The 72,089-nt window shown below is 40.6% G+C and overlaps 1 protein-coding gene across 1 annotated transcript; it reads left to right on the top strand.

Annotated features, from left to right (window-relative positions):
• The first annotated feature begins 51,654 nt into the window (after positions 1 to 51,654).
• Positions 51,655 to 60,369, top strand: LOC114275297 (homeobox-leucine zipper protein ROC8-like). The gene is made up of 11 exons (XM_082885308.1): positions 51,655 to 51,785; positions 52,403 to 52,520; positions 52,621 to 52,812; positions 53,055 to 53,615; positions 53,748 to 53,849; positions 53,951 to 54,178; positions 54,291 to 54,500; positions 54,675 to 54,681; positions 55,219 to 55,487; positions 55,614 to 55,703; positions 59,962 to 60,369. Exons 1-11 carry the CDS (start codon positions 51,655 to 51,657, stop codon positions 60,367 to 60,369), a joined length of 2,316 nt encoding a protein of 771 aa, XP_082741434.1.
• The last annotated feature ends 11,720 nt before the right edge of the window (positions 60,370 to 72,089 follow it).

Raw genomic sequence — 72,089 nt, 5'->3', positions numbered from 1 at the left:
CCATTGTATCCATTCCATTGCATATTTGTAAATATTGCATTGTAGATTGCATGCATTCATTGCATCACCTTCCGCCTTTGGCTTGCGCCTTTCCAGGTTGAGCCTGGTCTGGTATGTGCCCTTACTTTTCATGTTAAAACACAGTTCTGTATGTGTATCGCGCCGATTCCACGCTGATATGTTGGCTGAGGGTTGCGGCACCTTTTCTGTGTTACACATGGCTTGTATGTGTACATGCCTTTCCTAGGCAAGATTTGGTTTGGCCTGCGTGCCATATTCATGTATTACATTGTAGTGTAATTTTTGCATCCGGCATTAGGATCATAGTCCTTTCACCAGCGGGTCGTTTCCCCACTTATGTCAATTCCACCCAATACTTGTTCTTGCGTCTGTCTACAATACTCATAGTTCAGTTGACCGTTCTATGGTAGACAGACTTGTTACCTCCATCAATCTATTTGACATAGGTGTGGTTTCGAACCGTTCGTGATTGGATCACGATCCAAATGCTTTGCATGTAGCTTGCATTGTCTCAAATACATTGCATCTTCATTTGCATTGTTTATACATTGTTTTGTATATATTGCATATCGTCTTGCATCCATTTTGCATTGTCATGCATGTTGCTAACCATATTGTACTTGTTAAGTTTGTTTTCTTTGCAGGCATGATATTGTATGTACGGTTCATTTGAAGCTGGTGCAACCAGGCGAGCCGCACAGGTATTGTATCTCCCGAGTGAGACGTATTGAGAATTCCATAATTCTCTTACATCCTTTCTGCATTGTAGTGTAGTTTGGTATGCTAGCTTAAAATTGTCGCATGTTTGCTTCATTACAGCTTTCTTTGCATGATCATAAGTTATGCTCGGCTCTGTGCATTGTCTTGCATCTTGCCCCTGCCTCCGGGCGCATATCTTATTTGTCTTGTATGTTTGTCTAAGTCTTCGGCCTTGTCAAAAATGGGTCGTCTCTGGGCTTTGACATTCACTCCCGTCATTGTTATGACTTTCGAGTTCTGTCAAAGAGGGGCAACTGTAGACACCCCATTTTTGACCGTCCTCAAGACTTGGACGTCACCGTTTGAACACTCGGTGATTATCCTTGTTTGTGTTCGTTTGGAGTTCCCGGAGGTCTCGGCTCGCGCGCCTTGCCTCAGGATCCCTGAACTCGACCGTTTAGTGTCTGGTTTTGCACCAAACACTTGCATCTTGCCCTTGAGAGGCAGGGTAGGGCTTGTAGACCATCCCCACCCATCACCGGCATTGGCTAGATGCCACCGGCTGGTTTTTGCTGCCACCGGCAATATAGTTTGCCGGCCGGCACTCTTTGTTGCCGGTCAGCACTATTTTGTGCCGGTCGGCACTTTTTTTGGCCAAGATGGCATTTTTTGCCGGCCGATTGCTGTTCATTTGCTTTTGCAGATATTTTTGGACAGCTGTATTGCTTTTGCTCCCCTCCATACACGTGTATGGAGGGATCTCCCTCTTGCAAAGCTTGTCTTGTAAACTTTACAAGAGGCATATAGAGAGAAGCTCTCTCTAAGGCAAAGAGAGAAGGCTTTAGACATTTTTGAGGGAGGAAAATACAGAGGAGAGCTCTGGTTTTCTAGGGTTAGGGTTAGACATACACAACCTATCTCTCTTTCCCTCTCATTTTGCACACTAGGTGTTTTGTGTCTCACTATTGCACACAAACACCTAGTGTTTCACCTTCCTCTTGGAGCTGAGGTTCTAAAGAGTGTGTTTTGAAATTTTGGTGTTGGATTCAAGCCAAAGGAGGCCATTGGAGCATCTTTGTTGAAGAAGGCATCAAGGGTGAGATTCTAGTCCTTTTTTTCCCCATTCTTGCATCAATTTTCTACTAGTCTTAGAGCTGTTTTTGTGATTATTGTATAACATAAAAAAGTTCTATTTTTAAGCCCTGTTTATTGTTTATTAAGAGTGTTTTGTTGTTTGAGGGTTGTTGAACACCCTTAGGCCTCAAAAGGCCTCATTTTGAGCCATTTTGTGCTAGCTCCGGGATTTTGGTGTTGAGGTCTCTTCACCACTGAAATCTTGAGGGATTTCAGTGGTGAAGATGATGCTTTGAAGTCCCAAGAAGGAGAGGGCCACCCCCTCTCCTTGTTGTCCTTAAAAGGGCATATTTTGGCCTCCTAAGGAAGCCTATGCTTGAGTGTGTGTTGAGCATGTTTGGTTTGTTTTTCATGCTTATATATCCATGATATAACATGATTTAAAGTTGGTTTTGGAACTCCATGCATGTTTAGCATAGTTGCCATGTAATGCCTTGTTTGTGCCTTAATGTGCCTTAGGTTGTTAGCCTTTGTTGGAGCATGTTTTTGGCTTAGTCTTGTGAAGATTATGTGCTTATCTTGACATGTTTTAGCTTTGTCCATAGTCGTTTGGGTTGATCTTTGCATGCTTGACATAGCTCCTTTGTATTTGGGCTTGTTGGCCTTGAGTATGTGCATGTGTAGCATGATATCTTTGCATTGTTTTGGTGATTTGGAATCATCCTACATGCCATTTCAGTCCCATTTCCATGCTTGTTGGATTGCCTTGCATGTCTCTTTAATGCTTTGAAAGCATGTGTTGCAATGCTCCATGTTTTGGCCATGGTGTATGCCTTTGAATTTGGGCCACTTAGATGCCATCTAAGGAGTCCTTTGGCCTTGTTTTAACATGCTAAAAATCTGTTTTTAGTTGTTTAATGCATGCCATGTTTGGTCATGATAAGTGTAGTTCAATGCCTTATTGATTTGCCTTGAACACTTGGACTACTCGTTGCATGTTTTGGCTTGATTTATAACTTGATTTGGCATCCTTTTATAACATGATTTTAGGGCTCATGTTGCATGCTAATTAGTCCATGATTCCTCCTTTCAAGTGTGCTTGAATGTTGCTCGTTTTGTGCTTAAGTGTTGGCCCTTATGTGCATGTGTGTGTGCATGCCATTTAGCTCTCACTCTTTAGCACTTATTGGCTACTGTTTTAGGCCTATTTTAGAGTCGCCTAATTCATGTTTAAGTCCATATTTGCCATCCATTTGCATTTCCATATGTATGCTTGTATGCTTGCATAAGTGTTTTGCCATGCCATGTTGCATCCTTAGCTTGTATGCCTAGGTTGCATTGCATTTTGCATACATGCCTTGTTCCTTGAATTGGTGATAGGAATTGGGCCTAATTTGTTTGATTGGTTTGCATGCATTTGAAACCAAAGTTGCATAATTGGTTCCTTGGACCATCATGCATAGAAATGCGTGATTGGTGGTCCGAGAACCGAGGCACATGTCCCTTTGAGTTATCACAATGATAAGAGACATGGTTGATGCATACATGCCTTGAAATATGCTGCCATGCCTTGTTTTGCCCTCTGTTGCTGTGAGTTGCAGGTTCTGCAGGAATACCCTGCCGACCGGCAGTGTAATGTGCCGACCGGCACCATTTTCTCTGCCGACAGCTTCAACTTTGTGCCGATGGCCATACAACACTGCCGGTGGAAATTTCATCTAGCCGGTGATGATCCCCTCTGTCCAAGGATGTAGTCCTGAGGTTTTGACAACCTCCAGAGGAGGAAAGGGAGGAAAACAGAGGCAGCTTGCGCATGGCGGCGCGCTTCTCGAGACGTGTTACTGTTTTCCTAAATTAGTTAATTTGTTAATTAATTAATTTGTAATATTTAATTAGCTTGCGTAGTTAATTAATTTGTAATATTTATTCGGTCCCTCCGAGCGAGGGCAAATCTGTAATAAGTGTGCGTGAGTGTGTGTATGTCTTCCAACCTCACGTCTTTCTTCCCTTTTTATTTACCTGCTTACGATGGTAGATTAAGGCATGTTTAATTTAGCATACCTTATGCTATGCATGTGTGCATCCATGCATTTGTATTGCATGCATTAGGCTCGGTACATCACACTAATTGCATCAATACTTCAATTCCCAAACTGAATACGTGATAATTGTGCATTTTCACATGACATGTTTAGGATAGCCGAGCCTATTCTAGTAACACTCTGTATGCGATGCATTAGGCACTTCACATGGACTTGGATCATGCATGTTTGCTAACAAGTTCTTTGTTTTGGCACGGAGTACTATGTAAGTATTTCCGCTTTAGCATATCACATGAGTGTGAATGTTACCATGACAGCATGCTTAACATGTGGCTAGATGCTTATGTGTTATAATTGCTTGAATGCCTGTGGGTGAAGGCCGGATTGTTTGAGTTGGAAAAACTCGTTGAAATCCGTATTTTAGCCTACTTGCGAGTAGCAAATTCTAAAGCATTTTCAAACCAAATGGATATGCAATGTTTATTTCCAAATTAGGCAATCTAGTCTATACTTGTTTGCTGTGCGCATAACATAGTAATTCTAGGCTAATAATTGGAATAAGAACACATAACGTTTTCAAAATTGGATATCACGGTTAGTAGAGGCCGGTCTTCGGACCGGGCGAAAGGGGGTGCTCATAGCTGACCTTCCCCGATCGTACCCAAGCTCCCGAGCCGAGACAACTCCGGTGATGACGGACATGTGGCCTTCGGCACCGAGTCAGGGTTTCCTAAATTTCCCCATTTTAAAATATTTAGGTGGCGACTCTGTATCTGGCAAAGCAGTCCATGTTTGGCACTACTTTTTCAAAATTCTGTTTCTCAAAACGATTTGCCAGATTTGGACTCTTTGGTTCAGATTAAGAACCGTGACACAAATCGAGTCCGAACCGTAGCATGAGGCCCACGGGCGCGTCTACAGGTGCAGTCAGCGTTTGTTAGTTGCAGACATATATTGGATGGAGTGTTGATCGCCAATGAAGTTGTAGATGGGTGGCACAGAGCTAGGAAGAAAGGAATTATCTTGAAGTTGGATTTCGAGAAAGCTTATGATTCGTTAAGTTGGGATTTTTTGCTATCTATGTTGGGGAGTTTTGGTTTTGGGGCAAGGTGGATAAGGTGGATGAAAACTTGTGTTACAACAACTATGGTGTCTGTATTAGTTAATGGTTCACCATCGGAGGAGTTTCAACCACAAAAGGGATTAAGGCAAGGTGACCCTCTATCTCCCTTTTTGTTCATTATAGCGGTTGAAGCCCTTAATCTTTTGTTGGGTAGGGCTATTGAGAAGGGCTTATTTAAGGGAGCATCAGTAAGGTCTAATTTGATGGGTATCTCTTATCTTCAATTTGCTGATGACACCATCATTTTTTGTGAAGGAGGCATGGAAGATGTCATCAATATTAAAAGAGTTTTGAGGTGTTTTGAGGTGATCTCTAGATTAAGGATTAATTTCCACAAAAGTGTGGTTTGTGGGGTGGGTTTTACTGAAGACCAGACCAAGGAGTTCGCAAAGGTGCTCAACTGTCTATCTAATAAATTGCCAATTAATTTTTTAGGCTTGCCTCTTGGAGCAAATCCTAGAAGGAAGAGCACTTGGGATCCTGTGGTGGCGAAATTTCAGAAGAAACTCTCTTCTTGGAAAAGGAGATTGTTGTTGTTTGCAGGTAGATTGACTTTGATCAAATCGGCCTTGTCTAATTTGCCTTTATACTTCCTGTCAATCTTTAAAATGCCTGAGGGGATAGTAAAAGCTATTTCTAAGATTCAAGCAAATTTTCTCTGGGGTAGTTCTGCTGCCAGCAGGAATGTGCACATGGTTAAATGGAGGGAGGTCACAAAAGGCAAGAATCAAGGTGGCTTGGGCATAAGGGACTTAGGTGTGGTCAATGAGTGCTTGTTGCTAAAGTGGTGGTGGAGGTATGGTAGTGAGGATACAGCTCTGTGGAAAGACGTAATCTGCTCTAGGTATGGTAAAAGTGGCGGGGGATGGTCTCCTTTATTGAATCATCCAGCAGGGGTCTCACTGGTTTAGAAGGATATTTCCCAACTTTTGTCGGTTAATCAGCAATTGGGAGAATTTTTTGGAGAACAGGTTCAAATCGTAGTTGGCAATAGGAGGAGGATAAAGTTTTGGTATGACCCTTGGTTAGGTGACAGAGGGCTGAAGGATGAATTTTTTAGGCTGTTTAGTTTATCCATAGAGAAGGAGGATACCTTACAGCAGATGAGTGCAAAGATTGGTGCCTCAGGTAGGTGGCAGCTTCAATTCAGAAGGCCTCTCCTAGCTTGGGAGGAAGAGGAACTGCAGAGGCTGGTAGTATGCTGCTTTTCACTCCTAGGCTCAGAGATGGGGTTGAGCACTCATGTTCATGGCTAGCAGAGAAGTCAGGTCAGTTCACTGTTGCCTCTGTATGGAGATGGAGCGCTGCAGCTAGTGGGAATAATCTAGTAGTCCCAGTAGGGGTTTGGGAGAGTTTGGCCCCTCCAAAGATGCAATTTTCTGTTGGTTGGCTTGGCGTGGCAGAGTTAAAACTTCATCATTTCTTCAAAGAATTGGGGCTCTTCATTTGGGGGCTAGTAACTTGTGTGTTTTTTGCCAAGCAGAAGTGGAAACTGTTGAACATGTGCTTCTGATGTGCCCTTTGGTATGGAAGTGCTGGTCTCACATGGTTGAGTGGTGGGATCAGATATGGGCTATTCCAGGTTCTATAGAAGGTCTGGTGCAGTGGTGGAATGGGGGCAGACATAATCTCAAGTCTTGGGTACTAAAAGTTTGGAAGATTATTCCCTCTGCAGTTTTATGGTCAGTTTGGAGGTTGAGAAACCAATGCTTATTTAAGGATGCTATTCCTGATATACAAGTTCTTTGCGAACAAGTGAAGGTGCAGGTAGCTTTGTAGTCCAAATGGCACTTGAAGGTGGAGCATTCAGTCCATGATTTAGTGTCCAACCTCTACCAGATCAGATGGCAGTAAGGTCCAGAGCAGTAGTAGGTTGATGTCTATTTGCTGGTTGTATATCTAGTTGTAGTAGTTCAGACCAGTATGGTTCAGATCAGTAGAGGTGGTTTGGCTCTAGCCTGATGTATGCCTGGTTCTCTGCTGTTCATGGAGGATGGGGGGTATAGACACCCCATTTTTGACCGTCCTCAAGACTTGGACGTCATCATTTGAACACTCGATGATCATCCTTGTTCGTGTTCGTCTTGAGTTCCCAGAGGTCTCGGCTACGCGCCCTGCCTCAGGATCTCTCGACTCGACTGTTTTGTGTCTAGTTTTGCACCAAACACTTGTTGTTTTGCTTCTGAGGGTGGGAAGTAGCTTGTAGGCCATCCCCACACCTCACCGGCCATGGCTTGAGGCCACCAGCCTTGTTTCCTTGCCACCGGCCATTGGTGATGGCCGGTCGGCACTATTGACGGCCGGTCGGCATTGTGTTTGGTCGGCCGGCCACTGTTTTTGATCAATCGGCCACTTTTCCTGGCCGAGACCTTTTCTTGAGGGAGCTTGACCTTTTTGAACCTTTTTTTTTAGCTTCTTGAGGAAGCTTGAACCTTTTTAGCTTCTCCAAGAAGGTTGACCTTTTTTTTAGCTTCTCCAAGAAGCTTGACCCTTTTTAGCTTCTCCAAGAAGCTTGACCTTTTTTTTAGCTTCCCTAAGAAGCTTGACCCTTTTTAGCTTCTCCAAGAAGCTTGCCCCTTTTTTAGCTTCTCCAAGAAGCTTGACCTTTTTTTAGCTTCTCCAAGAAGCTTGAACCTTTTGACCCTTTTTAGCTTCTCCAAGAAGCTTGACCCTTTTTACCTTCTCCAAGAAGCTTGATCCTTTTTTTTTAGCTTCTTGAAGAAGCTTGAACCTCTTGACCCCTTTGCCTAGCTTCTCCAAGAAGCTTGGCCCTTTTGATCCAAGCTTCCCTTTTTGCTCAAAGCTTTCAAGAGAAGCTTTGCCCCCTTGGTTTCTCTATAAAAAGAGGGCCTCTCCTCCCCTTTAGAGGGTTAGAAAAATCAGATATATATGATATATATCACTCCCTCTCTATATCTCCCTCTCTCTCTACATTTGTGTGGGTTAGAGGGTCCAAAAGGGTCTTGTTCTTGGCCTATTGCACATCACTTTATAGCCACACACTTCCATCATCACTTGGAGGTTCTTGGAGCCTGTTTTCAGAGGTTGAGGATTGCATTTTTGGGTCTAAAGGCTACTGGTTCTTGCTGGTCTTCAAAGGTAACCCCTTTTCCCTCTTTATTTCCCGTTTTTGCACACCCTTTTAGCCTGTCTTGCTTGCGGATTTGGGCTTTGTGTATAACATAAAAAAGTTCTCTTTTTTTTTTTTTAAGATACTTCATTAAGGTCACTTTTGTGTTTGGGGTCGTTTACCCCCTATTAGGCCTTGTTTGGCCCCATTTTGTGCTATTTTTGGTGAGCTTCAGGACCACCTTGTTTGGGCCTCCTCACCACTGAAATCTTGAAGGATTTCAGTGGTGAGGATGGTGGTTTAAGGTCCTAAGAAGGAAAGGGCCATCCCCTCTCCTTGTTGTCTTCAAAAAGTGCCATTTTAGCCTCATGCGTGAGCACCATTTTTAAGTTCATGTTGGCCATGTCTTAAGTGTTATTTGTGCTTATTTTGCTATGATATAGCATTGTTTTTACTTGATTTAGACATACCATGCTTGCCTTGCATACTTGTCTTGTAATGCCATGAATTGCCTTAACATGTGCCTAGCATTTAGACCACCATGCTTGCATGTTTTGGCTTAGCTTTGTGAAGTTTTTAGTCATGTTTTAACATGTTTAAGTTTTATTTGGTATCTTTTGGTCATGCTTGTCATGCTTTGTATAGCCTCTTTGCATTCTAGCTTGTTAACCTTGGGTGTGTGGGTCACTAGCATGCTTTACATGGCTTGTTCTCATGATTTGGCATCATTGGAGACCATATTTCAGTCCATGTTCCATGCTTGCATACTTGCATTTTCCATACCTTTCATGCTTTGGAGAGTTGATGGCTTATGCTCCATGTTTAGGCCTTTGTGCATGCATGCTTGTGTGTGTGTTTTCATGCCTTTGTTGCATCATTTTGGCCGATGATTTTGGCATGCTTGAGAGCTACCTATATTGGTTTAAGTCCATTTTTGCATGATGTTGCGTGCTTGTCTTGCATATTGTCACATCCTTGCTCCATTTTGCATGATTGTTGCATGCTGTACATATTCACATGTTCATGTTGCATTCTTAGCTTCCATGCCTAGGTTGCATAGCATTTTGCATGCATGCCTTGCCTCTTGAATCACCATGATAGAGGTAGGGCTTTATGTGTTTATTTGGTTTGCATGTCATTTGAAATCAAAATGCACAACTTGGTTTTTTGGGCCATCACGCATTGAAATGCGCGATTGGTGGTCCGAGAATCGAGTACCATCCCCCTTTGAGTCATAAACATGATAAGGGGTGTGTTGGTGCACATATTTGCTTGAAATGCATTGCCATGCTATGTTTTGCCCTTTACTGCTGTCAAAACAAGTTCTGCAGGAAGCTTTGGCCGGCCGGCCATCTATACTGCCGACCGGCCATCCATTGTTGGCCGATGGCTTTACAGATGGTCGATGACCATCCGAACATGGCCGGTGGTGTTCTGTCTTAGCCGGTTGTGTTCCACAGTGTCCATAGAGTGCTCTCTAGGACTTGTGCAATTTTCAGAGGAGCAGAGCAGGGAAAACAGAGGCAAACTTGTACATGGCGTTGGATTTCCGAGCAAACCCGAGCACGCGCGCATTGGATCCTCTTCCCGAGGCCTTTACTGCTTTCCATAGTTTAGTTAATTTGTTAATTAATTAAGTGGTCTGTAATAATTAATTTGTATATTCTTTTGGTCCCTCCAAGCGAGGGTGAATTTGTAATAAGTGTGGGTGCGTGTGTGCATGTCTTCCAACCCCCACTTCTTTCTCCCTTTTACTTACATGCTTTTGATGGTTAGTATTAGGGCATATTTAAATTAGCATACCTTATGCTATGCATGCGTGCATCCATACATTTGTCTTGTATGCACCGGGCTCGGCGCATCATACTAACTGCATTGTATTTCAATTCCAAGTTGAATACGTGCTAGTTGTAGCATCTCACATGTCATTGTAGATTAGCCGAGCCTATCTTAATTGCATTTTGCATGTGTTGCATTAGCCATCTTAACATGAACTAGGATCATGCATATGATTACTAACTAGTTTTTGTTTTGGCTTGGAGTACTCGGTGAGCATTTATGTTTTAGCATCCTTGCATGCGTGTGAGTGTTGCCATGACAGCATGCTTACCATGAGGCTACTTACTTATGTGATATAACTGCTTGAATGCTTGTGGGTGGAGGTTGAATTACCTAAATTGGAATAATGCACTAAAACTGTGAGTTTTAAGCTCACTAGATAGTGGCAAAACCATCTTTTCTAAAGCTCACTTGAGGGTGGCAAAATCTGCATTTTAGCCTACTTGCAAGTAGCAAACTATTTTCAAAACAAACATGAAATGTTTTGTTCCAATTTAGGCGATTTGGTCTATACTTGTTTGCTGTGCGCATAACATAGTAATTCTAGGCTAATAACCGGAATAAGAACGCATAATGTTTTCAAAACTCGATATCATGGTTAGTAGAGGCCGATCTTTGATCGGGCGAGCGGGGGTGCTCACGAAGTGACCTTCCCCAATCGTACCCAAGTTCCCGAGCCGAGGCAACTTTGGTGATGACGGACACGTGGCCTTAGGCAACGAGTCAGGGTTTTCTAAATTTCCCAAAATAAATTATTTAGGTGGCGACTCTGTATCTGGCAAAGTAGTCCATGTTTGGCACTTCTTTCAAAAAAATCTGTTTTTCTCAAAACGATTTGCCGGATTTGGACTCTTTGGTTCAGATTAAAAACCATGACAATTCGAGAGTCCAAACTATAGTGAACCCAATACGAGCGGAACAGGACTCGTCCTCCCGGGGCGTTCGGGGACGTCTACAGTTTCTAGCGACTCTGCTGGGGATTTAGAGAACTTGACTCGAACTCATAATATCCTGTTTTGATTTCATTTATGTGTCTCTTTGCATTGCATGTGCATTGGTGCGCCTAGGGCACCGTGTTTGCCATCTGCCATTCCTGAACTGTTTGCCGGAGGCTTGTCTTGTCAAGGCATGACCATAAGGCTGACCGGTTATGGGCTCTGACAGTATGGGAACACAAACCCCAGTTTTTACCGGGGCACCCTTTTGACCATTCGACCTAGTGCATATTCGGAATCCATAGTGACTATTCCCAACTAGGACAGGTTGCTTACCCGATGTTAGGTTGTTTGAAAACTGCTGCGTGCATAGTGAAACCCTAGCTCCTGACAAAATAGGACAGGGAAACCCTACCCAACATAGGGGTGTTTTGGCTCTCACTTATCTGTTATGTGCTTTAGAGTGCGTCTCTACAGGGAATGCATGTATCAATTTACATGTTTGAGTATCAGGCATGTGGGCATCGGGATCAATATTTGGGAAATTAGTTTCACCTGAGGGTATCAGTTTACAGGCAGAATTTTGGGGCAGAATTCTGTAGGGGGGCACAGTCATTCAGTTTTGCTCATATGGGTTATGGTGAAATCAGGCTGAGATGCTCTCTGTTTTCCCCTTTTGCTAGGTAGTCCTAGAACCATAGCTTCAGAAGGCTCCGATATCCCCCGAGGTTCATCGGACTTATGCTGATAGACTTTGTCAGGTCAGAGATTCAGTTCAAGGGCAATCGGTGTTCCTTTGCCAGAAGCAGGGTAAAAAGGCCAGTCAGGCACAGATCATTAGTTCAACAGTCTTCGGATCAGCAGTCATTATCCATCTCACCTGTGTGCGGTTGGGTTGAGATATCTACTTTTACCACAGAGACAAATATACCGATAGATCAGTTAGATCAGGGCAGTATGGCGAGAATGGAAGAGATGGTGCGCCAACTCCAGGATAGTATGAAAGCCATGCAGCAAGACGCTGTCCGTCAAGCAGAATATGCCAAGCAACAGGCTGTGGTCATAGCCCAACAGGCAGAGACAATTGCCAGGTTAGAGCAGCAAACTGGAGTATCTACTTCACACCAGGCTCCTCCCCCACCAAGAGTTCCAACACTTAGGGAGACAGCTAATGTCCAGGAAGATACGGACATTCCGACAGGGCCAGCTTCGCCCCCAGTTCTACCCTAGCTATCTAAAACACCTACCAACCTACCAGACCTCCCCTTTGATGTCGAGACGGACCCCACAGCATTGAAAGTGAGCAAGCTTGAGAAATTGTTCAAGAAGTCTCAGGGGGCCCACTGCATTCCTGACATTGAAGATGGGTATACAGACTCAGCTGTGACGCTGCCGGACAGATTTAAGATGCCGCACATCGACCGATTTGATGGATCTGGGGATCCCATGGTACATTTGCGGCTGTTTTCAGACATACTAAGGCCGATGGGCCTCACCAGATTACAGAAGCTATCATTGTTTGGGCGAACCCTGTCTGGGATAGCCGCAATCTGGTATGCAGAATTAGAGAACTCTGTGAAACAGAATTGGGAAGAGATGGCTGAGGCCTTCAGTGATCAATACTCCTACAACGCACAGATTGAGGTCACAACTCGTGATCTTGAAGTCACCCGTCAAGAGCCAATGGAGAGCTTCTCAGAATTCGTGGCCCGCTGGAGGGCCAAGGCCTCAATGATGACCATTAGGCCAATGGATAAGGATCAAATACGGATGGTTGTGCGCAACCTCCAACCCAAACTGATGCAGAAAATGATCGTGCTCCCCTTCCCTACCTTTTCAGATTTGCATGAGATGGGAGTATAGATCGAGGACGCTATGAAGCAGGGCCTCATTGACCAGGAAAAGGAGCAGCCTAGGAGGGCATTTTCCCGCAATTCAAGTGCGACCACCAGCGGTGATGCAACCGCAAAATCTTTTGAAGTGGGCATGGTCACCACCACCACACCAAGAGTAGCCACCCCCTTTGTTGGTACATCCACTTCAAACCCCCGAACTTCAGACTATCTACCCCGAGGCAAGAGGGCTTTCACCCCACTCTATATGCCTTTGTCTAAAGCCCTAGGGGTCCTACTCAGGAAAGGACATCTGAAACCGTTAGAACAACGGCCTCTACCCGATCCTCTCCCTCCAAAGCATGACCTGACTAAGTACTGTGCTTTTCATCAACAGACCGGTCATGACACCGACAGTTGCGTCCGTCTCCGCCACGAGATACAAAATTTAATTGACAACAAGGTCATCCCCGCACCAGGTCCTGCAAAGTCTATCGACACTTGATCAGTGAACTTGTGGGGGATAATGTGATGTGATCGAGGGATGAACGACCTGCGGGTGGTGCTCAGTTTACTCCGGATGTGGCGTATGGCTCGCACTGTTTTGAGCATTTGTGAATGCTGGGTTTTGTACGTTCTGGCTTGGGTATTGAGTCTGTTCTGTTGTTTTGAGTCTGTCTCTTTGTTTTGAGTCAGTCTTTTTATATCGAGTCAGTCCTGTTGAGTCTGTCTCATTGTATCAAATCAGTCAGGTCTGTCTTGTTGTATCGAGTCAGTCTTGTTTTGTTAAGAGTCGGGTGATTTCGGGGATGTTACCTCAAACATCACTTGCTTGTTTTGTGTTTGTCTTTTCGTTTTCTTTTGAGTCTGTTTCTGCCTTGGAGCCAGTAATGCCAACAGATTTGAATGAACAACAGTGGATTTTCACACTCTTGTGTTTGCTTCTGCCATGTGCCAGTTGTGCCAGAAATTCTAAATGAGATGGCAGTATTTGTCTAGAAGCTGTGTCTTTTCTGTGCCTTGAATTCATTGCATCGACCTAAGTTTTCCAAAACTTTTTTCGAAACATTGTGATAAAAACGAAGAGGAAAGAATTCCTCGGGTTTTGCAAAATTTGATCAATTGAGAGAAAGAGAGGCATGCTAAGCCCTTAATGATCAAGATCATGCTTGTTAATGTGAGTACTGAGAAGGATCCTGACTTGATCCAGATCGGTTCTACATTGTCTTCAGCGCGAGCGATTTGTCGCTTGCTTAAAAGATTTCAAAAAAATGTTTTGCGTGGTCCTGCGAAGACTTGTGTGGAATCACTCTTGAGATTGTGCAGCCTAGGATCACTCTCAGCCTCAAGACTTGACCCCTCATTGTCAAACCTTGGACTTAAATTCAGAATGTTCAATGGTCGACTACAACGTGAGGCCTGTGTGGCCAGATTCAAAGCAGCCCTCGAACAAGAGGCAAGAAAGTCAGATCAAGAAGACCAGATGTCATCAAAAGAAGCTTGCAAAGCTAGATCAGAAGCACCCCTGGAACTAGGGGCAAAGAATTTCAAATGTGCTCGAAGAGCCGAAGATGGATCATACCACAAATCAAAGAGGGTCGGCAAGAATGCCAAATCCCAGAGGGAGGAAAGAAGAAAGTATTGCTGAAGAAAAACTGAGTTCCGATCCACAACACTAGCGGCAAATCCAGCCCCCATTGGATGGACTCCTGCATCGTCAGCGAACATCAGCCATTCTCCTGGATTCAGATGGCTTTGAGATCTCAGAACCATTTGACATGGACAAAGCTACACATTTACCCTTGAGAGGCTCGCTGTAGATGCGCCCGCGGAGGGGGGGGCCTTATGCTACTACAGTTCGGACTCTCGATTTTGTTGTCGCGGTTCTTAATCTGAACCAAATAGTCCAAATCTGCCAAATCGTTTTGAGAAACAAATTTTTGAAAAAAGTAGTGCCAAACATGGACTGCTTTGCCAGATACAGAGTCGCCACCTAAATATTTTTTAAATGGGGAAATTTAGGAAACCCTGACTCGGTGCCGAAGGCCACATGTCCGTCATCACCGGAGTTGTCTCGGCTCGGGAGCTTGGGTACGATCGGGGAAGGTCAGCTATGAGCACCCCCTTTCGCCCGGTCCGAAGACCGGCCTCTACTAACCATGATATCCGATTTTGAAAACGTTATGTGTTCTTATTCCATTTATTAGCCTAGAATTACTATGTTATGCGTGCAGCAAACAAGTATAGACTAGATTGCCTAATTTGGAAATAAGCATTGCATATCCGTCCGGTTTTGAAAAGCGCTTTGGAATTTGCTACTCGCAAGTAGGCTAAAATACGGATTTCAACGAGTTTTTCCAACTCAAACAATCCAACCTTCACCCACAGGCAATAAAACATTTTAACACATAAGCACTTAGCCGCATGGCAGGCATACTGTCATGGCAACACTCACACGCATGCGGGATGCTAAAGCATAAATACTTACATCGTACTCCGTGCCAAAACAATAAACTAGTTAGCAAACATGCATGATCCTAGCTCATGTTAAATTGTCTAATGCATCACATGCAAAAATGCAATCTAGGCAGGCTCGGCTAACCCTAAACATGGCATGTGAAATGCGATTAACTACCACATATTCAATTTGTGAATTGAAGTACAGATGCAGTTAGCGTGATGTACCGAGCCTAATGTATGTAATACAAATGTATGGATGCACGCATGCATAGCATAAGGTATGCTAATTTTAAAGATGCCCTAATCTACCATCATAAGCAGGTAAATAAAAGGGAAGAAAGAAGTGGGAATTGGAAGACATACACACCACCCACACACCCTTATTACAGATTTGCCCTCACTCAGAGGGACCAAATAAATATTACAAATTAATTAACTACGCAAGCTAATTAAATATTACAAATTGCCTAATCAACTAAGCAAATTTAATTAAACTAAGAAAACAGTAAATCGCCTCGGGAAATGCGCCGCCATGCGTGAGCTGCCTCTGTTTTCCTTCCTTCACTCCTCTGGAGGTTGCCAAAACCTCAGGACTGCTTTTCTGGACAATAAGGAGTGCCACCGGCTGAATGGAATTGCCACCGGCAGTGTGATATGGCCACCGGCACAAAATGAAGCTGTCGGCAGATAAATTATTGCCGGTCGGCACTTTACACTGCCGGTCGGCAGAGTGTTCCTGCAGAATCTGCAAATGACAGCAACAGAGGGCAAGGCAAAGCATGGCAGCACAATTCAAGGCATATATGCACCAATCATGTCTCTTATCATTGTAATGACTCAAAGGGACATATTTCTCGGTTCTTGGACCACCAATCACGCATTTCCATGCATGATGGCCCAAGTGACCAAGTGTGCAACTTTCATGTCAAATGAAATGCAAACCAATCAAACAAACCAAGGCCCAATTCCTATCATCAAGTCAAGGAACAAGGCATGTATGCAAGATGCAATGCAACCTAAGCATGCAAGCTAAGGATGCATCATGACATGGCAACAAGCTTATGCAAGCATACAAGCAAACATGGGACCATGCAAATGGATGTAAAGATGGACTTATACAAGACTTGGGCAGCTCTAATAAGGCCCAAAACAGTAGCCAAAATGCCCAAAAATGGGGGGCTAAACACACATGCACACATACACATGTGATGGTCCAAGCATCAAGCATTAAGCAAGCAACATTCAAGCACACTCGCAAAGGGATTTCATGGACAATTAGCATGCAACATGAGCTCTAAAATCATGCTAAAACATGGTGCCAAACCAAGCAATAAATCAAGCCAAGCATGCAACAAATGGCCTAAGTGCTCAAAGCAAACCAATGGAGTATTGAACTACACTTAGCAAGACCAAACATGGCATGAACTTATTGACCATGAACAGAGTTTTAGCACATTAATACAAGGCCTAAGGATCACTTAGATGGCATCCAAATGACTCGAAAACCAAGGCATGCATAATCACCAAAACATGGAGCATACAACACATGCTTCCAAAGCAGTAAAGAGGCATGCAAGGCAGTCACGCAAGCATGAAATTGGGACTGAAATAACATGTAGGGTGGCCCCAAATCACCAAATCAATGCAAAGATGTCATGCTATACATGCACACACTTAAGGCCAACAAGCCGGAATGCAAAATGGCTATACTAAGCATGCTAAAATCAACCCAAACACTTATGGACAGACCTAAAACATGTCAATATAAGCACAAAATCTTCACAAATGTAAGCCTAAAACATGCTAGAAACAAAGGCACACGACCTAAGACATGTTAAGGAATCACAAGGCATTACATGGCAACTATGCTAAGCATGCATGGAGTACCAAAACCAATTTAAAATCATGTTATATTATGGAAAAATAAGCATGAAAAACAGTCTATACATGCTCAACACACACTCAAGCATAGGCTCCCTTTAGAGGCCAAAACATGCCCTTTTCAAGGACAACAAGGAGAGGGGGTGGCCCTCTCCTTTTAGAGACTTCAAGGCACCATCTCCACCACTGAAATCCCTCAAGATTTCAGTGGTGAAGAGGCCCAAACACCAAAGTCCCGAAACTAGCACAACATAGCACAAAATGAGGCCTTTCAAGGCCTAAGAGGGGTCAAACACCCTCAAACCACAAAACACTCTTAATAAACAATCAAGAGGGCCTAAAAACAGAACTTTTTTGTGTTATACAATAAGCACGAAAATAGCTCTAAGACAAATAGAAAATCAATGCAAAAATGGAGAATAAAGGTGTTAGTTTCTTACCCTCGATGACCCCTTCAACAATGGTGCTCCAATGGCCTCCCTTGGCTTGAATCCAACACCAAAACTTCAAAATCAGTCCCTTAGAACCTCAGTAGCTAGACAAAGGTGAAACGCTAGGTGTTTATGTGCAATAGTAAGACACAAAACACCTAGAGCACAAAAGAGAGGGAAAGAGAGATAGGATGTGTATCTAACCCTAATCCTAAAACCAGAGCTTAACAATGGCTGTCTAAGCTCTCAAAATATCTCAAGTGTCTAACCTTAGCAACAAGAGAGAGTCCCTCTCTATATAGAAGCCTTTGTCTTGTAAAGCTTACAAGACAAGCTTCATAAGAGGGAGATCCCTCCATACACGTGTATGGAGGGAAGCAAAAGCAAGACAGCTGTCTTAAAAATATCTGCAAAAGCAGATGCACAGTAGTCGACTGGCCAAAAATGCCATCTTGGCCAAGAAGAGTGCCGATCGGCACTAAAAATTGCCGACCAGCAACAAACTATGCCGACCGGAAAACTACAGTGCCGATGGAGACAAAAACCAGCCGGTGGCTTCTAGCCACTGCCGGTGGTGGGTGGGGTTGGTCTACTAGCCCTACCTTGCCTCTCAAAGGCAAAACACAAGTGTTTGGTGTCAAACCAAGCACAAAACAGTCGAGTTCGGAGTTCCTGAGGCAAGGCGCGTAGCCGAGACCTCCGGGAACTCCAAACGAACACAAACATGGATGATCACCGAGTGTTCAAATGGTGACGTCCAAGTCTTGAGGACGGTCAAAAATGGGGTGTCTACAGTTGCCCCTCTTTGACAGAACTCGAAAGTCATAACAATGACGGGAGTGAATGTCAAAGCCCAGAGACGACCCATTTTTGACAAGGCTGAAGACTTAGACAAACATGCAAGACAAATAAGGTATGCGCACGAAGGCAGGGGCAAAATGCAAGACAATGCACGAAGCCGGACATAACTTATGATCATGCCAAGAAAGCTGTAACAAAGCACACATGCGACAGTTTTAAGCCAGCATACACCGAATTACACTACAATGCAGAAAGGATGTAAGAGAATTATGCAATTCTCAATACGTCTCACTCGGGAGATACAATACCTGTGCGGCTCATCTGGTTGCACCAGCCTCAAATGAACCGTACATACAATATCGTGCCTGAAAAGAAAACAAACTTAACAGGTACAATATCGTTAGCAACATGCATAGTAGTATACTCGAAATGCGTGACAGCGCAAAGCAAGCGGGGAGCATAACAATGCTGTGGAAATACAAACATGTAAGTGGAGCATGCGGTCTACGCCGGCAACGAAATTGATCATAAGCATGCGGTCTACGCAGGTAATGAAATCAACAAATTATGCGGTCTACGCAAGCAATACATGCGGTCTACGCAAGCAATGAAATTAATATGGGGTCTACCCAAACGAAACATGCGGTCTACGCAGGTAATGATATAATGCGGTCTACGCAATCAAAACATGCGGTCTACGCAGGTAATGAAATTGAACAATTATGCGGTCTACGCAAGCAATACATGCGGTCTACACAGGTAAAGAAATTGAACGATAAATATGCAGTCTACGCAAGTAAAGAAATTGATCAATTATGCAGTCTACGCAAGCAATACATGCGGTCTACGCAGGTAAAGAAATTGAACAATAAATATGCGGTCTACGCAAGGAAAGAAATTGAACAATTATGCGGTCTACGCAAACAATACATGCGGTCTACGCAGGTAAAGAAATTGAACAATTAATATGCGGTCTACGCGAGGAAAGAAATTGAACAATTATGCGGTCTACGCAAACAATACATGCGGTCTACGCAGGTAAAGAAATTGAACAATAAATATGCGGTCTACGCAAGGAAAGAAATTGAACAATTATGCGGTCTACGCAAACAATACATGCGGTCTACGCAGGTAAAGAAATTGAACAATAAATATGCGGTCTACGCAAGGAAAGAAATTGAACAATTATGCGGTCTACGCAAGCAATACATGCGGTCTACGCAGGTAAAGAAATTGAACAATAAATATGCGGTCTACGCAAGGAAAGAAATTGAACAATTATGCGGTCTACGCAAGCAATACATGCGGTCTACGCAGGTAAAGAAATTGAACAATAAATATGCGGTCTACGCAAGGAAAGAAATTGAACAATTATGCGGTCTACGCAAGCAATACATGCGGTCTACGCAGGTAAAGAAATTGAACAATAAATATGCGGTCTACGCAAGTAAAGAAATTGAACAATTATGCGGTCTACGCAAGCAATACATGCGGTCTACGCAAGTAAAGAAATTGAACAATAAATATGCGGTCTACGCAAGGAAAGAAATTGAACAATTATGCGGTCTACGCAAGCAATACATGCGGTCTACGCAGGTAAAGAAATTGAACAATTAATATGCGGTCTACGCGAGGAAAGAAATTGAACAATTATGCGGTCTACGCAAGCAATACATGCGGTCTACGCAGGTAAAGAAATTGAACAATAAATATGCGGTCTACACAAGGAAAGAAATTGAACAATTATGCGGTCTACGCAAGCAATACATGCGGTCTACGCAGGTAAAGAAATTAATAAATATGCGGTCTACACAATCAAAACATGCGGTCCACGCAGGTAATGAAATTAATAAATATGCGGTCTACGCAATCAAAACATGCGGTCTACGCAGGTAATGAAATTAATAAATATGCGGTCTACGCAATCAAAACATGCGGTCTACGCAGGTAATGAAATTAATAAATATGCGGTCTACGCAATCAAAACATGCGGTCTATGCAGGTAATGTAATTAACATGCGGTCTACGCAAGTAAAGAAGTGATTACAAACATGCGGTCTATGCAGGTAATGTAATTAACATGCGTTCTACGCAAGTAAAGAAATGATTACAAACATGCGGTCTACGCAGGTAATGTAATTAACATGCTGTCTATGCAAGTAAAGAAGTGATTACAAACATGCGGTCTACGCAGGTAATGTAATTAACATGCGGTCTACGCAAGTAAAGAAGTGATTACAAACATGCGGTCTACGCAGGTAAAAATGCAATGAGATGCGCAAAACCGCGCAACGGAATGCAATGCACAAAACAGCGTGACGGTTTGAAATACACAAAACAGTGCGATGATTCGAATTGCACAAAACAGTGCGACGGTTTGAAATGCACAAAACAGTGCGCCGGTTTGAAATGCGCAAAACAGTGCGACGATTTGAAATGCACAAAACAGTGCGACGATTTGAAATGCACAAAACAGTGCGATGATTCGAATTGCACAAAACAGTGCGACGATTTGAAATGCACAAAAAAGTGCGATGATTCGAATTGCACAAAACAGTGCGATGATTCGAATTGCACAAAACAGTGCAACGATTTGAAATGCACAAAACAGTGCGCCGGTTTGAAATGCACAGAACAGTGTGCTGATTTGAAATGCACAAAACTGTGCGCCGATTTGAAATGCACAAAACAGTGCGATCGATATGCGATACACATGGGGCAACTTTTGGATCTTGTAAAAGTCAAAAGGATACAAAAAGGATACACCTTGTATGAATTGGAGTGCCACGCACGGAAGCCGCAGTCCGAGGTCAAAACGGAGGCCGGTTGAGCATTGGAGATGCTCTTTCTTACACTTTCTTGAGCTATGAAGACCAAAAACTTCTCATATGGCCTAAACAAGGTTGTGGGAACACCACCGGCCGGAAGGGGAGGCCATCGGCTGTCCACCAGCTGAAAAATAAATCCATTGGCACAAAATATTGCCGACCGGCAAAAAGTTGCTGAGTCGGGGCAGTTTTGACAATTCACCACGGGTGTTATAAAATAGGGTTCCCAAACCCTAATCCTCACTTCCTTCACCGCCGAAAACCTTCACTTTCTCTCCCTAGAGCGTTTTTCCTTCCCCGTTTCTCCGTTTCTTCGCGTTCTACGCCCGTTTCGTCGTCGGATTCGCGATTTTCTTCGCGTTTCGGACATTTTCAACCGATCACATTTTTGTTTCGATGCCTCATTTGGCATTCCCGCCTTTTCGGGGTTTGTTCCCCTCGTTTTCCTCTTCATTCCCGTGCCTTTTTGCATTCCGGCCTTCCCGGCCATTTTCGACCTTCTCGGGAGTTGACTTTCCGGTTGACTCTTCGTATTCCGGCCCGGTTTTCCTTCCTCCGGCCATTTTCTCATCATTTTCGATATGGCAAACAACATTCCACGTGGCGGGACTCTCCCGGACCACGAGATGGATCCCGAGGTCGAGCTCCTACCGTTGAGCGAGCGCCCGTTCGACCCGGCGACCTACCGACCGGCGATCCATGTTCTGCCCCCCGACGGCCTGCGTCAGTTCCGGAGCTTCGAGAGGCACGTGGCGCCTGAGCTACTACTGCGCGAGCCTACCTCCCACCTTTCCTTCAGCGTTTCCGAGGTAACTTTCTTTCTTCTGCTTTACTTTCCGCAATGTAGGATACAAAACTGTCATAGTTAGCTGTACTCTTTAACTGCTTGAATCTGATATACCGTAGACTGTAGTTGACTGTAAACATACATACAACTGACATCTGCTCGAGACTAACACATGCATACACACTGCACTAGCCCTGAATCACTCAAACACACTGCATTCACTGTATTTCACTGCATACACACTGGCACCCAGTATTTGTCTGAATCTGTTAAATTTGCACACATGCTATATCTGTTCTGAAACACCCAAACACGCTGACACATCACACATTCTAGTTCACTGTAAGCACACCGGCACCCGGTATTTGTCTGAATCTGACAAACTTGCACACATGCTTCATCTGCTTTTTCAAAACTGCATTTTGAATGTTGTCTTGCAATTGTTATTTTCTGTTTACAGGAGGGTTCCCATACCATCCGCGGGTATGGGAACACTGGCGCTCGGGAGTGGTACGATGAGCTCCCTGACGCGGTCCGACGCATAGTGGACCTGGCGGGCTTTGGCGCCTTCTGCCGAGGACTCTCCAGGCTTTCCACCTGCAGACCTCTCCTTGCTGCTCTGGCGGAGAGATGGTGGGACACCACTGATTCGTTTCACTTTTCCGCTGCATGGGACATGACGATGACCCCTTACGATTTCTCGATGCTCACTAGCATTGGGGTAGGGGGTGATCCGATCCCATTCGATATCGACATGGATGAGTGGACCGCCGCTCAGGTCCATCTGCTGAGGGAGGCCCCACCTCTTGCTCGTCCAGGCTTCGTGCGGTACTCCTGGTTCGAGGTACAGTTTAGGGTCCAGCCCGTGTTGGAAGAGGAGGCGCAGATGACTCAGGAGGACGTGGAGAGGTACGCCTGCGGCTTCCTGATGTTCTTATTCGGGACGACCATCTTCGCCGACAGGACGAACACCGTGCCTCTCTGTCTTCTCAGCGCACTGGTGGACGTCAGGGACATTTTGCACTATGACTGGGGTGGCGCCGCTCGGGCCACTCTCTACGGGTACATGAGCTCGGCTTCGCGCGGCAGCAGCCAGTTGCTCGGAGGCTACTGGCGGGCTTGGGAGGTACACTTCTTCTCCGCTTTTCACTTCTGTCCGATATTTTCTGTACTCTGTACACTGCACACACTGTAGTCTGCTCTATACTTGCTGTATACTGTACACACGGCACATACATACATTCTGCTTCACACTGACTGTACACTGCTCACACTGTACACTGCACACAATACACTGCACAACACACGGCTTTGCCATTTCTGCTTTATTCTGTATATTCTGCTTTTTCTGATAAATGCACTGGTATTTACCTTGCAGCTATGGGTTTACGCCTACTTTCCTAGGCTTGCCCCCGTACCAGTCACAGAGACTCCCCTGGTCGTCCCCTTCTCACGGCGCTTTGACGGGAGATGCACCCGGCGGCCGCGAGAGACTTTCGGCTTTTTCCGCCGATACTTCGACACCATTACCCCGACCGAGGTATGTTTTACTTGCAGTTCATTTAAGCTTCGCTTTCCCACTACATATTTCAATAACAGTAGATAACAAACTGTCTGTCACTTTCAGATCACTTGGCGGCCGTGGGCTCCGTTGCCAACTGTGACTCGAGATCGGTTTGCTGGTGCCGATGAGACCTCACGTTTCCGGATCTTGCTAGAGGGCCCGGTCTGTCGGGCTTGGTACCTGGGTGAGCGTTTTCTACGCCAGACCCTAGGGTTACCTGAGCAGATAGTCCCGGTTCACCCTCCAGCGGATATGAGGGAGACCGAGAGGCTCACCAGCGAGCAGATGGACGACTACACCATTGGCTGGGAGGAGGCCGGCTTCAGAAGCACCGGCGACTATCGAGAGTACGTGTAGACGTACCTGATGGGACCCCTGAGTGGTGGCCATCGAGCGAAGGAGGCCAGGCCTGTGGCATCGGCGGCTGGGGCCGGAGCGGGAGTTGGAGTAGGGGCTGCGAGGAGGGCCCGAGTCCGTGGCAGGGGCGGAGCTCAGGGAGGACGGGGGACTGGCTGGCCCGCCCTACCCGCTGTACTGACTTTCCAGGGACAGGGTGGGGCGACCTATCAGATCCCCTTCGCCCCTCCGCCAGCTGATCACGAGTTCGTTGGTGTCCCCGACTTACCTCCGGTATGTATTACTACACCTTTGTATAGTCATTCATTTTCAGTTTATTTGATATTCCACAGAATATTGATGCATCTGATACTTTTGCAGGCTTCTTCTGAGTACACCCGTCAGTCGTTGGCGATGAATGCCTCGATGATGGGGATGCTTCAGCGGACATTTGACCTCCTAGCCCTCTACAGCATACCGGTATGTTCTTCTGACACTGGCCTCAACCATTCATACACTGCTTCACATAATCTGATGCACGGCACAACACCTGATACACTGATCTCACAGTATCTGATACACTGCATACACTGCATTCTGCACCGTACTCTGCGATGATAAACTGCTCACGACATTCTCATACTATACTCATATACTGCATTCTGCACCGATAGACTGCTCACGGCATTCTCATACTGTACTCATACACTGCATTCTGCACTGATAGACTGCTCACGGCATTCATACACTGTACTCTGCATTGCATTCTGCACTGATAAACTGTCTACAGTATACTGATGCATTTCCCTTTTATGTACTTTTTCAGCCTCCTTTCCAGATTCCCATGGCAGGAGGTGCTCCAGCTGGACCTTCCGTCCCTGCCCAGGGGAGAGATGAGTAGCTCACGAGCTCCAGTCCCGGATGATGATGATGACGAGGAGTCAGAGGCGGAGGCAGAGGCGGAGTCCGAGTCATCGGAGGAGGAGTCTGGAGGCGGTTCTAGCTCGGGCTCTGACGACGATGCTGATGATGCTCCTGGACCCTCGTCTAGGAAGAGGACCAGGACAGACTGACGGCCCTTCGGAGTTGCTTGACATAGATTTTTGTTGTTTTTCTTTTCTTTCTTGTACTTTTGCTCTTTTCCTTGGTAGTTAGATTACCTTGTACTGCCACAGGCAGATTTTGTTTTCTTCGAAACTTTGTACTTGAAAAAGATTATGAAATGAACAGATTTTTGCTTAAAAAGTGTTACATTTACATATCTCATGTATTGCATCGCATTCCAACATGTTACACCTCAATGTAAATGAAATTGATTGGTTATCTGAAAATTGAACACTTGCACTGTAATAATCAGATAATTAAACAGCCAACAGCAAAATAACCCAAGCAGCCCACTGCCTGATTCTGGACACACAGCCCTTACTCCGTTGGGGATTAATCTGCATACAACCCATAACACAGCATTCGGTTCATTCTGCACACAGCAAATCCTGTGTGAACGGCCCAATCTGACAAGACGGAGCTCAAAGGCGAAACTGGTTGGAGTTGAAGCATGCTCTAATGTAGAGAATGGCACAGCACTCCGAGTGTAAACAATTCTGAAATTAAACGAGGGTTTTTCAAACCAGGGTATCAAGCCTACAACCGAACACAGCGGGGAGGACTGGAACAAAAAGGTACACGACTTAAACACAACGAGACACGCTCGGAGAAGACCTAAAACACAGGTCGAGATAAACAAAACAAAAGACACGACATACAAACGCGTTAGCGAAGATGGGGGACCTCGGACCACGAGGAGCCAGTTCGATCTGGGTATTGTTTCCCACCCCCTTCTGATTTGCGATTCTCACATCACTCGACTCTCAAGCTCGGATTTTCTCTCAAAACCCTTTTCTCACTTTTTCTCTCGACTTACACCTCTCTATTCTTCACTCTCTCATTTTTCGTCCCTCCCCGGGGTGATTAATGAATGAATAGGGAGTTGCGGGTTCATGCCTGATGCCGTTAGCTCACGGCTATTTCTTCTGGCGAGTGGAGTGCTCTCCTGGCAAGTATGTTGATGACGGGGGAAAGACAGAACGTCTGACTCAACTGTGCCCCTAGTTCATCATTTTAACCATTTTTTGTTTCGGTTTTTCTACTAAAACAAGTTTGATCAAAATGAGAGTCAAATTAACGTACTCGTTCGATTTTTGATTTAAAAATCATGCAAGTCAGGCTGTAAGCACTGAAAATTTTCCTTTTTGGGTCCAAGACAATGGTCCAGTTTTGGAAAATGGAATAGTTTTCGAGAAAATAGTCAACCTCAGTAAAAATTTTCAAAAACTATTTTTCAAACAGTCAATGCTTAATGAGCATGGAACTTACTCTTTGAGACACGCAACCTTGGATCGGAGGCAATGGAAAATTGCCCCTGGTTTGAAGGGGGGGGAAGGCAACGGAAAGTTGCCCCTGGTTTGAATGGCGTCTCACGCCGACTCGCGGCAACGGAAAGTTGCCCCTTGTTTGGGATGGTGCCGCAGCAATCCGCAGACAGTCTTCATTTGCGGTGGTCGAGCTTTCAGACACAGAGATGACGAAGACGGTCACAACACATATATGGACACAGTCGCCTTGGAAGCGTTGGCGACTAGACTTTGGGATGAAGTCGAAACCATTGCATGGACTGAGATGCTATGACAGCGTTGGGGGCTGGACTTCATGATGAAGTTGCCTACGTATCCCAAACATGGGAATCAAACCTCACGTAGTTCCGGTTAAGGTACACTCGGGTATTTTAACCTTCACTTTTTTTTAGGCTCTCACTTTTGCCAAGGCGCCCAATGCGGGTTTTCGACCTTGCAAGCTTCTTTTTATTTTCTTTTGTTCATTTCTTTTTTTTCGCATTTTTCTTTTTCTTTTCTTTTCTTCTTTTTTTTTGTATTTTTTGCTTTTTTGTATTTTTCTCTTGCTCTAACTTTTACTTGGGTCGCCCTTCCGGGTCTTCAGCCCAGCGAGCCTCTCAAAGGGTAAAAGCGTAGCAAGTCCATGCCAAATGGTTCCTGAAATTGAAGCCTCCCTGTGTCTAGGAGAACGGCTGTTGCAATGATTTGCGGAAGAATCCATCCCGGTTGCTCCACGAGCTTCTTTTGGTGAGATCTACTCGTTTTGATTCGGTTTTGATGCCTCTTGGTTGAAGGCTACTTCAAGATTGGCCACACGGGCCTTCTCTGACAGTCGGCCGTTTAGATGTTCTGAACGGGTTCAAGGTTCGAAGCGAGCGGGTTGAATCTTGAGGCTGAGAGCGATCCTAGGCTGCGCAATCTCAAGAGCGATTCCACACAGGTCTTCGCAGGGCCGCGTAAAATATTTGTTTTTGAAAGTTTTTAAGAAAGCGACAAATCGCTCGCGCCGAAGATAGTGTGGAACCAATCTGGATCCAGCCAGGATCCTCCTCAGTACTCACGCCGACAAGCATGATTTCACTCATTAAAAGGCTTAGCACGCCTCTCTTTCTCTCAAAATGATCAAAATTTTGCAAAACCCAAGGAATTCCTTCCTCTTCGTTTTTATCACGGCAGTGTTCAAAAGGTTTGTTTTTTGAAAAACTTAGGTTAATGCAATGAGTTTGGCGCGCAGGAGTGCAGGCGAGATGTACTGTCAGCCCAATCAAATTCTCTGGCACTTATGCTGAAAGCAAGCATAAAGTTGAGATAGCAACAGCTGTTTCATTCGGATTTGTTGGTGCAACTGGCTCCTCGGCAGAAACAGACTCAAAACAAAAACAGATAATTACAAAACAAAACGGTGTTCGAGGCAACAACCCCCAGAATCACCTGGTATTATATACAAAGGGGGCTGACTCGATACAACAAGACAGACCCTTAAGCAAAAAGACTGACTCAAGACAAAGAGACAGACTCAAAACAAAAGACTGACTCGATACCCAAGCCAGGATTTACAAAACTCGGTTTCACCGATGCTCGAAAATGCGTGCCAGACGCTACATCCAAAATATACCAAATGTCGCCCGTAGGCGGTTCACTTTACATACTCGCAGTATCTGAGCCCTCAAAATCCAACAACTGGGTGGTAACGGACTTGGCTAAGGTGGGTGGGAGGATAACCTTGTTGTCAATCAAATCTTGCACTTCATGACGAAGGCGGAAACAACCATCGGTACTGTGGCCGGACTTGGTGGTACGCGCAGTACAAGGTAGCATCATGCGTGGCGGGAAGATTCTTCGGGAGTGGCCGAGGCTCCAAAGGTTTAAGATGCTCATTCTTCGCCAATATTAGTAATGCCCTAGACAAAGGCATGTAGAGGTCGTGAAAGACACTGCGCCCTCGGGGCAGGTACTTTGAAGTTTGAGGATTCTTGCCAGATGCGCTAGCGAAAGGGTCGGCTGGCACTACCTTGGCTTTTTGACCCTTTCCCGGTTCAGGGTTGGGAATGACAGGAATTGTCTGGGCATGATGGGGCCCATCCCGATTTTCTGCCTGGCTTGAACTACCTTTGATTGGAGTGGGGAAAACATCATCCACAGCTTTGGTCATGATCGCAGATGTTTGTTGCTTGTTCATCCCTCTGACTTTCAGAGCCTCGACTGCCCACAGCAGTTGTTCAATAGGATCGGCATCTACCTTTGCCTTGTCTTTTCCTCTAGCCTCAGCCTGATCAAGGGTCTGGGTTGGTGCTGGCATGTCGTGGCTGTAGCTGGAAGCCACCTCTGGCTGGCTGAGCTCTATTACAATCCGCCCCAGTAGCGGGGGCTCCTGTGGTATGAAACTCCCGGCATACGGCGCCGCTGGCGGTGCAGCCGACATTCCATAGGCCAGATCAGCCACGGACCTCTAGAGGTCACCTATCATCCACATCAATTCAAAGGTGGTGGGCTCACGAGCCTGGTATAACTGGGGAGCCCAGACCGGGTGCACAACGGGCGACCTAGGTGGATGTGACATATTGATGCTGGCCTCACTCTGCGGAGCGGTCCACTGATCCAATGCAGTTGTCATAACCACGATTTCTTCTGTATTCTGTGCTGCCATAAATCCTGCCTCAGCAAGGGGAGACACTGGCTATTCTGTATCAACTCTCCGACTCTCTGAACTGAAAGGAGAAACAAACAGCATTTCAGCCCCAAACGGATCAAACACAGGTGTAGCCGAACAACTGTATTCCACTACTGATCACTGTTCCCAGAAATCACTGTCCCCAAAAACTGAACCCGATACCCGCAGATAACTGATTCTCATAACTGATACTAATACTGGTGTCCTCAGGTCTGATACTCAAACTTGCAAACTGACATGTACTTTCCCTGTAGAAATACATTCTAGAAGCACATAGCAAGTAAAGAGAACAAAAACACCCCTATGTTGGGGCAGGGTTTCCCTGTCCTATTTTGTCAGGAGCTAGGGTTTCACTACGTACACAGCGGTTTTCAAACAACCTAACATCGGGTAAGCAACCTGTCTTAATTTGGAATGGTCACTATGGATCCGAATATGCACTAGGTCGAATGGTCAAAAAGGGTGCCCCGGTAAAACCGGGTTTGTGTTCCCATACTGTCAGAGCCCATAGCCGGTCACCCTTATGGTCATGCCTTGACAAGACAAGCCTCCGGCAAACCATTCAGGAATGGCAGATGGCAAACACTGTGTTCTTAGGCGCACCAATGCACATGCAATGCAAAGAGACACATAAATGAAATCAAAACAGGATATCACGAGTTCGAGTCAAGCTCTCTAAAATCCCCAGCAGAGTCGCCAGAAACTGTAGACGCACCCGCGGAGGGGGGGGCCTTATGCTACTACAGTTCGGACTCTTGATTTTGTTGTCGCGGTTCTTAATCTGAACCAAAGAGTCCAAATCTGGCAAATCGTTTTGAGAAACAGATTTTTGAAAAAAGTAGTGCCAAACATGGACTGCTTTGCCAAATACAGAGTCGCCACCTAAATATTTTTTAAATGGGGAAATTTAGGAAACCCTGACTCGGTGCCGAAGGCCACATGTCCGTCATCACCGGAGTTGTCTCGGCTCGGGAGCTTGGGTACGATCGGGGAAGGTCAGCTATGAGCACCCCCTTTCGCTCGGTCCGAAGACCGGCCTCTACTAACCATGATATCCGATTTTGAAAACGTTATGTGTTCTTATTCTATTTATTAGCCTAGAATTACTATGTTATGCGCGCAGCAAACAAGTATGACTAGATTGCCTAATTTGGAAATAAGCATTGCATATCCGTCCGGTTTTGAAAAGTGCTTTGGAATTTGCTACTCGCAAGTAGGCTAAAATACGGATTTCTACGAGTTTTTCCAACTCCATCAATCCAACCTTCACCCACAAGCAATAAAACATTTTAACACATAAGCACTTAGCCGCATGGCAGGCATACTGTCATGGCAATACTCACACGCATGCGGGATGCTAAAGCATAAATACTTACATCGTACTCCGTGCCAAAACAATAAACTAGTTAGCAAACATGCATGATCCTAGCTCATGTTAAATTGTCTAATGCATCACATGCAAAAATGCAATCTAGGCAGGCTCGGCTAACCCTAAACATGGCATGTGAAATGCGATCAACTACCATATATTCAATTTGTGAATTGAAGTGCAGATGCAGTTAGCGTGATGTACCGAGCCTAATGTATGTAATACAAATGTATGGATGCACGTATGCATAGCATAAGGTATGCTAATTTTAAAGATTCCCTAATCTACCATCATAAGCAGGTAAATAAAAGGGAAGAAAGAAGTGGGGATTGGAAGACATACACACCACCCACACACCCTTATTACAGATTTGCCCTCACTCGGAGGGACCAAATAAATATTACAAATTAATTAACTACGCAAGCTAATTAAATATTACAAATTGCCTAATCAACTAAGCAAATTTAATTAAACTAAGAAAACAATAAATCACCTCGGGAAATGCACCGCCATGCGTGAGCTGCCTCTGTTTTCCTTCCTTCACTCCTCTGGAGGTTGCCAAAACCTCAAGACTACTTTTCTGGACAATGAGGAGTGCCACCGGCTGAATGGAATTGCCACCGGCAGTGTGATATGGCCACCGGCACAAAATGAAGCTGTCGGCAGATAAATTATTGCCGGTCGGCACTTTACACTGCCGGTCGGCAGAGTGTTCCTGCAGAATCTACAAATGACAGCAACAGAGGGCAAGGCAAAGCATGGCAGCACAATTCAAGGCATATATGCACCAATCATGTCTCTTATCATTGTAATGACTCAAAGGGATATATTTCTCGGTTCTTGGACCACCAATCACGCATTTCCATGCATGATGGCCCAAGTGACCAAGTGTGCAACTTTCATGTCAAATGAAATGCAAACCAATCAAGCAAACCAAGGCCCAATTCCTATCATCAAGTCAAGGAACAAGGCATGCATGCAAGATGCAATGCAACCTAAGCATGCAAGCTAAGGATGCATCATGACATGGCAACAAGCTTATGCAAGCATACAAGCAAACATGGGACCATGCAAATGGATGTAAAGATGGACTTATACAAGACTTGGGCAGCTCTAATAAGGCCCAAAACAGTAGCCAAAATGCCCAAAAATGGGGGGCTAAACACACATGCACACATACACATGTGATGGTCCAAGCATCAAGCATTAAGCAAGCAACATTCAAGCACACTCGCAAAGGGATTTCATGGACAATTAGCATGCAACATGAGCTCTAAAATCATGCTAAAACATGGTGCCAAACCAAGCAATAAATCAAGCCAAGCATGCAACAAATGGCCTAAGTGCTCAAAGCAAACCAATGGAGTATTGAACTACACTTAGCAAGACCAAACATGGCATGAACTTATTGACCAAGAACAGAGTTTCAGCACATTAATACAAGGCCTAAGGATCACTTAGATGGCATCCAAATGACTCGAAAACAAAGGCATGCATAATCACCAAAACATGGAGCATACAACACATGCTTCCAAAGCATTAAAGAGGCATGCAAGGCAGTCACGCAAGCATTAAATTGGGACTGAAATAACATGTAGGGTGGCCCCAAATCACCAAATCAATGCAAAGATGTCATGCTATACATGCACACACTTAAGGCCAACAAGCCGGAATGCAAAGTGGCTATACTAAGCATGCTAAAATCAACCCAAACACTTATGGACAGACCTAAAACATGTCAAGATAAGCACAAAATCTTCACAAATGTAAGCCTAAAACATGCTAGAAACAAAGGCACACGACCTAAGACATGTTAAGGAATCACAAGGCATTACATGGAAACTATGCTAAGCATGCATGGAGTACCAAAACCAATTTAAAATCATGTTATATTATGGAAAAATAAGCATGAAAAACAGTCTATACATGCTCAACACACACTCAAGCATAGGCTCTCTTTAGAGGCCAAAACATGCCCTTTTCAAGGACAACAAGGAGAGGGGGTGGCCCTCTCCTTTTAGAGACTTCAAGGCACCATCTCCACCACTAAAATCCCTCAAGATTTCGGTGGTGAAGAGGCCCAAACACCAAAGTCCCGAAACTAGCACAAAATAGCACAAAATGAGGCCTTTCAAGGCCTAAGAGGGGTCAAACACCCTCAAACCACAAAACACTCTTAATAAACAATCAAGAGGGCCTAAAAATAGAACTTTTTGTGTTATACAATAAGCACGAAAATAGCTCTAAGACAGGTAGAAAATCAATGTAAAAATGGAGAATAAAGGTGTTAGTTTCTTACCCTCGATGACCCCTTCAACAATGGTGCTCCAATGGCCTCCCTTGGCTTGAATCCAACACCAAAACTTCAAAATCAGTCCCTTAGAACCTCAGTAGCTAGACAAAGGTGAAACACTAGGTGTTTATGTGCAATAGTAAGACACAAAACACCTAGAGCACAAAAGAGAGGGAAAGAGAGATAGGATGTGTATCTAACCCTAACCCTAAAACCAGAGCTTAACAATGGCTATCTAAGCTCTCAAAATATCTCAAGTGTCTAACCTTAGCAACAAGAGAGAGTCCTTCTCTATATAGAAGCCTTTGTCTTGTAAAGCTTACAAGACAAGCTTCATAAGAGGGAGATCCCTCCATACACGTAGGGGAGCAAAAGCAAGACAGCTGTCTTAAAAATATCTGCAAAAGCAGATGCACAGTAGTCGGCCGGCCAAAAATGCCATCTTGGCCAAGAAGAGTGCCGACCGGCACTAAAAAAAGCCGACCAGCAACAAACTATGCCGACCGGCAAACTACAATGCCGATGGAGACAAAAACCAGCCGGTGGCCTCTAGCCACTGCCGGTGGTGGGTGGGGATGGTCTACAAGCCCTACCCTGCCTCTCAAAGGCAAAACACAAGTGTTTGGTGTCAAACCAAGCACAAAACAGTCGAGTTCGGAGTTCCTGAGGCAAGACGCGTAGCCGAGACCTCCGGGAACTCCAAACGAACACAAACATGGATGATCACCGAGTGTTCAAATGGTGACGTCCAAGTCTTGAGGACGGTCAAAAATGGGGTGTCTACACTCGCTGGGCCGAAAACCCGGAAGGTGACCCAAGCAAAAGTTAGAGCAAGAAAAAAAAAGAAAAAAAGAGAAAAAAAAATGCAAAGAATGAAGAAAAGATGAAAAAAGAAAAGGAAAAAAGAAAAGAAAAGATAAGAAAAAAAGAGAAATAGAAAAGAATTAAAAAGAAATGAAAAACAGAGCTCGCAAGGTTGAAAACCCAGAAAGGGCGGCCTTGGCAAAAGTTAGAGCGCAAAAGGTGAGGGTTAATACACGAGTGTACCTAACCCAACCTACGTAAGGCTTGATTTCCATGTTTGGGATACGTAGGCAACTTCATTCTGAAGTCCAGCCACAAACACTTCCAAATCAATTGTGTCCGTGTAATGGTTTTGATCATCTTTGCCTTCTCTGTATCCGAGAATTTGGTTGTGTTTGTCACTCTGAGGACTGACTACAATGCGTTGTGGTGCCATTCAAATAAGGGGCAACTTTCCGTTGCCACTCAGTGCGCTGCGGTGCCATTTAAACAAGGGGCAACTTTCCGTTGTCATGCAGTGTCCTTCAGACAAGGGGCAATTTTCCATTGCCTCCGATCCGAGGTCGTGCATCTCAAGAGTAGGTTCTATGCTCGTTGAGCAGTGGCCGTTTGCAAAAACAATTTTTGAGAATTTTTTTACTGAGGTTGGCTGATCTCTCAAAAATTATTCCATCTTCTCCAAAACTGGACCACTTCTTTGACCCAAAAAGGAAAAATTTCCAGTGCTCATAACCTGACTTGCATGATTTCAAATCAAAAATCGAACAAGCATGTTAATCTAACCCTCATTTTGGTCAAAGTTGTTTTAGTAGAAAGCCAAAAACAAAAAATGGTCAAAATGATGAACTAGGGGCACAGTTAAGTCAGGCTTCCTATCTTTTCCCCATTTTTAACATACTCGCCAAGAAGGGCACTCTACCTGCCAGAAGAGTGCACAACTGAAGTTAACAACAAAGGGCTGAAAGCTCTTTCATCCTCCAAGCAACGAGGTATCAAGCCAAGTGCAAAGCACGAACGGGAACGGATCAAGATATTCCACTCCTCTGTTTGGACAGATCTAATCACGTCCAAACTCCCCAGTAAGAGCATCATCAACCAATGCCGATTGCAGATCTGCTGCAGATCTGCTGCACATCCAGCCGCATCGCAACCTCTCTGTGGGAGAAAGTTCACTGTTGTGAGCAGAAGAAGAGAATCTAGCAGAATGCTTGGGGCAAGATCCCGCAACTTTCTGTTTATCCACCAACCACCCAGGGGAGGGATAAAAAATGAGAGATTGAAGAATAAAGAGACATGCGCTGAGAGAAAAAGCGAGAAAAGGGTTTTGAGAGAAAACAGAGCTTGAGGGCCGAGTGATGTGAGAATCACAAATGAGAAATGGTGGAAAATAATACCTGGAGAAACTGGCTCCTCGCGTACTGAGAAGTCTCTCGTCTTTGTAACACGTCTGTGTGTCGTGTCTTTTGTTTTGTTTGTCTCAATTCTTGCTTTGAGTCGTCCCGAGCATGACTCGATGTGCTTTGGTTGTTTACCTTTTGTTTTCCATTGTTGAGTCGTAGTGCGCTGTGTTCAGTCTTTGGCTCAATACCCGATCGAGAATTCATTTCTCAATTTCAATCAAATCGTTTTGTGCTCGGAGTGCTGTGCCATTCTCCACATTTATGCAAAACAAGAATTTGTTCTTTCTTAAAAATCGCAGGGTTCAACCCAGGTCATGCAAGAACAGTAAAACAAGGACCTATTTGAAGCTATATGGGTTCCAGACTACAAAGCAAAAGAAAAGAGGGAAAACCGAAGCATCTGAGTGTGTTTCACCTTCAGCAAATTCTGTGATTGTACTCCGGATGTACCTCTTCAGGCCTTGTCAGTGCTCCAAAGAATGAGTGTGCCTCTACTCCAATCTTAAGCCTGCTTCAAGTCAGAATGGCAATTAAAGCAGCAGCAGATGTTATCTCTCGCCAATGTAAATAGGGTGTCCCCTTTTCGAGCAGAGTGTGTTGCAAAGTCCTCTGAGAGGTAAATCGGAGGCACCAGAGTACATGATTAATACCCCCATACTTGCATAGAAAGTGCATTTCATGGCACTCCTCTTGTGCACCTCATCGCACTGTCTTGTGTACCTGTATTGCATTGCCTTGCACGTATCTCTAACTTGCGCCGTCACGCACTATACTTGCATTGTTATGCACCCACTTTACTTGCATTGTGATGCACGTTCCTATTGCATTGTTATGCACCTTTTCACTTGCATTGTCTTTCTTTCTCCTCACACGTGCGACGAGTTAGACCTCCTTTGGTTTAGAGCATTTGGAACACGTTCCAATGCTCACATCATTCCTTGCGAAACACCGGGATACGTCCCTATGTTTCTTCTCCTTGTTTTGAAACACCGGGATATGTCCCTACGTTTCTTCTTCTTTTTCGAAACACCAAGATACGTCCCTACGTTTCTTCTCCCTTTTCAAAACACCGAGATACGTCCCTACGTTTCTTCTCTCTTTTCAAAACACCGGTATACGTCCCTACGTTTCTTCTCTCTTTTTGAAACACCGGGATACGTCCCTACGTTTCTTCTCTCTTTTTCGAAACACCGGGATATGTCCCTATGTTTCTTCTCCTTGTTTTGAAACACCGGGATACGTCCCTACGGTTCTTCTTCTTTTTCGAAACACCGGGATACGTCCCTACGTTTCTTCTCTCTTTTTCAAAACACCGGGATACGTCCCTATGTTTCTTCTCCTTGTTTTGAAACATCGGGATACGTCCCTACATTTCTTCTTCTTTTTCGAAACACCGGGATACGTCCCTACGTTTCTTCGCCCTTTTCGAAACACCAGGATACGTCCCTACGTTTCTTCTCTCTTTTCGAAACACCAGGATACGTCCCTACGTTTCTTCTCTCTTTTTCGAAACACCGGGATACGTCCCTATGTTTCTTCTCCTTGTTTTGGAACACCGGGATACGTCCCTACATTTCTTCTTCCTTTTCGAAGCACCGGGATACGTCCCTATGTTTCTCCTTCTTTCCGAAACACCGGGATACGTCCCTATGTTTCTCCTTCCTTCCGAAACACCGGGATACGTCCCTATGCTTCTCACTCAATTCGAAACACCGGGATATGTCCCTATGTTTCTCCCCCCCTTGGTTAAGAGCATTTGGAATACGTTCCAATGCTTATACATTTCCGAAACACCGGGATACGTCCCTATGTTTCTCATTCCTTGCAGAACACCGGGAGACGTCCCTATGTTTCTCCCTCTTCGGTTAAAAGTGTTCGGAATACGTTCCAATGCTCACACCATTCCGCAACACCGGGATATGTCCCTATGTTTCTCCACCTTCTTTCCGAAACCCCGGGATACGTCCCTGTGTTTCTCACTCAATTCGAAACACCGGGATATGTCCCTATGTTTCTCCCCCCCTTGGTTAAGAGCATTTGGAACACGTTCCAATGCTCACACCATTCTAAAACACCGGGATACGTCCCTATGTTTCTCACTCAATCCAAAACAGCGGGATATGTCCTAATGTTTCTCCTTCTTTGGTTACGAGCATTTGGAATACGTTCCAATGCTTATACCTTTTCGAAACACCGGGATATGTCCCTATGTTTCTCCCTCTTTGGTTAAGAGCATTTGGAATACGTTCCAATGCTTATACCTTTTTCAAACAGCGGGATACGTCCATATGTTTCTCCTTCTTTTTTCGAAACACCGGGATACGTCCCTATGTTTCTCATTCGTTTTGAAACACCAGGATATGTCCCTATGTTTCTCCCTCTTTGGTTAAGAGCATTTGGAATACGTTCCAATGCTTATACCTTTCCGAAACACCGGGATACATCCCTATGTTTCTTGCATGATCATAAGTTATGCTCGGCTTTGTGCATTGTCTTGCATTTTGCCCCTGCCCTCGGGCGCATACCTTTATTTGTAGCTTGTATGCTTTTGTCTAAGTCTTCAGCCTTCTCAAAAATGGGTCGTCTCTGGGCTTTGACACTCACTCCCGTCATTTTTATGACTCTCGAGTTCAGTCAAAGAGGGGCAACTGTAGACACCCCATTTTTGACCGTCCTCAAGACTTGGACGTCATCGTTTGAACACTCGATGATCATCCTTATTCGTGTTCGTTTTGAGGTCCCGGAGGTCTCGGCTACGCGCCCTGCCTCAGGATCTCTCGACTCGACTGTTTTGTGTCTGGTTTTACACCAAACACTTGTTGTTTTGCTTCTGAGGGTGGGAAGTAGCTTGTAGGCCATCCCCACACCTCACCGGCCATGGCTTGAGGCCACCGGCCTTGTTTCCTTGCCACCGGCCACTGGTGATGGCCGGTCTGCACTATTTATGGTCGGTCGGCATTGTGTTTGGTCGGCCGACCACTGTTTTTGATCAATCGGCTACTTTTCCTGGCCGAGACCTTTTCTTGAGGGAGCTTGACCCTTTTGAACCTTTTTTTTTTTTAGCTTCTTGAGGAAGCTTGAACCTTTTTAGCTTCTCCAAGAAGCTTGACCTGTTTTTTAGCTTCTCCAAGAAGCTTGACCCTTTTTAGCTTCTCCAAGAAGCTTGCCCCTTTTTTAGCTTCTCCAAGAAGCTTGAACCTTTTGACCCTTTTTAGCTTCTCCAAGAAGCTTGATCCTTTTTTTTAGCTTCTTGAAGAAGCTTGAACCTCTTGACCCCTTTGCCTAGCTTCTCCAAGAAGCTTGACCCTTTTGATCCAAGCTTCTAAGAGAAGCTTGGCCTTTTTGCTCAAAGCTTCCAAAAGAAGCTTTGCCCCCTTGGTTTCTCTATAAAAAGAGGGCCTCTCTTCCCCTTTAGAGGGTTAGAAAAATCAGATATATATGATATATATATCACTCCCTCTCTATATCTCCCTCTCTCTCTACATTTGTGTGGGTTAGAGGGTCCAAAAGGGTCTTGTTCTTGGCCTATTGCACATCACTTTATAGCCACACACTTCCATCATCACTTGGAGGTTATTGGAGCTTGTTTTCAGAGGTTGAGGGTTGCATTTTTGGGTCTAAAGGCTGCTGGTTCTTGCTGGTCTTCAAAGGTAACCCCTTTTTCCTCTTTATTTTCCGTTTTTGCACACCCTTTTAGCCTGTATTGCTTGTGGATTTGGGCTTTGTGTATAACATAAAAAAGTTCTTTTTTTTGTGTTTAAGATACTTCATTAAGGTCACTTTTGTGTTTGGGGTCATTTACCCCCTATTAGGCCTTGTTTGGCCCCATTTTGTGCTATTTTTGGTGAGCTTCAGGACCACCTTGTTTGGGCCTCCTCACCACTGGTGGTTTAAGGTCCTAAGATGGAGAGGGCCATCCCCTCTCCTTGTTGTCTTCAAAAAGTGTCATTTTAGGCTCATGCGTGAGTACCATTTTTAAGTTCATGTCGGCCATGTCTTAAGTGTTATTTGTGCTTATTTTGCTATGATATAGCACTGTTTTTACTTGGTTTAGACACACCATGCTTGCCTTGCATACTTGTCTTGTAATGCCATGAATTGCCTTAACATGTGCCTAGCATTTAGACCACCATGCTTGCATGTTTTGGCTTAGCTTTGTGAAGTTTTTAGTCATGTTTTAACATGTTTAAGTTCTGTTTGGTATCGTTTTGGTCATGCTTGCCATGCTTTGTATAGCCTCTTTGCATTCTAGCTTGTTAGCCTTGGGTGTGTGGGTCACTAGCATGCTTTACTTGGCTTGTTCTCATGATTTGGCATCATTGGAGACCATATTTCAGTCCATGTTCCATGCTTGCATACTTGCATTTTCCATACCTTTCATGCTTTGGAGAGTTGATGGCTTATGCTCCATGTTTAGGCCTTTGTGCATGCATGCTTGTGTGTGTGTTTTCATGCCTTTGTTGCATCATTTTGGCCGATGATTTTGGCATGCTTGAGAGCTACCTATATTGGTTTAAGTCCATTTTTGCATGATGTTGCGTGCTTGTCTTGCATATTGTCACATCCTTGCTCCATTTTGCATGATTGTTGCATGCTATACATATTCACATGTTCATGTTGCATTCTTAGCTTCCATACCATTTTGCATGCATGCCTTGCCTCTTGAATCACCATGATAGAGGTAGGGCTTTATGTGTTTATTTGGTTTGCATGTCATTTCAAATCAAAATACACAACTTGGTTTTTTGTGCTATCACGCATTGAAATACGCAATTGGTGGTCCGAGAATCGAGTACCATCCCCCTTTGAGTCATAAACATGATAAGGGGTGTGTTGGTGCACATATTTGCTTGAAATGCATTGCCATGCCATGTTTTGCCCTCTGCTGCTGTCAAAACAGGTTCTGCAGGAAGCTTTGGCCGGTCGGCCATCTATACTGCCGACCGGCCATCCATTGTTGGCCGATGGCTTTATAGATGGTCGATGACCATCCGGACATGGCCGGTGGTGTTCTGTCTTAGCCGGTGGTGTTCCATAGTGTCCATAGAGTGCTCCATGGGACTTGTGCAATTTTCAGAGGAGCAGAGCAGGGAAAACAGAGGCAAACTTGTGCATGGTGTTGGATTTCCAAGCAAACCCGACCACGCGCGCATTGGATCCTCTTCACGAGTCCTTTATTGCTTTCCATAGTTTAGTTAATTTGTTAATTAATTAAGTGGTCTATAATAATTAATTTGTATATTCTTTTGGTCCCTCCAAGCGAGGGCGAATTTGTAATAAGTGTGGGTGCGTGTGTGCATGTCTTCCAACCCCCACTTCTTTCTCCCTTTTACTTACATGCTTTTGATGGTTAGTATTAAGGCATATTTAAATTAGCATACCTTATGCTATGCATGCGTGCATCCATACATTTGTCTTGCATGCACCGGACTCGGCGCATCATACTAACTGCATTGTATTTCAATTCCAAGTTGAATACGTGCTAGTTGTAGCATCTCACATGTCATTGTAGATTAGCCGAGCCTATCTTAGTTGCATTTTGCATGTGTTGCATTAGCCATCTTAACATGAACTAGGATCATGCATATGATTACTAACTAGTTTCTGTTTTGGCTTGGAGTACTCGGTGAGCATTTATGTTTTAGCATCCTTGCATGCATGTGAGTGTTGCCATGACAGCATGCTTACCATGAGGCTACTTGCTTATGTGATATAACTGCTTGAATGCCTGTGGGTGGAGGTTGAATTACCTAAATTGGAATAATGCACTAAAACTGTGAGTTTTAAGCCCACTAGATAGTGGCAAAACCATCTTTTCTAAAGCCCACTTGAGGGTGGCAAAATCTACATTTTAGCCTACTTGCGAGTAGCAAACTATTTTCAAAACAAACACGAAATGCTTTGTTCCAATTTAGGCGATTTGGTCTATACTTGTTTGCTGTGCGCATAACATAGTAATTCTAGGCTAATAACCGGAATAAGAACGCATAATGTTTTCAAAACTCGATATCATGGTTAGTAGAGGCCGATCTTTGATCGGGCGAGCAGGGGTGCTCACGAAGTGACCTTCCCCAATCGTACCCAAGTTCCCAAGCCAAGGCAACTTTGGTGATGACGGACACGTGGCCTTAGGCAATGAGTCAGGGTTTCCTAAATTTTTCAAAATAAAATATTTAGGTGGCGCCTCTATATCTGGCAAAGCAGTCCATGTTTGGCACTTCTTTCAAAAAAATCTATTTTTCTCAAAACGATTTGCTGGATTTGGACTCTTTGGTTCAGATTAAGAACCATGACAATTCGAGAGTCCGAACTGTAGTGAACCCAATACGAACGGAACGGGACTCGTCCTCCCGGGGCGTTCAGGGACATCTACAGGGGGGGCTGTATTTAGTGTGTGAAGTTCTTAGTTAGTCCGCAGTTTGTGTTTGAACTGGTAGTGTGAATGTTTGTGCTGCTTAGAGTGGGTTGAAGTGGGCTGGAGTGGGTTGAAGAGGGATAGGGTTGATCTGTTGTTGATCTGTGTTGTCTGGGCTGGAGTGGGTTGAAGTTCTGAATCTGAATTTGTCTTGCTGGTATAGTGGTTGTTCTGAATCATGTTTTGGTATGCATTAAGGAGGGCTGGCTTGTGCAGAGGAGTTTAGATTCAAGCATCTGAAGTGTTCAAGAATCTGCCTTGGACTGTTGGGCATGCTGGATCTGATCTACTGCAGGGTAGAATGCTGTCTTGGTCTGCTGTAAAGCCCCAAAAAAGGAGTTATGTTGTTCTACTTCTGGCCTTCTAGTAGCAGGTGTGCTCTGTGCTGGCTTTGGGTTGTGGGCTGGTTTGGTCTACCTCTGGTCTATTCTGCTTAACAGTGCTGCTCTGTCATAGGATTTTGGCTAGTGCAGAGGAGTTAGTTTGTTCTATTTGGACTGCTGGGCATGTTGGTTCTGATCTGCCTTGGACTGCTGGGCATGTTGGTTCTATTCTGCTGCAAGGTTGTAGGTTGCCTGGTCTGCTGTAGTGCCCAAAAAAAAAAAAAAAAAAAAAAAAAAAAGGACTTACTCTGCTTTACAATGCTGCTTTGAACTTACTTGTGGGTCTCCTGCAATCTGTTTGTGGGCAAGTCCTCTTGGTGTTTGACTTGCTTTTGTTGGATTTTGGTTTTGTGGTCTCATGATGTCCTTCTTTCTTTCGAGTTTGGTTCCTCACCAATCTCTTGGGGTTGAGCTTGCAGATGATTGGGCTACCTTCTCGGTGCCAACCTAGTTGGAATTGGGTTTGGTTACTTTGATGCTTGATGCTCCCCCTCTCTCTTTTTTGATGTAAACTCATATCTTGTATGATTTTTCATCAATAAAGGTTCTTTTTGCTGATAAAAAAAGAAAACAAAGATCGAACACTTGGGAAAAAAAAAATTTGTTGATTATTGGTGGTTATATAGAATAAGAATAAGAGTTCAATAGATTATAGCCTTTGTTCGGTCACTGAAAACAAAAAAAAAAAAAAAAAAAAAATTGAAGACACGTGATCTCTTTACGATAATTTAGGCAACATTTGGATCATTACAATAGAATCGTCATTTTGTCGAAATACTCATTCCCATGTTTGGCTCAGTAATATATATATATATATATATATATTCCAAATAAAATCACCATTAGCCAATTTCAAAAAATAATCATTCCATTAGAGACTAAAAAACAGTATCATTCCATTCCTACATAAAGCACTAACCACGCAGTATCCTTTCCTTAATATTTCTATTTTGTTCATAAACATAAATTACACACGAGTTAGTCAACAATTTTTATTATATCACACTAGTGATTGTTTGAACATTAGAAAAACTTAAGAGAGGAATTTTATTTTCATTAAAAATAATAGTAAATAAATAAATAAATTTGAAAAGGCACCAAAATAGGGGAGCAGCCTATGTATCCTATGCAAACATGAGATATTCAAAGCAGAAACAGTGAGAAGGTACACGATTTTTTAAAAACTATACAACTTTTTATTTTCATACTAATGTTCTTATGTCGTAGACCATGTATAGTATAAAACATTCAGAGGAATACATATGTGCAATGGCAACTTTGACTCAAAAAACTCAATGACCACAAGCAACTGAGTCCAATGATCAGAAGCACAGTAGTGTTTCTATGAAGAATAAGAAGAGAAGAAGAGAAGAGAAAAAGAAAAGAGAAGAGAAAAATATACCTCAATCATGATTATACCTCAGGTTGGCGTCCAAATTAATCATTGGCAACAACAAACATTAACATTTTCAGTGTGTGAATAAAATCAATTTATATTTTACAGTGTTCAATTCCTTCTACAAGAATATACTCTGTTTGATATCAGATAATTTGTTCTATAAACTCTTAGAAACCTAGCTAGGATACATGAATAATAGGAACTGTCTTGGAAATTCAACAAGTTTCTCAAGCAATTTGAGAAAAAAACAATGGTACAAATTCTCAGATTTGTTTTATTATTTAATTGTATTATTATAATTTATTTATCCTTTCAGGAATTATTTTTTTTAATCTAATCATCAACATAATAATAAGAACTTTAAACAAGTCCAAATTAGGTCACACTCATACCAATAAATCAGTTAAATCTATCACATATGGAACAGAGTTCCATAGTAGCATACAAAATATTAAAAATAAGACTTAGATTAATCTCCTGTAAAATTTTATTCTGTTGGCTCTTATAATTAAAAAGCATCACACTTGATTACAAATTTATCCACACCATATTGAATTTTTTTAAAATGTGTTGATTAAATTTGTTGGTTTTGAATTTAAAAATAAAATAAAATAGACTTATTGAGTAAGATGTTTTAGAATTTTTAATTACATGACTAAATTGATTGAATTTGAGTTTTAAAAAAATTAATAAATAACATCTATTAAATAACCTCTTTTCAAAATCTTACATGATTACAATCTTATCATAATGTATTGACTATTAAAACCTTATAAAATATTTAAAAATCTAAATTGGTTTTGATTTTTGAATTTAAAAAAATATTATGGTAACAATTATTTGTTTTCCATGGGATTTAAAAATAATAAAAAAAAGTAACTAATTTTTTGAGCTTTATAAAATTAAACTATTTCCATATTAGGCTTCTTTTTAATTTTTTTTATAATAAAACTCTTAAATTTATATATAAAATTTTATTTATGGGAAACAGAATACAAAAAAATTAAATATAATTATCATTTTTTTATAAATAATATATTATTTTATCATTTGCATAGTACGGGTCATATACTAGTATAATATAAGCAAAAATGTTCCACCCTCTTTGAGCTTGAAACTCTCAACACAATTTTTTAAAAAAATTTTAAATTTATAAAGTACATAAATACACATGTCATTCAATTATTGATTATTGTATTTCAAATGTAATTAATAATTAATTATTTGATTCATACGGTAATAATCATCAAATTACTTTAATTTGGAAAGTAAATCAATTTTTGAATCTATCCATATGCTATTATATTATAATTGTAAGCTTTGTCAAGCTATTCATTTGTCTATTGTTTTTCTTTTATCAATAAATTTTAAAAACAAACATTTTAAAGTACGCTTGAGTTTATTAATTTATTTGATTTGTTTTATGAATTTTAGGTTTACCAATTCAATCACTCTATTTGGTTTGAAAATTTCAAAATCTATATTTTTCTTTTATTTTAATGAGTCTTTTTTTAATATTTTAATTTTTTATATATATTTAATTTATATACACTTCAAAAATAACAAATACTTCATTTGTTTTCATCTTATATTTTAGCTAAAGTGCCACTAAAAAAATCTATTTCCCTAACGAACCCAATCAAATTAGTAAATATAATAATCCCATTGGAAAAAAAAAAAAAAAAATCTATTTCCCTAACAAATATTTTTTCAAAGTACCATATCTCTACTCTCGACTAAATTCTTAGATAAAACATAGTCCATGGGTTAACTTGATTTGATCCATAATAGGTTTTTCAAACATAATTATATATTAATTATAGTTTACAAATTTCATATAACCGATATTAAACATACTTGAAGAATAAATCTATAAAAAATTTTGGGCTAAATTCATTTTACTCTCTTGTGGTTTGGGAATAAAGCACTTTACCCCCTATAGTTCAAATATAATGAGAAAATTCCTATGTAGTTTTGAATTAAAGTGTTACCTTTAGTTTTTCCATCCAAACTAACGGGAAACACATTACATACGCTATTTTTTACAATGGATTTTGTTTTATGAAAAATTAGAATGAAATGAATAAAATAAAAAGATAATTTTACCCTCATTTTCTCCAAGCCTAAATTTAGATTAATATGTTAATCAAGATAAAATAAAATATAATATAATTAACAATTGATCTAAAATACAAAATATAATTAAATAAAATATAATATAATTAAATAAAATATAAAATAAACAACAATTAAGAATTGATATAGAATGCAATTAAATTAAAATTATATTAAAAAGTTAGTAATTATAATAAATAGTTAAATATTTAGGATTAATTGTGATATAAAATATAATTAAATTAAAATTAGAATAAAAATTTAAGAATTACAATAAATAATTAAGAATTTATAATTAACTATAATTTAATTGAATTAATACTAAATTACTTAGTAAATTACTCAACAAATTACTCAAAAAATTCTCAGGAAATTCTCTGTAAATTTTCAATATCTTACTCAGCAAATTGTCAATAAATTATTCAATAAATTCTAGATAAATTCTCAGTAAATTGCTCAGTAAAATCTTAGCAAATTACACAATAAATTCTCAATAAATTTCTCAATAAATTCTCAGTAAATTACTCAGCACATTCTTTATAAATTACTCAGCAAAATACTCAATAAATTCTTAATAAATTACTCGGCAAATTCTCGTTAAATTTTCTTAAAATTTTTAGTAAATTACTTAATAAATTCTAAGTAAGTTTCTTAGAAAATTCTTAGTAAGTACTCATCAAATTACTCTATAAATTTTCATTAAATTACTTTAAAAATTCTCAATAAATTCTCAGTAAATTATTCAGTAAATTCTCAATAAATTACTCGGCAAATTCTCGTTAAATTCTCTTAAAATTTTTAGTAAATTACTCAATAAATTTTAAGTAAGTTTCTTAGAAAGTTCTCAATAAGTACTCATCAAATTACTCTATAAATTCTCAGTAAATTACTTAAAAATTTTCAATAATTTCTCAATAAATTACTCAGAAAATTAATCAATAAATTCTTAGAAAACTACTAGATAAATTATCAGTTAATTATCAATCAACTCTCAGTAAATTGTTTAGTAACTTACTCAATAAATTTCAGGAAATTCTCAATAAATTCTCAGTAAATTCTGTGTAAATTACTCAGTAAATTCTAGGTAAATTTCTCAATAAATTCGTAACTAAATTCTTAGCAAATTCTCAGTAAATTAGTTAGAAAATTTCTCAGAAAATTGTCAGAAAATTCCACAATATATTCATAGTAAATTTTTAGTAAATTAGTCAGTAAATTCTCAGTCAATTATTAGTAAATTACTCATTAATATCTTAGAAAATTATTGAGTAAATTATTTAATAAATTATTCAATAAATTCACTGGAAATTTTTAGTTAATTCTGATTAATTCTCAGGAAATTGTTAGTAAATTCTCAATTAATTACTCAATAAATTCTCAGTAAATTACTCAACAAATTACTTATTAAATTACTTAGTAAATTCTTTGTAAATTATAAGTAATTTACTCTGTAAATTCTCAATAATTTACTCAGTAAATTCACAACAAATTCTCAATAAATTACTCAGTAAATTCTCAATTAGTTACTCAGCAAATTACTCAGTAAATTCTCAATTAGTTACTCAGCAAATTACTCAGTAATTTTGAGTAAATTCTTACTTAATAACTCAGTAAATTCTCTGTAAATTACTCAGTAAATTTCCAGTAGGTTTCTTAGTAAATTCCTCTGTAAATTACTCAATAACTTCTAAGTAAATTCCTAGTAAATTACTATAACGCCCCGAAATAATTACCATAATCCATCCACAATATTAATAAATGACAACAATACTAATAACATAATTACTCAATAATTATCATAATCCATCCACAATATTAATAAATTACTCAATAACATAATTACCTTCCATTAAATCCAATATGACTTTAGGTCCAATATATTTAAAGCCCTTGGCTATACAAAAATAAATACAACAAAAGAAGCTTTTGCTCTAAATCCTTCCAAACTACTACCTTGGTGGAGGCATGTCATCAGCACCTGGAATGTTTTTCTCACATAGGGTGAGCCAAAGCTCAATAGAAATAATCCAACACAGTGTATGAATCTTAACAAAGCTATAAGGAGAATGCATACACCATGTTCTTTCCAAAACATATTTATATCCATTTTCAAAACTATGCAATACCAAGTTAATACCTTGATTCACAATTCATTTCCATTTCAATAGAAAATAGGTTGGTGATTCACACTTTGAGAATTTCAAAATTATATAACATTTCCTGGATATTTTGTCGAAAGGAAATCGTAAACGGAAACCCATGTAAACGTAGGCTATACAAGCACTACCATTACCATTTCATGAAAATTTCGTCCGCGGAATCGGCACCCATGTATTCATTCAATTTTCGAGACTTCACCCAAGACATTCTCACCATCTATAGTTTTTTTTTTATCAGCAAAAAAAATTTTCATTTAACAGCATGAAATTAAAGGTACATGAAGATGACATGCATCGAGAGAGATTCGGAAAGTACAAAAATACCCCTACTACTGCTACTCACATTGGTATAACCAATCCCTTGGCCTCATGATTTTTTTTTTTTTAAAAAAAAAAAAAAAAGTTAAGAAGGACTTAACTGTAAAACAAAATACATGAAACCCACCAAATTAACCCACCAAATCAACTGAAATCTATTCAACAACCCACACACCAAGACCCATGCCACTGCTGCTATAACTCCCAAAGTCCTCACCACCCACACCTATGCTGCTGCCCATGCCACTCCTAAGCTGCTGCAACTCCCAACTCCCACTGTCCACACCAACCACGCCAGAGCTGCTGCCCACACCTATGCTGCTGCAACTCCCAATACCCACCCCTATGCTGCTAGTCTGGCCGAGAAGACTCCACAACCAACACCGAAAAAACTCCCACGCCAATGCTGGACCTTGACATGGAAGCTCTAACATTATCTACCGAAGACACCCACTGCAGATCATCACCCACTGACATTGCAGATCATCACCCACGCCAGAGCTGCTACAACATTATCTCCCAACATTATCTCACCTACAGATCATCTCCCAACAGTTCTTCTTACTCACTGCCAAAAACCACACCACGCCACAGCTGCTGCAACTCTCGAACCTACACCTATGCTGACCCGACCAACCGCTGGGACACCAACCACTGGGACACCACCCACTGCAGATCCAAACACCGACCAACCAGCAGTTATTCTTCCTTCTCCAGTTCTTCTTCTTTCACCCCTCAAACTCTCACACGAAGAGGAGTGCTCGAATGAAAACCAGACAGATCTGGATCGACTCCGACACCCATGTTTCCGCCCAAGCAAAGCATCGATACTTCTCCAATAATCTGAACCAGAGTTCACCCCTCAAGCTCCTACTCGCAAAAGAGCGCTTGAGTGAAGATCCTGGACGTCCCCTGCTGAAAACAACACACCACTACCCCCAAAGAACCAGCTATAACGGCTCAGAATCACCAACAAATAACATCTACCGCAGCACACAAAACACTCCTAGGTGGGAAAATAATGGGAGAATCAAGTTTATTGAAGGAAAAACAACAGACAAACACAGAAGAAGCTAGCCCAGCCGATTGCCATAGCCAAAGGCGGCGGCCGGCCGGCCCAAAGAGAGGCCTAACCATCTATAGTTAACAGTGTTAATAGTTGCATTTTACTCTAAATTCGCATAGGAGGTATATCACTATTTTTACAAGGCAGGGGGTAAAATTCTATCAAACCATACCACAAAGAGGTAAAATGAATTTTACCCAAATTTTTATTTAAAGTTTAACAAATTAATAAATGTAAGAAAAATATGCATATTTTTTATTTTGATTTTAAAAACATTATCTATGAATTAAAAATAAATAATACACAAGCTAAGCAACTCACGAGATTTGATAACTAAATAAGATAATTTATCAATAACTAAACTTAGGATAAGAAACATTTATATAAAAGTTTACTAATGGCTATAACATAATTATAATTTGAAATTTTTTAAGGTAGATACACTTAAAAACTAGCAAACACTTTAATTTTTTTTCATCTCACATTTTAGCTAAAATGCTACTAAAAAAGCCAATACCTTAACAAACCTACTCAATTGATAAATATCATAATCCTAATGAAAAAATTTTAAAATGGAAAGTTACTATTTTTTAAATTTAAAATTTAAAATAATAACTAACAAATATTATAAGTATAAAGCACAACTTTTTTTTATTTTTTTATTTAATGACTTCAAATATTTTTTACCGTACATAGCACCAAATTTTCAGTATAGTATATATATATCAAAAGAATTAAAAGTTTCATATGATGGATATCTTCAAAAGAAAACCTTCAATGGAAACTTAAAGGAATATGGAAAGTCCTTCCTCCATTTATAGTAGATGAGAGAGCATATTAATTTGCTCAAGATTTCAATGTAGGAATTAAGCTAAAAATTTGAATTCTAATTGCACAGAGGGAAAACGAAATATTAAATTCCTTCCAAAGTGAAAGTGTAGAGATTTCTTTATATTCCAATATGAGATCCAAGAAATGAATTGAAATAAAAACATAAAAATTATTATTATTATTAAATAATATATAACAACCCAAGTACTTGAAAGGGAGTGGTGGTGTTTACACCGTAAAACTGATGCACAATCCCGAATCATTTATTCCGAAATTTCCACTCCACAAGTAGTGGTTTTGTGAAAATTGATCTTTAACCCTGATATCACCTCAAAACATCTAAAAATTCTTATGATACATCGAATCACATCTGAATCTGCATCAGAGGATATCAATGTATCGTCGGCAAACTATTGTTGGTTGATAACAGGTCCATCCAAACCAAACTGAACTCCTTTAATTATACCCAGACTTTTAATGAAACCCAAACTTTATTACTAGCCTTTACCCTTTAACAACAATATAGTACAAGCATAACAACAAGATTAAATCAATAGAAAAGGATTGGGATATAAACATAATTGCTTAAGACATATTCCAATTAGATTGTTGTCTGTCATGTCTTTTTTTTTTTTTTTTTTATCAGCAAAAATAAATGTTATTAAATTAGAACGAAGGATAAATCATTTACATATTACATCAATAAAAATAGACAAAAACAATGTTAATAGTATTATAGTGAGTCATACCCATCCCAACTAGGTTGACATAGGAAAAGTCACCCAATTATGTGCTTACACTTGCCAAAAGCTAGTTGAGGAGAAAGCATATCATTTGCCACTTTGTAAAGTCTTTCATGTATATCATTCACAAAAGAAGAGATCAATCCAATAATTGTAGTTCATTCAATTTATCATGTTTTTCACACACAAAAAATGAATGAAAATACATTTGTCGTTCTTTTTTTTTTTTTTTGATGATATAAATAATTTTTTTTTTATAAAATGAACAGTTAAGATATCAAAACAAAACTCATAATGGGTTCCACTAGTCTAGACAACACCCTTCAATCTAGATTATGGAATAAAGGAAATCCAACTCCTTTAAATTTTGTGGTCATGCATTCGATAAATAGACAAATGAATTTATTCATACATTTTGAGAGTTGGTGAACAACATACATAATGCAATTATGCTTAAATTGTGAACCGCACATGACCTTATTAAAATGGTAAATTCAATTATTCTAAAATCAAATTTATATTCGTTCACATATTTTAATAGTTTGCGAACTAAATGGGACATCCTGTACGGAGAGAGAAAGAGAGAGAGAGAGAGAGAGAGGACTTGTGTATTCTGTTATCCAAGCGTTACCTGCTAATTTGGCAAGTGAAAACCCATCTGTCAGACTGATTATCAATTTTAATCTTTAGCATATTTGGCTTTTTTTTGGGATAAATTATAAAAATACTTCTGAAATTTGATTAAAATATAAATTATTTTTTGTAATTTTAGAAATTACAAGTATCTTTTTTTATTTAACAAAATTAAAACAAAAAATAAAATTCCTAACCATTCTTTTATGCAACAATAAAATTATCTAAATTATTAATTAAAATATATTTATGACATAATTAAAAACTATTAATCGACTTAATAATTTATTAATAAAATGAGTCATTTGCTATGTGATTAAAAATTTAAAGGGACGAGATGTAATTTCCAAAATTATAAGTTACAATATATTTTTTTAAACAAACCTCAAGGTGTGTTTATAATTTACCTTATTTTTTTAACATAGAAAATCGAACTAAATTTTGCTCAAAATAAATAAATAAATAAATGAAAATTGGAATTTAATATTTTGACATATTTGGTTGCTTCTTTATATGTAGCAAATCCGTGTTCACATTAAGATTTTTGGGATGTTGTGTTAGTCAGAGTGTCAACTCCTAACACATGACCTTTTTTTTTTTTTTTTAATTAAAAGAAAAACCAAATATTATCTTTCTTTCTTTTTTTTTTTTGAAGGAGAAATATTGTCTTTAATGTGGCTAATTTAATGGGATTGGTTGGTTCCTGCTTGTAAATGAGATTAAATTGTCCTTTTGTGGAAATTCTATAAAGACAGACAGACAATGTACATCTTGGTGTGGATACGATGTCAAAAACCAGGTTAAATACAGTGGGCTACTCTTGCTTCAACTCTTACGTTACGAAGTAGTGAGAATGATATATATATACAAACATGAGGCTGAGTGATTAAGTTAACCAACCCATATTCTTGTCTGAACCAGGAGAGAGAAAGTTAAAGGAAAATGATGGATTTTGGTTATGGAAGTAATAATGGTACTGGGTCTGGAGATGAACAAGAGGCAGGCTCCAGTTCTCGCAAAAACAAGAAACACTATTATCGCCACACTGCCTACCAGACACAACAGCTTGAGGCGTAAGATCCTTTATGTTTTTTGAAGAGTTTGTTTAGGTTTCATGTCCATGGCCACCTTGGAATCTCTGGTTTTTCTTGAAATGATTGGTATGAATTTTATGACTCTAGGGCCTTGGATTGATTATCATTGGTCTGTCTTTATGGTGGTTTTTATTTTATTTTTTTCTCTTTCTCTATTTGGTATCACGTTCAGGGTTTTGCATTTAATTAATTAATTAATTTTTTTTTTCATCCATGTCTTTGTGTTGTGTGTCTATGGTTAATGATAATGAATTCATCAAAGGATGATTTTATCATTAATCTAGGACCGCCAAGTATTTACTCAGTCCTGTTGTACATTTTTTGTCAACTTTCTGATGCAAACTCTCTAAAATGGATCTTTGGTGATGCATCCATTGGTTTTGAATTTGTTTGGCCAATGTTTGTTTCAATTCAACATAGTTTTCTTGTTGGTGATTGGCCTGATCTATTTAAATCTATGAATGGGCTCTTACTTTCCTCTTGCTTTTCTCTTTCTCTCTTGATTTCTTGAATCTTGAATCTTGATATATAGTCTATTTTGTTTTTTGACCAGTGAATCATGATATATAGTTAATTAATGGGTTTTTGGGATGAAGGTTCTTCAAGGAATGCCAACATCCAGATGACAATCAGCGGCGTCAACTGAGCAGGGAATTGGGTCTTGAGTCTAAGCAGATCAAGTTTTGGTTTCAGAACAAGAGGACTCAGACAAAGGTTCTCGTTTTATTGTTGAACTTCTGCTTACGTGCAAGAGCATGTGTGTTTTAAGCAAAATTTCTAACATAGAGGTGATTCATCTTTCAATAATTTTCAGGCCCAGATTGAGAGAGCTGACAACAATGCTCTTAAGGTAGAGAATGAAAAAATCCAATGTGAGAACCTTGCAATCAGAGAGGCTCTCAAAAATGTGACATGCCCAAATTGTGGTGGTCCACCCTTTGGGGAAGAAGAAAGACAACTTAATGTGCAAAAACTGAAGATGCAAAATTCCCATTTAAAACAAGAGGCTAGTTTATCTGTTCCTTCAAAGTTTATTTAGGGTTGGAATGATTGTCGTGGTTGTAACCTTTTGCATTAATATATTGCCCTTTACTCGCTGCTAAAAAAAAATTAGGGTTTGGACAATTTTTATTCTTCAATTCCACATATTGTTAACTTAAAATGTTTTTATTGCTTTTTTTTTTTTTTTTGATCGGCTGTTTTTCTTGCTGTTTTTATTGATTGTTGTTGTATGCTTTGGCTTTGCAGTATGAAAGAATGTCCCACTTTATTGCCAACATCCTGGGAAAACCAGTTGCGCAAATTCAATCATTGTGCTCAATGGACTTTCAATCGCAGACAGATATATTAGGTTTCTCAGCAAGTCAAGGGCTATTGGGAGGGTCTTCTTCTAATTCCACTGATCAGCTTCAACATCAGTTTCAGCAACTTGATGACCATATTGGGAATTCAAACAATAACAATAATTCCACAATGCAACAACAGATGCAACACCCGTTAATGAACGATTATGGGAACAACAAATTTGAGATGGAAAAATTGGCCATGATTGAGACAGCAGTAAGTGCCATGGGCGAACTGATGAGGCTTTTGCGAGTAAATGAACCAGTGTGGATCAAGTCCTCCTCCCCGGTTGACCATGATGGTGACAGCCGAAGATCATCATATCTTCTTCATCGTGACAGCTATAACAAGCTTTTCCCAAGGTCTAATCACTTTAAAAGTTCCACTGCCCGGATGGAGTCATCCAAAGATTCCGGTGTGGTGCCAATGAGTGCAGTGCACTTGCTCAACATGTTTCTAGACTCGGTTTGTTTGGCTTCACCCTCATAACTCACCCTCCCTCCTCTCTTATCTATCATGCATATCACATGCTTTCTTTCTTCTTACAGACTTACTATATATATATACATTATGTGAGTAAATGCTTTAATTATGCAGAATAAATGGGTGGATCTTTTTCCTACAATAGTTACAAAAGCAAGGACAATTGAAGTAGTTGATACCAGAATGTTGGGAGATCAAGCAGGATCTTTGCAGCTGGTAGGTAGTAGTAGTACTAAACATCCATTTATACATATATATATATGTATGTATGTATATATAAAGAAATTTTTGTTCTTCATAACAATTAACTGATACAGATGTACGAACAAATGCATATATTATCACCTCTTGTGGCGCCTCGAGAATTCTACTTCCTCCGATACTGTAGAGAAGTGGAGGCAAGTGTGTGGGTGATGGTTGATGTATCATATGAATATGATTGCTCCAAATTATCAAAAGACCTAGACCCTCGTGGTTCGCCTCCACGATCATGGAGGCTTCCTTCCGGTTGCATGCTTCAAGATAAGCCTAATGGATGTTGCGAGGTCAGTGCTTGTAGAATAAAGAGAAAAAAAAAAGATTCGAAATAGATAATTATCCCTGGCCATAAATAGCATGTTATTGATTTCTAATCTATATTCCCTCTTATATTGTTAGGTTACATGGGTGGAACACGTGGAAGTGGATGATAAATCCCAAACTCATCGTCTCTATAGAGACTTAGTATGTGGTGGTTTAGCATATGGAGCCCAACGATGGATCGCCACTCTTCACCGAATGTCTGAAAGATTAGCATACTCACTAGGGGCAGCCTTATCTAGACATGAACTCGGAGGGGGTACTTGCTTTTTGCAAACTCTCAAACATGCTCATTATTATTAGTCTTTTATTGTGTTGTTTTCGTTTTGGTAATGTCTTATTAACCTTAATAAAATAATACTTTCTGTTCAACAAAAAAATAAACCACCCCAGCCCTACTCTCCCTCGACCCGGCTGAAGGAATATAGGGTCACTGGTGGAAGGTGATTGGTGGAGTGGTAGTGCCATGGTGAGGTCCTGGTGTTAGTACCATTTGGTAATGGAGTTATAAGGAAGATGATGTGGCAATGGGGATGATGGTGATGGAAGAGAGAGAGAGAGAGAGAGAGAGAGAGAGAGAGAGAGAGAGATTAGAATTAGGGTTAGACATTGTTTTTGTTATTTTCAAGCAATGCATTGCTTGGGAGGCTTGTTCATTATTTAGAAGAAGTCTAGTTTAGTTGCACAATAGTGTTGTCACAAAACTTGACTGAATTTTTGCTAACCATCTTATAATGCAAATTAATTAATAATACATTAGATTATATTCTTGGTGATATAAAAAAAAAAAAAAAAGTATTTAAAAATACAATTGTTGATATCATCGGATTCCATTTGTTGACCAAATGGTAGATTAACGAATAGAGCAATTTATTACGTAGATATAAACTTCCAGAGATTGAATGTAATTTTGAGAATGTAAGAGAGTTACACATATGTACATATATATATATATTTATAAATCACAAGGGATTTATTCGTAATTCAACTTCTTTTTTTAACTCAGTGTTCGATATACCAGAAGGAAGAAAAAGCATAATGAACCTATCCCAGAGAATGGTAAAGAATTTTTGGGAAATGCTGAGCATGTCAGGTAAACTAGATTTTCCTCATTTGTCAGAATTGAACAATAGTGGAGTTCGAGTCTCCGTTCGCCAAAACAATGAAATAGGTCAACCCAGTGGCATGATTGTCAGTGTTGCTTCCTCTCTGTGGCTTCCTCTATCATCCGAGACTCTCTTCAATTTCTTCACAGATAATAAAACACGACCTCAGGTTCATTTCATTTTATATTCTATTAGTATAGTAAGGAACAATTTTTATCTAGAAAATCAATCACAATAATGCATTGCGTGGGTGGCCTCAAGTGTTAAAATTTTATTCTTTTTATCAATGCAACAGTGGGATATGCTCTCTAATGGAAATCCAGTGAACGAAATTGCACATGTCTCGTATGGAACTCACCCAGGAAATTGTATATCGATTATCCAGGTAATTACATTTCTACTTAATTTCCATGGTTGTATGGAGTGTTGTAGCGGTTATTCATTGGATTCTCAAATTAATATCTTCTTCAATGAGTATAGAAAAAAATAAATGTTCAATCGTATGCTATGAAATATATTGGGGGTAATAGAAGATTAAAATTTGCCAGAAAGTGAGTATGCATGGAGATATACGATTTTAGGAACCTTACAGATCTTTCTCAATATAAAAATACTTACTCAAATATGCCTTTTTTTTTTGATCTGCAAAGAGAACTTTATTGATGAAAACCACGGAATACATCAATAAAGAAGAGCTTGGAGCTAAAATAAGCTCCAACCTCCTAGTTGGTGAGCAACCAACACAGAGAACAGAACAAAGGAAAAACAACCATAACAAAAACAGAATCTGCAGAAACTCCTATCCTTTCAGCACCAATTCACCAAACTACAGAAAGCAGCTTTGTGAATGTGTGTTCTGCAAAGTTACTTTTAAAAGTCATCACAAATTCTCTCTCTCTAAAAACCTCCACCCCGGGCCTCACTTTTGGTCGGCCGACCGCCGCCATTGGCTATGGCGGTCGGCTGGCCCAGCTCTCTTTTGTGTTTGTGGGTGCTTATTTTTAGGGTCAAAACAGAGTAGAAGGAGGACGGTTTTGGACCGGAATAGAGGATGGCCAGACTTGGTTGGAGCTTCATTCGGGCGCTCTTTTGCGAGTGGGAGTTTGAGGGATGAGCTCGGTTTCGGATCTTTGGAGTTGCTTCGGTGCTTTTGTTTGGAGGGAACGAGGGTGTTGTAGTTGATCCAGATCTGTTTAAGTTTTCATTCGAGCGCTCCTTTCGAGTGGGAGTTTGAGGGGTGAACTTCATCCAGTTGAATGGTGGTGTCTCGGCGGTGTTTCGATGTTGTGGTTTCGGTGGCGGGTGTCTTGGGTTTGGTGGGCAGCAGCATGGGTGATTAAATTAATCGGGTTTATTGGTATGTGTGGTTTGTTGATAAGAGGAGTAAGCTGTTTAGGTGTTGTTCGGAGTTTTGAATCTGAAAACAAGTTTCCGTCCCTGGAAGTGGGTCTTGGCATGGTGACCAAGCTGTGTTCAGATGGGTGGTCATGGTGTTTTCTCGGTTTGGTGTAGCAGAATGTTGTCCGGAGTGGGTCTTGGCTGGGTGTTGAGAGTCCAGCCGCATGTGGGTTTCTGCTGGGCATTGGGAGGCTTTGGGAGTTTAGCAGCTTGGTGATGACAGGTAATGGAGTTTTTCCAGCCATGGAGATGGTGGCTATGGAGTTTTTCCGGCCAGCGATCTTCCTCGGTAGGTGCAGAGGTGCGTGCAGCAGGTTGGGGTAAGGTTTAGCAGTAGCAGTAGCAGCTTGCGTGCATAGGTGTATGATTTAGTTGAAGCTGTGGACGTTGTCGGGCGTGGGGCGTAGCTGTGGACGTTGGGAGTTGAAGCTGCATAGGTGTATGATTTAGATTTCAAAATTTGCAGGTGGGCGGCGTAGTTTAGTTTTTTTTTTTTTTTGGTCTTGGGTTTTGGCTTTGTCTTTGGGTTTTGTGAGTTGATTTGTGGGGATTATTGTATTTTTATTGTATTTTTTTCTGGTTAAGTTCTTCTTAACTTTTTTGTTCAAAGAAAAAAAATTCGTGAGGCCAAGGGGTTGGTTGTATGGATGCGAGTAGCAATAGTAGGGGTATTTTGTACTACTGAATTTCTCTCGATGCATGTCATCTTCCTGTATCTTTAATTTCATACTTTTAATGAAATTTTCCTTTGCTGATCAAAAAAAAAAAAAGAAAGCAGCTTTGTGATCAATCAACACACAGATCCCTCAGATCCCTCAGGTCAAGTATGCCTTTTTAACTTGCAATCTTTACCATAGAATGTCCAAAAATAAAGCTACACAAAAGATTGTAGTCAATATATCCAATTTAATTATATTCTAGAAAATTGTGGATTCAATTTTCAACACCCCTCTTTTTTTTTTTTTTTTTTTCTTTTTTTGAATCAACAAAATGAAATTTTATTGATGAAACTGCATATGTACATATGAGAAATACATCAATAAAAAGGAAGGCAAAGACACTAAGAATTCAACCCAAAGTTAAGCTAACACCAACCTCAGTGTTGGTGAGATACCAATTTTCTTATTGTATGCCCTAAAAATATTTCGGTAAACTATAAAGAAGATTGATTAAAAACAAAATGGTGGGCTTAGGGGTTCCAATGGCAGTTGGGTGCTACAAGGATGGTTTATGGGGCATGAGTTTGAGATTGTTGAGAGAATGTAGGAATGTGGTGGGGCTAGCAGTCCAAGGTGGTTGAATATAGGGAAGTATTGACGAGGGCTAGCTAGGTAGGGTGGGAGGTGGTTTGGAAAGGTGACGGATGGGTTATAGGGTAATTTTATCTTGTATGTTAACTATGTTAAATGGCTCATCAAAAGAGAAGGAATTGTAATTTTTTAAACCGCGAGGAGAATTTATATTTTGTCCAAACCTCTTGAGATATATTTATAATTTACTCAAAATATTTTAATATGCTCCGAACAAATTCTCAATCATTTGAAATATGTTTTGCGAGCTTTTCTACGTCTACCTTCATTTATCTTAGCATTTCATCCATTCTTATGTCACTCTGTTGAATCACTATTTCTGTCCCAACTTGGTTAGCTTCCCATTTTCTAAAAATTGTGTGCCCTTTTTTTGCACCTTCTTCCACTTCCATGACCTTTCATACTTCTTCCTAGGATGTCTTGCCCTTTTTCATTTTTTAACATGTACAAAATGCCTATTTTTGTCCCAACTTCCTGGTGTCCTTTGACAAACTCATTTTCATTTGTAGCGTAACACTAGATGTTGTTGCCATCTTTGATTGTTGATGTGTTACTTTCTCACATTGAGAACACACCCAATTTCTCTTTCTTTCTTTTTTCAAGGTGAACATTTTTTATTTATTCTCAATGAAGCAGTTGTTAGCTCATGAATTTTCTTTTTTCCTTTCCAATTTTGCCTTTTTTGGACCTTGGATGGCACTTGCCAAGTTTTTATTATCTAACAAGGAGATTTTTTTTTTTAAAAAAAAAACTCTTTGATTTTGGATCATGCATGAATTTTGGACTTCTTTTTTTAAAAAAATGGTTTGAGAAAGTTATTTGGGAGTCTATAAAAAATCCAAGGGGTTTGGAAAATAAGCACCTTGATACGAAATTTGTTGGATGCAGCAAAAGCATAAAATAAACAATATAATAGAGAGTGGAAGTATGCATGGAGATGTTTGTTTATAAAAATCATACCAAGCTATTTGATATGACCTTTTAAGGCAATTAGAACACTTACTCAAATATGTCAATATATTTATATTACTCTCGACGCATAATAATTCTTGTATAATGCTCATATAACGTCTTTCCTTTAGGACTATATAAAAAAATTTAGTCTAATTTATTTCATATATCATAATTTATGTAACTTTTCTTACGAGTGCATTTATTTCAAGTAGTAAACATTTTGGAATGAAATTATTTTATCTTGCACTTATTAGTGACATTTTTCAAAATTTTGTCACCAAAGGTCTTTTTTTAATATAAAAAAATTTGGAACGAACTTTTAGTGATAATTCTCATGACAATAGTAATTGGTTTAATAATGTTTTTTGCATTGGAGACAAAGATTTCGTCCTTAAAACCCTTGTATGTTGTCGTGTCTAGACAATATCAATTAGGCTTGCCTTTTGGTGCCAACTTAGTTAGGATCGTTCTGTTTTGCTTTGACACTCTTTACATTCACCCTCTTTATTGATGTATGTCATCTGTCTTGTATTCTGATTGTCATTAATAAAGCTTTCTTTTGCTAATAAAAAAAAAAAAAAAAAATTATTGCCTTATATTTGCACTTATCTATAACTCAACATAGATGCAAAAACAAAAATGCTTATTTATATATGTTTTTATCGTATTTTCACTTTTTATGCTTATAGAAATTGATATTATAATAACCTTCCTACTCTTTGCAAAGTACTAAGTGCTTACCCCTTTAATTTAACTTCTCCTAACCCCATGACCTCTCTGTAATTCAAATCCCCCTTGAGTTTGTCACTACAAAGTCATTGAAGTTGTTTGGTTGATTTAGAGAATGAAACATAAACTAGTTTAGTTTTTGGTTCCATGTGAGATCTAAAAATGCTTTCATGTTTTTTGATCACTTGTCTATTTGAATTATCAATTTGTTTTCAATGCATGGCTACTAACACAGTGTATGTAAATTAGCAGTCGTTCGCCTCCAATGATAACAACATGCTGATGCTTCAAGAGAGCTGTATAGAGCCTATGGTGGGTTCAGTGGTAGTGTATGCCCCAATAGACTTCCCAACTATCAAGTCAGCAATAAGCGGCGATGACTCCACAAACATACCCATACTTCCATTAGGCTTGATAATCTCTGATGATGGCCGTCCTCGTCCTCTTCATCATCATGATAAAGCAGCTTCAATGAGCACAGGTGGTGGTGCTAACAAAAGGTTCGGTGGTTCGCTCCTCACGGTGGCTTTCCAGATTCTGTTATCTAACCACTTACATTCAAAGCAACTCAACATGGAGTCTGTGGCTATTGTTAATACCCTTGTCAGCTCCACTGTCCAAAAAATAAAGGTTGCCTTGGATTGCTCTAATGTGGATTAATGACCACCTAGGTTTTAGCTAGCTATTTTAATGTTTTATTGTGTAATGCTTGCTACTTTACAGTAGACATATTTGAAGGATTTTTCTTCTTTTTCTTGATTTTGCTTCAAAATACATTGGGTTGTTTTTAGACTTCACAAATACTGTTAGGTTTTTGTTATTGGCAATCTCGTTTAACAAAACTCTTTTTAGTTACAATTTTATTCGTTCTTTTATTTGAGTGTCATGACCCAAACCCGTCCCCATGGGTTAAGGACATAACCAGCCAGTAATCCTGAGATTACTTACGGCCTCAATCCAAACTAGACATAGCTTATCAGAGTAAAGGGGCCAAACGGAAGCAAAATTTAAAATTTTGTCCATAGAGCTGTGCTTACATGGCACGTCATAACAAATCATACATACACATATCAACCCAGCCTGCTGTGTGCTGGGTTGCTCAGATTCAGATTGCAGGGTGTGGTTCAGGTTGCACTGCCGTGTGCTGGAACTCCTTTCTGTGGCTGCTTAATCTAAGAGTGTGGTTCCAAGTTTGTTTCCCTTTTCTGTTCTGGCCCCTTACAGCAGTGAGGGGAGCTTGTATGCTGTTGGTAGTCTTGCTACAGTTTTTTTGGTTCTCTCTCTGTGTTGGATTCTCTCCAACAGAAGCTCCGAGCTGAATGTAGCTCCGAGCTCCTCTTTATTGATGTTCCCTTTCATCTTTTGAATGATTCCATCAATAAAGATTCTTTTTGCTGATAAAAAAAAAACTCATATCAGAAAATACAGTGGCATAAAGTTCTGTATAGACAAGATCATTCAAGTCTAAGTCAGGCAATCAAAACTATATACAAATATATCCAAAGTCCTCGCCGACATAACAAAATAAAACAAGATAGCAAAAGGGCGAAGATGGGTCTCATGCGTGAGACGTAAGGGCTGATTGTTCAAAACCTCGGTTGTTCCACACAAACTTCACTGAGGTTGGGTTTGAACCTCCCTTGGCTCACCTACAAATACATGAATGAGCGTGAGCGAAAGCCCAGTGAATAATATCAAATAAAGGAGATACATTAGAACAACATACACCAAACGATCTTCGGCCCAATTCGTATTTCTATCAGACATATATACATATTTGTATAGGTCAAGTGATTGCGATTCCAAACACATCAAACGGCCTTGCGCCCAATTCGTTCTTGTCCGACGACCTTTGGCTCAATCATTTGTGTCATACGGCCTCTGGCCCATCCATTTATGTCATACGGCCTCTGGCCCATTTGTTCATGTCGGACTACATTCGAGTCAGACTATCATTCATGTCAGACTAGCCTCTGGCCCATTCAGACTTTCATTCATATCAAACTGGCCCTTGGTCCATTTAGACTTTCATTCATGTCAAACTGGCCTTTGGCCCATTCAGACTTTTATTCATGTAAAACTGGCCTTTGGCCCATTCAAACTTTTATTGATATCAAACTGGCCGTAGGCCCATTCAGACTTTCATTCATGTCAAACTGGCCTTGGCCCATTCAAACTTTTATTCGAATAACGAACTTATAAGACTTACATAGAAGTAAGTAATTGGACAAATATCATACTTCAGATATCTTTAATAAGATATTACTCACAGTGATCGGCTGGATGATTTGCCCTGGAGCTTGATCCTACATTTTACATAACACACATGGGTCAGAAACGATTCGATCCGTTCCTTAATTCACATATTCCTCTTTAGGCTTCTTTCTTATCCTTTTAACTCATTCATAATGCTCAATGCATGCCTAAGAGTAATTAGAAGTAAAAGAGAACGAAAAACAAAACACAGGACATCATTACAGAATTTCAGAAACAGGGGTCCCTGCTCGAGCGTGGACTTCCCCGCTCGAGCGGACCCATGAGGCTGCAAAAGTACTGGTTATGTCATATTTATGCTGGAGGGTGAAGTCGGGCGCTTGAGCTAAAGGCCTCACTACATGGCTCCCCACTTGAGCGGACATCATGTCTGCAGAAAATACTGGGAGCCTGAATTTTACGCTCGAGCGGCAGTTCTCCCGCTCAAGCGGACATCAAATTTTCTGGATTTTCCAGAACTTATTCTTGAGTTTCAACTTGATATTCAAAGGCTCTAAACACATGATTTTGACTCAAACTTCACATATCCATGTACTAACATGGTACAAAACACCAAATTACAATATTAAGAAGCTCAATTCCCATGGATTAAATACATGCATGCACCAAGTTATTCTAAACCCATCACCAACATACCAAATTCAAACATTCAAGGCTCACACCTCCATGATTTGCACTTGCATGCAAGATATACTTATTATTCTCAACTTAATTGGTGAAGAGATGATCAAATACATGGGCTTCAATCAAAATTCAACATGGATTACACACTTTTTTGCTCAAACATGGAAATTCAAAGCAATTTCTCACATGCATGCACATATAAGCTTTAAATTCGACAAAACCAACTCAATTCCATCATAATCAATATAATTCATGTTCTTGATCCTTATTCAACTTTGAATTCAAAAAATTACCATATTAAACCTATGAATTCATAATCAATCACTCACCTGGAAGCTCAATATTCCAAATTATGGTCAAATCTTGAATTGGTCTTCAATTAATTCAAGCTTTAAGATCAAAATCTCAATTTGAGCTCTTTCTCTCTCTTTAAGCCGGCCTCTCCCTCTCTCCTTAGAGTGATTTCAGCCAAAATGAAATAAAAAGAGAAGTTGAGTGCATAGTGCCCTTTTATGTAAGTCACACTAATCAAAATTATCAATATTAAATAATTGGGCACTTAATTAATCGTTCTGAATCTAATTATTCTGATCCGAATCAATTTTCAATTAAATTTCACCGTAGGCTCTAAAAATTATGCCAATCACAATGGCGCAATCAATTTCGATTTCTGTGGTCGATAGGGCCTTCAATTTAATTTCCAAAGCAAATAATCAAACAGATATTCCGACGATGAACAGATAGAAATTCAAAACCACATATCTTCACATAATGGCACACAGAATCATATCAAACACATAATCATATTCATAATAAGGACCAATTAGCATACTACGGAATAGGGATATCACAGTCTTCCCCTTTTAGGAAGTTTGGTTCTCCAAACTTATTTTACCTTTGTCGAGAAACAAATATGGATAGCGTAGTTGCATTTCCTCCTCTTTTTCCTACGTGGCATCTGTCCCATAGTATTCTTTCCATTCCACTTTCAACATTGGGATGGATTTGCTTCTCAGTTGTTTCACTTGCCAGTCAATGATTCGCTCCGGCCATTCGGCGTACTCCATATTTTCATCAATAGCTACCCGGTGATAATCAATCACATGAAATGGGTCTCGGAGGTAACCCCTCAACATCGACACATGAAACACATTATGGATTTTTTCAAATCCCGGTGGCAAAGCAACTCTATAGGCAACTGGGCCAAGCCTTTCCAGAATCTGAAGCGGCCCAATGTAACGGGGCGACAGTTTGCCCTTCTTTCCAAACCTGACTTGGCCTTTCATCGGAGACACATGAATGAACACATGGTTACCAACCTCTTACTCAAGAGGTCTTCTCCGAACATCTGCATAATTCTTTTGTCGGTCCTGAGTTGTTTTGAGCCTTTGCCAAATAGTTTTGATCTTTTCAGAAGTGTCTTGCACAATTTCAGGCCCTAGTAAAGCTCTATCCCCGACCCCTGTCCAACAAATCGGTGATCTGCACCTTCTACCATACAAGGCCTCGTATGGTTCCATACCAATACTGGAGTGGAAACTGTTATTGTATGCAAACTCTACAAGTGGCAAATAGTCTTCCCAACTCCCCTGAAAATCTAAAGCACACATCCGAAGTATATCTTCCAAAGTCTATATTGTTCGTTCTGATTACCAATCTCTCTATGGATGGAATGTAGTTTAAATCTCAGTTCTGTTCCCATAGCCTCCTGCAAACTCTTCCACAATCAAGATACAAATTTCGGATCTCTATTCGACACAATAGATACCAGAACTCCGTGTAAACAGACAATTTCATCAACATATATTGTAGCCAATCTATAAGCATTAAATATAGTTTTAACATGTAGAAAATGTGCAGATTTAGTCAGTCTATCAACTACAACCCAAATAGAATCCATACCTCGAGAAGTCTGAGGTAGGCCAATAACAAAATCCATAGTCACATGCTCCCACTTCTATTCAGGAATAGGGAGAGGTTGAAGTAGACCGCCTGGTTTCTGATGTTCAGCTTTAACTTGCTGACATTGAAGACACTTGGACACATATTCTGCAATTTCTTTCTTTATTTTAGGCCACCAATAGCTTTGTTTCAGGTCCAGATAGGTTTTATTGTTACCCGAATGCATAGCAAACACTGATTTATGGGCTTCATCTAAAACTCTTTTCTTTAGTTCTGGAATGTCTGGGATACACATTCGGTTTCAAAATCTCGACACTTCGCCTTCAATGCTGAACTCGGCTTTCGGAATTGTCTCAAATTCATCGATCACTTTCCTGAGGAATTCATCCTCTTTCTGTTTCTTTTTAATTTCATCAATGATTGCCGATTCAGCTGAAATAACGGCTATCAATCCGCCCTGTTCACACAATACTACTTCAATTTCAGACTTTTCAAAATCTTGCAAGATCTCTTTCTGTTCAGTAAGCAAACAAGCCATACTCCCTGTTGATTTTCTACTCAAGGCATCAGCAACTGTATTAGCTTTCCTGGGGTGATACTGAATCTCAAGATCATAATCCTTTATCAGTTCGAGCCATCTCCTCTATCGCATGTTCAACTCCTTCTACGTAAAGAAGTATTTCAGACTTTTGTGATCCGTGTAGACTTCACACTTTGCCCTATACAAATAATGCCGCTAGATTTTCAAAGCAAAAACAACTGCGGTCAATTCTAAATCATATGTTGGGTAGTTCTTCTTTTGTGGTCTCAACTGTCGGGAGGCGTAAGTGATAACCTTTCCGTTCTACATTAATACACAACCCAAACCTTTATAAGATGCATCACTGAAAATTACAAAGTTTTCTGTACCAGTAGGCAATGTCAATACTGGTGCAGTGGTCAGTCTCGTTTTCAGTTCCTAAAAGGCTGATTCTCTTTCGTCACTCCATTCAAATGATTGCCCCTGGCGTGTCAACTGGGTAAAAGGTACAGCTATCTTTGAAAAATCTTTCACAAACCTCCTGTAATAACCGGCTAGACCCATGAAACTGCAGACCTCTGTTACATTTGTCAGTGTAGGCCAATTCACAATTGCCTCTATTTTCTGTGGGTCCACTGAAATCCCCTCTTTGTTGATAACATGCCCTAAGAAAACAACTTCATCTAACCAAAACTCACATTTCTTTAGTTTAGCAAATAATTTCCTTTCCCTAAGTATTTGTAGGACAGTTCTCAAAGGATGTTCATGTTCAAGTCTATTCTTGGAGTATATCAAAATGTCATCAATAAAAACCTCAACAAATTCGTCAAGGTAGGTTTTAAAAATTCGGTTCATTAAGTCCATAAATGCTGCCGGAGCATTTGTCACTCTAAATGGCATAACAAGAAATTCAAAATGACCATACATTGTTCTAAACACTGTTTTCTCAACATCCGCTGCCTTTACTTTCAACTGGTGGTACCCGGATCTCAAATCAATTTTGAAAAACACCTATGATCCCTGCAACTGGTCAAACAAGTCATCAATACGAGGTAACATGTATTTATTCTTTATTGTTACCTTGTTCAGTTTTCGGTAATCGATGCACAACCGTAAAGTTCCATCCTTCTTTTTCACAAACAACACTGGTGCACCCCAAGGTGAAGTGCTAGGTTGGATAAACCCTTGTCAAGCAAGTCTTGCAACTGTTCTTTCAATTCTCTCATTTCGACAGTAGCCATTCTGTAGGGAGTTTTGGAAATAGGCTGGGTGCCTGGCATAATCTCGATTGTAAACTCTATCTCCATATCTACCAATTCCCCTGGTAATTCATTTGGAAACACATCTGTAAATTCTCTAACAATAGGGATATCACTTAATTCAACATTTACAGATTGTTCAGACAATACATAACACAAATAACCCTGGCACCATTTCCTGATCAGTTTGCATGCCTTCATTGTAGATATTAAATAAGGTGGAGGTACTACCCCGTTACCCACAAACACAATTTCCTCTTGTTCTGGTGGTCTAAACACAACCTGTTTTGTCACACAATCAATGGTGACACAATATTTAGTTAACTAGTCCATGCCCAGAATTATATCAAAATGCCTAAAGTTCAGGGGCAACAAGTCCACATATAAAATGGCATTCCCAACATGCATGTCACAAAAATGATATACAGATTCACACTACACAGATTCCCCGGATGGAGCAGATACACATAGCAGATATGGCAATAATTCTAGAGGTCTACTTAGTCTAGATTCAAATGCACATGTCACAAAAGAGTGTGTTGATCCGGAGTCAATTAACACAAAAGCATCTTGATTACATATAGAAATAGTACCTGAGACAACTGCATTGGCATTTCGTGTATCGCCCAGAACAAGCGCAAAAACTCTTCCTTGCCTTACAGTATCTCCGGTGGTAGTAGATCTCATAGTGTTTCCCGGCTTCGGGATCGATGCAGTTGAGCTAACAGCTAGCTTCCCACTATTCTGATTAAATCTCGGGCCATGTGCCCTTGTTTACCACATTTGAAACAGGCTCCTGACACACGGTAACAAATCCCATGGTGCCTTTTGCTACAAATATTGCACATGGGAGATGTGTCTCAGGAAGAATTCGAAGTATTTGAGGAGCCCGTATTTTGCTTTTTCGAAAATTTCTTCTTTGAGAAAAAGCCTTGTCTTTTGTTGCCTTTCCAGTCAGTTGTAGACATAGTCTATCTAGTTATGTTAGCCTCTGATATTATGGCCCTGTCTAGTACCCCAATGTAGGTTTCTAGCTTCAAGACATTCACTCTTTCTAAAATATCGCTTCAAAGCCCACCTTCAAAATGCGTTTCTTTCTTGTAATCCGTATCAATCACATGTGGTGCAAACCTGGCCAATTCAGTGAATTTGGCCTCACACTCAGCTACAGTCATACTGCCTTGCCTAAGTTCCATGTACTCTGACACTTTCCTATCCCGGACACATTGCGGGAAGTACTTATCATAGAAAGTTTCCAAGAATTTTGCCCAGTCAGCATCTTTATGATTTTCACGCATTAACATCCACCATCTTCTTGCTTCGTCTTCTAGCATAAAGGTAGCTAGAAGCACCTTCTGTGTCTCCGAACAAGGGAACACTTCAAACAACTTTTCAATATCGAGAACCCATGCTTTGCCTTTTAACGGATCTAGTCCCCATGGAACTATGGTGGTTTCATTTTCTTAAACTCTTTGGTGAGAGCTATGATTCGGTCATCATTCTGATTATCTAGCATGGGTGGTGCCGAAGGTGGAGGTGGAGGTGGAGGTGGAGGATGTGGCTGCTACCACTGTTGTTGCCATTCTTGTTGTTGCCTCGATGTTTCTTCCATTTCCTGAATCAATCTCTCCATTGTATCCATTCTGGCAGTAGAGGACTCATCTATCTCATCACCTCTTGTTCTCACCATCTGATTAAACTTGCATTATACTTTATACAAAAGATTCACAAGTATGCATCTACTAGAGAGCATACATATTCAAATAATTTGCAATGAAAGCAAATCACAAACGTATAACACATAATTGTTCATATCAAAACATTTAAGCATATTCTCGATGCTTCCAAATTCATAATTATCATGTGAATGCATCCTAGATCTTTTCTAGATGCTTATTGCTCTTTTGGACAAGTGTGTGAGTTATTAACTCGTGCTCTGATACCACTCTGTCATGACCCGAACCCGCCCCCATGGGCTAAGGACATAACCGGCCAATAATCCTGAGATTACCTACGGCCTCAATCCAAACTAGACATAACTCATCAGAGTAAAGGGGCCAAACGGAAGGAAAATTTAAAACTTTGTCCATGGAGCTGTGCTTACATGACACGTCATAACAAACCATACATACACATATCAATAACTCACATCAAAAAATACAGTGGCATAAAGTTCTGTACAGACAGGATCATTCAAGTCTAAGTTAACCAATCAAAACTATATACAAATATATCCAAAGTCCTTACCGACATGACAAAATAAAACAAGATAGCACAAGGGCGAAGACGGGTCTCGTGTGTGAGATGTAAGGGCTGACTCTTCAAAACCTCGGTTGTTCCACACAAACTTCACTAAGGCTGGGACCTCCCTTGTGTAGACATGCCCGAACGTCCTGAGAGAATCCCGTTTTGTTCATTAGGCTCACCATAGTTTAGACTCAATGTCACGGTTCTGAATCTAATCTCACAAAGTGCAATGCAAGATCGATAAATCACCAAAGAGTCCAAATCCGGCAAATCGTTTTGAAAAATTGAATTTTAGAAAGAAGTGCCAAACATGGACTGCTTTGCCAGATACAGAGTCGCCACCTAAATGTTTTTATTTGGAAAATTTAGGAAACCCTAACTCGCACCTAAGGCCACGTGTCCGTCATCACCAAAGTTGCCTCGGCTCGGGAACTTGGGTACGAGAGGGGAAGGTCATGCAATGAGCACCCCCGCTCGCCCAATCAATGATCGGTCACTACTAAACATGATATCTTGTTTTTGAAAAACACATGCGCTCTTATTTCGGTTTATTAGCCTAGAATTACTATGTGATGCACACAACACACAAGTATAGACTAGATCGCCTAATTTCGAATAAAAAAACTCATGTTTGTTTTGAAAGCGGCTTCCTACTCGTACGTAGGCTAAAAATGCAGATTTTGCCACCCTCAAGTGGGCTTAGAAAATGTGGTGATTTGTCACTCTCAAGTGGGCTTAAAACTCGCAATCAATGAATTGTTCCAATTCAAGTAATTCAACCTTCACCCAAAGGCATTCAGGTAGTTATGTCACATAAGCAGTTAGCCTCATGGCAAGCATGCTATCATGGCAGTCACTCACACACATGCAAGGATGCTAAAGCATAAACACTTACCGAGTACTCCGAGCCAAAACAAAAGCTATGTTATAAATCAATGCATGATCCTAGCTATGTCAAGAATGCCTAATGCAACGCATACAAAATGCAACTAAGATAGGCTCAGCTATTCTAAAATATCACGTGAAATGCAATTTGATACATGTATATATTCAAACAATAATTGAAACACAATGCAGTTAGCATGATGCTCCGAGCCCGGTGCATACAGGACAGATGAATGGATGCAAACATGCGAGCATAAGGATGCTAATTGAAACATGCCCTAAAACTAACCACCGCAAGCTGGTAAATAAAAAGGAGAAAGAAATGGGGGTTGGAAGACATGCATCACACACAAACACACTTATTTACAACAGTTGTGCCCTCTCAACGGAGGGTCCGAATATATAATACAGAACCAGCTAACTAATCTAATTAAACTAGTTATTACATGACGAAATGAATAACAAGTTACAACTACTTATTACACAACATTAACTAAGTAAGCAATCTAAATGAGCATGCAAACTAAATGAATGTTGGCTGCCCCAGCTCTGCTTTGAATGAAAAAGGATGCATGCATGCTGTAGACGTCCCCGAACGCCTCGGGAGGAACAGCTCCCGTTCCGTTCGATATTGGGCTCACTACAGTTCGGACTCTCAATTTGTCATGGTTCTAAATCTGAACCAAAGAGTCCAAATCCGACAAATCGTTTTGAGAAAATAGATTTTGAAAGAAGTGCCAAACATGGACTGCATTGCCAGATACAGAGTCGCCACCTAAATATTTTATTTTGGGGAAATTTAGGAAACCCTGACTCGTTTGCCTAAGGCCACGTGTCCGTCATCACCAAAGTTGCCTCGGCTCGGGAACTTGGGTACGATTGGGGAAGGTCACTTTGTGAGCACCCCCGCTTGCCCAATCAAAGATCGGCCTCTACTAACCATGATATCGAGTTTTGAAAACATTATGTATTCTTATTTCGGTTATTAGCCTAGATTTACTATGTGATGCGCACAGCATACAAGTGTAGACTGGATCGCCTGAATTGGAACAAAACATTTCATGTTTGTTTGTTTGAAAATGGTTTGATGGTGCTACCCGCAAGTAGGCTAAGACGTGGATTTGCAACCCTCGAGTGGGCTTAGAAAACATGATTTTGCCACTATCTAGTGGGCTTAAAACTCATAGTTGATGAATTGTTCCAATCCAAATAACCCAACCTTCACCCACAGGCATTCAAGCAGTTATATCACATAAGCATATAGCATCATGGTAAGCATGTTATTTATGGCAATCACTCATACGCATGCAAGGATGCTAAAGCATAAAAACTTACCGAGTACTCTAAGCCAAAACAGAAACTATGTTAGAAATCCATGCATGAACCTAACTATACAGAAATGCCTAATGCAACACATGCAAAAATGCAACTAATATAGGCTCGGCTATTCTAAACATGGCATATGAAATACTACAGCTAACATGTATTCAACTTGGATTTGAAAATACAATGCAGTTAGTATGATGCACCGAGCCCGGTGCATGCAAAACAGATGAATGAATGCAAACATGCTATCATACTGTATGCTAATTGAAACATGCCCTAATCTAACTATCATAAGCGGGTAAATAAAAGGGAGAAAGACATGGGGTTGGAAGACATACATCACACACACGCACACTTATTACAATTATGCCCTCGCGCAGAGGGTTTGAATAAATAATATACAGTCCCAAATGAATAATACAGTCCAAATATGTACAGAATCCAAATTAAATAACAAATTTAACTAGGAAAGCATTAAATTGGCATGCAAGCCAGGGACTGCCTCGACTCTGCTTCGGATGATGAATGATGCATGCTCGAGTTGCCTTGTGTGGAGAATCCCTTGCGATGGCCCAATTAGCCTCTGTTTGCAATTATTCTCGGGATGCGTGCCAAGCTTTGGAAGGCTGCTGATTTCTGATTTGCTGCAACAGAGAGCAACAAAGGGGCATGGCAAAGTATTTTCACATATGTATGTATGACTACTCTTTAGAGAGTGTAGTTCTCGATCCTCGTGCCACTAATCACGCATATCGATGCATGATGGTCGAGGAGTCGAATTGCACGACTCAATATGAAATGAATGCACATATAAATACAACAAAACCTAAACTCCATCATGGATAATCCGGAGTGTCGGTGACTGGGAATTGAGGCATGTTCCGTCACTCGAAGTACGAAACGTCCCTTGTTTTCCGTGCTCGGGCTAACTCCTATCCCAAGCACAATGCAATATGCATGACATACATGAATGCAACTAAATACAACCTAGCATGCACAATGCTATGAAATGGCATACACGATGCACGAGGTAACATGGCATACACAATGCGCTAACATATAACCTAGCATACACAATGCTATAAAATGAAATGGCATACACAATGCACAATGGACTTACACCAATATGAGTGGACCTCAGCCACACTCAAATCAGTAGCCATGAGATGAAAATGAGATACTCGAAATGCGTGCATACATGCACACAAACCGAGGACCGATCCTAAGGAACAAATGCCACTCTAACAAGGCATGGCAAGGCACGAAATATGGCATACAAACATGCAAGTTTCAGCACTGAAATGTGATGCAAAATGATCCTGAAACATGGAAACATGGCACCC

Source organism: Camellia sinensis, chromosome 8 (assembly GCF_055761805.1).
Source record: "Camellia sinensis isolate YWXY chromosome 8, ASM5576180v1, whole genome shotgun sequence".
NCBI classification, from domain to species: Eukaryota; Viridiplantae; Streptophyta; class Magnoliopsida; order Ericales; family Theaceae; genus Camellia; species Camellia sinensis.
Note: the sequence above shows the minus strand (reverse complement) of the source record. Positions and strands in the feature narration are given on the sequence as shown.

Bases quoted from the DNA above. Each gene is read 5' to 3' on its own strand.
- LOC114275297 (XM_082885308.1), top strand. From the start codon at position 51,655: ATGATGGATTTTGGTTATGGAAGTAATAATGGTACTGGGTCTGGAGAT. The intron at 52,813-53,054 runs GCTAGTTTATCT...TTGGCTTTGCAG, and splicing joins ATTCCCATTTAAAACAAGAG to TATGAAAGAATGTCCCACTT. The intron at 55,704-59,961 runs GTAATTACATTT...GTAAATTAGCAG, and splicing joins ATTGTATATCGATTATCCAG to TCGTTCGCCTCCAATGATAA.